Here is a 72,089-nt window from a genome sequence, read left to right on the forward strand (position 1 = left end):
TCCCAAAAGTTTTGTGATTGAACAACTGAAACATAATATGGAGGTAATTCTTTGACCACATCGCATTTGAGGTGTGAAACACAATCCATCCTGAATGTTTCCCAGTAGAACCACCCCTCCCCTGTCAATAAACCACTACACTAAAACTAAACTTTGCCGGTTATGTGCGGCTTTAAAAGGAAATAACCGTCTAATCGGAATATTTGAAAAAGCAAATACATACACAAGCATGAAAACTTCACAGATCTTCTTTAGTGTGTCTAATATCAACATGCAGAAACACTGATGACAAGCACACACATCTGAAGCTCAGGTTAATACTTAAATAACTGAGAATTCTTCTTGAAATGTTGTGTTTGTGCTTAAATCAAATTTCAGCTGCACCTTGGAGGTTTTTTTTTTTTTTTTTTTTTGCAGTTTATCTTTTATGACTTTTTTGCAGTTTATTATCATATAGTAACACACTGACATAGTGACTGATGTATGTTGTCATGAAATTAGACACCCTCCCCTTGAAATCTGAACACAAGTTGTTACAGGAGATGCATTTGAGAGGCATGGTAATACCTGGTAAAAACAGGAATGCGTCTCAGCTGACCACATGTGATCAGATCACTGGAAAGGCATCTTAATACCAGGTGGAAACAGGGCCTTTCATAGCCTACTTGTAAAGAAAAGTGAACCCATATTTGTATATTAACCTCCTGAGAACTGAGCGTGACTGCTTGTGTGCATTTTCCATTCCATTTTTATTTGCAGCCCCTAAGAAACATGAATATATATATATACGGTATTATATTGTATATATACAGTATATATATATATATATATATATATATATATATATATATATATATATATATATATATATATATATACATACCAAGAAATTGGTACTTTTATTCACCAAAGTGGCATTCAGCTGATCACAATGTATAGTCAGGACATTAATAACATGAAAAATTACTATTGCAATTTGAAAAAAAAATTTCAGAACTTCTTAAACTACTTCAAAGTCAAAAAATCCTCCATGTGCAGCAATGACAGCTTTGCAGATCCTTGGCATTCTAGCAGTCAGTTTGTCCAGATACTCAGGTGACATTTCACCCCATGCTTCCTGTAGCACTTGCCATAGATGTGGCTGTCTTGTCAGGCACTTCTCACACACCTTACAGTCTAGCTGATCCCACAAAAGCTCAATGGGGTTAAGATCCATAACACTCTTTTCCAATTATCTGTTGTCCAATGTCTCTGTTTCTTTACCTTTTTTTTTTATTTTTTATTCTTCTGTTTCAGACGTGGCTTTTTCTTTGCAATTCTTCCCATAAGGCCTGCACCCCTGAGTCTTCTCTTTACTGTTGTACATGAAACTGGTGTTGAGCAGGTAGAATTCAATGAAGCTGTCAGCTGAGGACATGTGAGGCGTCTATTTCTCAAACTAGAGACCCAGATGTACATATTAGATGTATGAATCTTCAGTTTTTATTTGGCAATTTCAAGCACTGAATAGCATTCATTCCTCAAAACAATGATTGATTGACGAGTTTCTAAAGAAAGCTGTATCTTTTTGCCATTTTTGACCTAATATTGATCTTAAAGGTGTCATGAATTGGATTTTTATTTTATTTTATAATGTTCCTTGAGGTCCACTTATAATGTTAGTGTGATTTTTCATTAAAAGTAGTCAAAATTTAGGAATAATTGGTTGTGTGTTCTTGAAGACTTCACTGTAAATGCCCACTGCTGTGATTGGGTAATATCGTTTCATGTGGATAAGTGTAAATGCCCTCACCATTACGCACATGTGGGGTTGTTTGAAAACTTCGGATGGTTAAAAAATGACAACCGGAGGAATTCATCCATACATGTTTGAGCCAGAGTCTGATCCCAAATTAACCCCCTCCACAAACACCACAGATACTGCAGTCTGTGACAGTGTGGTAAGTAATCATTGTAATTTACTTGTCTATTTGTGTAATGGGTATTAGTTTTATTGTTGTTTAAACCAAGATGCGACACAACAGTGTGTATCTTGTTACATATTTGGGGTAAACATGTAAACGTATACAGGATACATTCACCGGTGTTTGTCACACCGTCGTTCATCATGTAATCATCTTTCATCATATACTCAGTGTAGTGACAAACACATACGTTGTTCATTACAATGAGTCATGTTTTCATTAAAAAGGAAAGAGATTGTCTAAATATATTTATATCAATACTCTTTAGGTGCATCTGTTGCAACTGTGCCATCATGCCAACAGAACAAGAAAATATATGCTGCTTACAGATCCCTGTGCATTAAAACTAATACACGAGCATCTAAAATCACTAGGATCAAATCAAATACTCAGTACACATCTTAACAGTCTGTAACATACAAAGCAAAACAGTTAACATGGATATTCACACTTGTTTGTTGCAACATCACTGTTGGGTCCTGCATCAACTTTTAATTTAAGTCTTGTTTGTGAAAGAATCATTTACATTTATGCATTTGGCAGATGCTTTTATCCAAAGTGACTTACAGTGTACTTATTACAGGGACAATCCCCCTGGAGCAACCTGGAGTTAAGTGCCTTGCTTAAGGACACAATGGTGGTGGCTGTGGGGATTGAACTGGCAGCCTTCTGATTACCAGTTATGTGCTTTAGTCCACTATGCCACCACCACTCCTGGTGGATCCGGGACTTCATTAAAAATAAACGTCAGCCACTCTTTCTTAATGTTGGGATCCTTGCGAAGCAAATGCAAGAAATCTAGTTTCCCACAACCTGGCACTGCACAATGTCTTGACATCTTCGTGGCCATCGTGACTCCAAAAATAATCTCACTGCTCTACTCTAACCGCAAGACCAGTGGGCGGGCCTAAGCAGCCCATCTGGCACCAACAATCATGCCATGGTCCAAATCACTGAGATCACATTTTTCCCCATTCTGATGGTTGATGTGAACATTAACTGAAGCTCCTGACCCGTATCTGCATGATTTTATGCACTGCACTTCTGCCAAACAATTGGCTGATTAGATAATTACATGGATGATTGTTGGTGTCAGATGGGCTGGTTTGAGTATTTCTGTAACTGCTGATCTCTTGGGATTTTCACACACAACGGTCTCTAGAATTTACACCGAATGGTGCCAAAAACAAAAAACATCCAGTGAGTGGCAGTTCTGTGGACGGAAACGTCTTGTTGATGAGAGAGGTCAATGGAGAATGGCCAGACTGGTTCAAATTGACAAAGTCTGCGGTAACTCAGATAACCGCTCTGTACAATTGTGGTGAGAAGATTATCATCTCAGAATGCTATTTTATATATATATCAAAATCAATGCCATAATTTCACAATTTCTTCTAGGGTATGCAAACTTTTGAGCACAACTGTATATACAGTTGTGCTCAAAAGTTTGCATACCCTAGAAGAAATTGTGAAATTTTGGCATTGATTTTGAAAATATGACTGATCATGCAAAAAATCTTTTATTTAAGGATAGTGATCATATGAAGTCATTTATCATCACAAAGTTGTTTGGCTCCTTTTTAAATCATAATGATAACAGAAATCACCCAAATGGCCCTGATCAAAAGTTTATATACCCTTAAATGGCCTTGTTACAGACACACAAGGTGACACACACAGGTTTAAATGGCAATTAAAGGTTAATTTCCCACACCTGTGGCTTTTTAAATTGCAATTAGTGCCTGTGTATAAATAGTCAATGAGTTTGTTAGCGCTCACATTGATGCATTGAGCAGGCTAGATACTGAGCCATGGGGAGCAGAAAAGAACTATCAAAAGACCTGCATATCAAGGTAATGGAACTTTATAAAGATGGAAAATGATATAAAAAGATATCCAAAGCCTTGAAAATGCCAGTCAGTACTGTTCAATCACTTATTAAGAAGTGGAAAATTCATGGATCTCTTGATACCAAGCAAAGACTTCAGCCACAACTGCCAGAAGAATTGTTTGGGATACAAAGTAAAACTCATAGGTAACCTCAGGAGAAATACAGGCTGCTCTGGAAAAAAGACGGTGTGGTTGTTTCAAGGAGCACAATACGACGATACTTGAACAAAAATGAGCTGCATGGTCGAGTTGCCAGAAAGAAGCCTTTACTGCGCCAATGCCACAAAAAAGCCCGGTTACAATATGCCCGACAACACCTTGACACACCTCACAGCTTCTGGCACACTGTAATTTGGAGTGACAAGACCAAAATAGAGCTTTATGGTCACAACCATAAGTGCTATGTTTGGAGAGGTGTCAACAAAACCTATAGTGAAAAGAATACCATCCCCACTGTGAAGCATGGTGGTGGCTCACTGATGTTTTGGGGGTGTGTGGGCTCTAAAGGCATGGGGAATCTTGTGAAAATTGATGGCAAGATGAATGCAGCATGTTATCAGAAAATACTGGCAGATCATTTGCATTCTTCTGCATGAAAGCTGCACATGGGATGCTCTTGGACTTTCCAGCACGACAATGACCCTAAGCACAAGGTCAAGTTGACTTTCCAGTTGTTACAGCAGAAAAATTTGAAGGTTCTGGAGTGGCCATCACAGTCTCCTGACCTTAATATCATCGAGCCACTCTGGGGAGATCTCAAACGTGCGGTTCATGCAAGACGACCAAAGACTTTGCATGACCTGGAGGCATTTTGCCAAGACGAATGGGCAGCTATACCACCTGCAAGAATTTGGGGCCTCATAGACAACTATTACAAAAGACTGCACGCTGTCATTGATGCTAAAGGGGGCAATACACAGTATTAAGAAATAAGGGTATGCAGACTTTTGAACAGGGGTCATTTCATTTTTTCTCATTGTTGCCATGTTTTGTTTTATGATTGTGCTATTCTGTTATAACTTACAGTTGAATATGAATCCCATAAGAAATAAAAGAAATGTGTTTTGCCTGCTCACTCATGTTTTCTTTAAAAATTGTACATATATTACCAGTTCTCCAAGGGTATGCAAACTTTTGAGCACAACTGTATATATATATATATATATATATATATATATATATATATATATATATATATATATATATATATATATAGTTACAGTCTGTCTCCCTCATTTTCTTCAAGGACTCTTATTTTGAAGTTTCCCCCGGACTTCATTTCCCATAGTGCACTGCCCATATCACTTCCATCTGTTTCTTATTATTCTCACCTGTATTCCATTCCCTCATTAGTTCCTTTTGTATAACTATCCTCTAGTTTTTCCCATTCCTTTGTCAGTCCTTGAAGTGTTACATTGTGTTAAGTTTTGATGTTTAGATTTATAGTTAGTTCCATTCCAGCGATTACTACTGTTGAGATTTTTGTTTGTTCCACTCCAGTGTTTGTTCTACTCCTACGGTTATAATTAAATATTGAAAGAATCTACTCCTGGATCTCTTCTCTTCCTCTTCCACTCCTGACACCAATGTTACAGAAGGACTGACCAACAAAGAATACGGATATACTTACCTGCTCTTCCCAATGTCATCCTCTACTCCAGCGATCCCTCTAATCCTCCTCTTCCACTTGTCCAGACCCACATGAGCATGGAGCCAACAAGGTTATTCATGGAGCATTTCAGGCAGGATCTTCCCCTCCTGGAATATTCTACAAAATTCTACCAACTCGCTGCTACAACCTCCATATCGGATTTATACCTCAAGTCAATTTACGGAATGGGTTTAAATTTTCACAGACCCACAGCACTTCTGGAGGAGGAGAATCTTTCCCTAGCAGATTATATCATAGCTACACTGAACATCCATTATCCCTCGCTATATTCCATTACCACGGTTACTCCTCTCCCAGCTTGCACTATGCCTTCCACAACTCCTTCCAAGCCTTCCACGACTCCTCCCTCCACGCCTTCCACGGGCCCTGTCTCCGCGCCTTCCATGCCCCCTATCTCCAAGGTAACTCCTCTCCATTCTATTCCCCTAAATCATTTTTTGGAGGGGGGCTCATCCTTTCTAGGTTCCGGTTGTCGATTCCCTGCCGCAGTCAGCGGTAGCAACCATGGTTAATGAGCCAGTGCCCATGCCTGCCACGGTTAATGAGCCAGTGCCCATGCCTGCCACGGTTAATGAGCCAGTGCCCATGCCTGCCACGGTTAATGAGCCAGTGCCCATGCCTGCCACAGTTAATGAGCCAGTGCCCTTGCCTGTCATGGTGAACAAGCCAGAGCCAGTGCCTGTAGCCTCAACCGTCCCCATAACTACGCTCCCTGCTGGCCAGAAGAGGAGGAAAAGGAAAAGGACTCCTCCCCAGTCTCTGCCCATGCTCACGACCACGGAGGTCGTTCCCCAGTCTCTGCTCTTGCTCACGACCACGGAGGTCGTTCCCCAGTCTCAGCCTGTACTCCTTTCCACTGCTCTCAGCCCCGAGCCTTCCACGGCTCTCAGCCCCAAGCCTTCCACAGCTCTGCCTTCCATGTCTCTGACCCTCGATCCTCCCATGGCTCCACCTTCCCTGGGTCCATCTCCCATGGCTCTGCCTTCCATGGCTCTGTCCCTCAAGCCTCCCATGGCTCCACCTTCCATGGTTCCATCTCCCATGACTCTGCCTTCCATGGCTCTGCCCCTCGAGCCTCTCACAGCTCCACCTTCCACAGCTTCACCTCTCGAGCCTCCCATGGCTTCCATGTCTCCGACCTTCAAGCCTTTCCTGGCCCTGCCTTCCACAGCTCCTCCACCTTCCACGGCTCTGCCCCAGAGTCTTCCACGTTTCTGCCTTCCACGGCTCTGCCCCCAGAGTCTTCCACAGCTCCTTCCTCAGCTCCGCCTCTCTTGGCTCCACCCTCAGAGTCTTCTGCATCTCCGCCCGCTTCCCCAGAGTTTCCTCTGCCAGTGGTTCTGCCTCCTGACCCATTCCTAGTCCTGTGGCCACCTTCCAGGCCACCTGACCCAGTCCTAGCCCTGTGGCTGCCTCCCAGGCCTCCAGATTCATTCCCAGCCCTGAAGCCGCCCCCTAGGTCTCCTGATCATCTCTTGGATCCTTCATCTTCTGCGTCATCATACCCTCCTCATCCATCATTGGACGCCAGGAATTGCCATTTAAAAAGGGGGGGGGGAATGTCACAGTCTGTCTCCCTCATTTTCTTCAAGGACTCTTATTTTTAAGTTTTCTCCCGGACTTCATTTCCCATAGTGCACTGCCCTCATCACTTCCATCTGTTTCTTATCCTCACCTGTATTCCATTCCCTCATTAGCTCCTTTTGTATAAATATCCTCTAGTTTCGCCCACTCCTTTGTCAGTCCTTGAAGTGTTACGTTGTGAAGTGTTACATTGTGTTAAGTTTTGATGTTTAGATTTAAAGTTTATTCCACTCCAACGATCACTACTGTTGAGATTTTTGTTTGTTCCACTCCAGCGTTTGTTCTATGATTATAATTAAATATTGAAAGAATCTACACCGGCGTCTCTCTTTCTCTTCCACTCCTGACACCAACGTTACATTTATATATAAACTCAGCAAAAAAAGAAACGTCCCTTTTTCAGCACACTGTATTTTAAAGAATTTTGTAAAAATCCAAATAACTTTACAGATCTTTATTGTAAAGGCATTAAACAATGTTTTCTATGCTTGTTCGATGAACCATAAACGAATAATGAACATGCACCTGTGGAACGGTCATTAAGACACTAACAGCTTACAGACGGTAGGCAATTAAGGTCACAGTTATAAAAACTTAGGACACTAAAGAGACCTTTCTACTGACTATGAAAAACACCAAAAGAAAGATACCCAGGGTCCCTGCTCATCTGCGTGAATGTGCCTTAGGCATGTGGCATGGAGGCATGAGGACTGCAGATGTGACCAGGGCAATAAATTGCAATGTCCGTACTGTGAGACACCTAAGACAGCACTACAGGGAGACAGGAAGGACAGCTGATCGTCCTCGCAGTGGCAGACCACGTATAACAAAACCTGCACAGGATCAGTACATCCGAATATCAGACATGCGGGACAGGTACAGGATGGCAACCACAACTGCCTGAGTTATACCAGGGATGCACAATCCCTCCATCAGTGCTCAGACTGTCTGCAATAGGCTGAGAGAGGCTGGACTGAGGGCTTGTATGCCTGTTGTAAAGCAGGTCCTTACCAGACATCACTGGCAACAACGTCGCCTATGGGCACAAGCCCACCTTTGCTGAACCAGACAGGACTGGCAAAAAGTGCTCTTCACTGACGAGTCATGGTTTTGTCTCACCAGGGGTTATGGTCGGACTAACGTTTATTGAAGGAATGAGTGTTACACCGAGGCCTGTACTCTGGAGCGGGATCGATTTGGAGGTGAAGGGTCCGTCATGGTCTGGGGCGGTGTGTCACAGCATCATCGGACTGAGCTTGTTGTCACTGCAGGCAATCTCAATGCTGTGCGTTACAGGGAAGACATCCTTCTCCCTCATGTGGTACCCTTCCTACAGGATCATCCTGACATGACCCCCCAGCATGACATTGTCACCAGCCATACTGCTCGTTCTGTGCACGATTTCCTGCTTTTGATTTTGACCCCCCACCCCCCCCCCACCCCACCCCTTTGTTCAGGGACACATTATTCCATTTCTTTAAGTCAGATGTCTGTGAAACTTGTTCAGTTTATGTCTTAGTTATAAATATTTACACGTTCAATTTGCTGAAAATAAAATCAGTTGAAAGTGAAAGGACGTTTCTTTTTTTGCTGAGTTTATATAAATATATATATATATATATATATATATATATATATATATATATATATATATACTCTTGTTCCAGTGTCGATTCTTGTTTGTATGTAGTACTTTGTTATGTTTGTGTTAGCTTCATAAGATTCCTTTATAGTTGTATTTTCTTCTGTTTATAAAAAAAAAGTTCTGTGTTTGGATCCTCACTCTCTCTCCTCTTCCCTACACATCCCTGAAAATAGGATACGGAACATACACAATGATTTAAAAATTTCATCAATTTAAAAATGTTGTTCTTAAAACCGTTTCGTCAATCCAGCCCCTTGTCTAGTGCACTCCTAAAAGTAAAAAAAAATAAATAAAATAAAACTCACTTTAAGCAGATATACACATTAAACAGAGATAAATTAAGAAGTTCATAAGAAATTATTTGAGAACTTTTTTTCAAGAATTGCACTTAGGATCATTCTTACGAACTTCTTATAATTTATCCTTTGTTGAATCTGGCCCAAGGTCTTTATTCAGAAAGTATAGCCTATGTAACCATTCCTTTATTACATACAGTATAACCCATGAGTTGTCCTTTCCCCATATGTATCATCTGGGGTAACAAACACAAGGTAAATGTTGTCAAAAGACTTCTGAGTGTAGTTGTGTGCTGACGTTGAGGCTGAATTATGGATGAGTTCGTTCAGAAGATGAGCGCTGTATGGAACTGTGGAGTTGCTGACAGTTCTAATGCACCTTGATCCAGTGGAAAAGTGAGAGAGAGAGAGAGAGAGACAGAGAGAGCATTCGGACAGAGAAGTACTGTAAATCCTCTCACCTTTATCATACAATAGTCACTGTGATGGTGTGGTTCAACCAATCATTTTATCCCCTGTGGTACATATGTTGTTTGGTGGATAAAATAATCCAGTAGTGCAGTGGAATAAATAGCATGCAGTCTAATGTTATCTCCTCCTACAACATAGCCTCTGGGATCCTAGAATTCCTCTATATTCATCTTTCTACACCCCTCAAGTTCATACTTTCGCTTCTGGATTCTAGTAATTCTTACCGATTCTTAAGTATGGGCACAAAATATGCTATGGAACTGGAAAAAAAGTTTGTGTATCAAGGAATTATTTGGGGTTAATTTGTTAAACATGTTTTTATGTTAAATATTTAAAGGAAAAGTTGGAATACATGATAGTTTCAAACTGATTTACAGCTCCATCTATTGAATTGTCACCAGAATCAGACAGAATGATCATGTAATGTCATAATTCAGATTTTTTGTTTTTTGTTTTTTTAAAGAGTAAATAAAAATACATTTTGCATTTGTATTAAGAACACTCCAGGTATCATCTCTGATTCTCAGAATGGAAATATTTTCAAAATTATCGGCAGGTGAAATTTCAGGACATATTTTGGTTTTGTTCTATGTTCCAAGAATCAGTGTGATAAAAATACAGACAAAAACAAAAATATCTAAGCAACAAGAAGTCTGAACATTCTAAGGGGGAATAATGGAAACAGACTGACTGGTATGAGGTCAAAATGAATCGTCTCATTGCGTGCTGTAAGTTCACAGGCATATGATGCTGCAGCATAGCTATTTTTTTAAACAAAGTTCACTGTATAATGGTCAAAATTGGGCCTGTGCATATGAGTGAGTGCTTAGCTGTGCCATTTAACAAATGTACATTAGTGCTTTTAAATTACTGACAGACAGTGAGCACTTACTAACTGGCCATCTGCACTTTTGTGCAGATTATGGTTTGTAAGGTTGTAAAGTTGAAGGTAATCATCTTTTCATGAAAGGAAAAATCTGTTGAATTTTATGGAATGCATTTTTTTTAGAGAAAATAAAGTGTGGGAGGAGTGAATAAACTGAGGGTGCCAGGTGTACCATAAAACATTGACAGAACAGATGCTAAATTTGCATAGTTGTGTACGTACGAGCAAACTCACACATGTGCACATACACACGCACACTCATACACCTACACACCCCTCTACCGCTCAGTCAAGTTTTCATGTTGCATTTCTTCCATTCCTACACTCAGATTCACTCCTTTTTTAGCACTAAAACAGCATGCTCTTCTCCTATGGCCCTGGGCCCACTAGAGACTATAAAAAGATACAGCCTCATGAAATATAGAATGTTCAGGATTCAATTTTGTGGTGCCTATCACTGCAAATTGTAATATGGCTAATTACACCTCGCCGTGTAGAATTGCTTCAGCAATTGTCTCATGGCCCCATCAGAAGAAATTTCAACCAAATGGCACCTGAGGGGTGTCAATTGAGCATTTCATTATTTTAATTATGTAGACTCGTGATTTACCTTCACAGGAGGAGAGAACAAGGCAATTTGTGAGTCTTCTGTTAGGCTTTGCTTTTCTCATGGGTACCGAATCTATTTTGTACAGCTTTCCAGATGTAGTACCGATTTGTTTTGAAAAGGGGAATAGCTAGATAGATAACAGATTATTTTTTTTGAAGCCAATGTTATTATACCGATAATAACATTAGGCTTTGGCCGTTCATATATTACACAAATATTTATTTGTACCATACTTGTACAGCCTATTGCCTGAACACACAATCATAGTTAGCTTGGAGAGTCATTTATCTTACATTTTACTGTGGACATTGAAAACCTGTTAGATCTGGGAGTGAGATGAATGTGGATGCTCTTTAGGGCTGGTATAAGGTAGGAGTCAGAACAGATTGCATTTATTTAGTTTGAGTGTTTCAGTTTATGCTTCGACACTTATTTTGATAAAACACATGGAGGTCTTGTCTTTACCTAACATAATTTAGGATCTCTCTTGCTATGTACAGGGTTCCAGTAGCTCAACTGGTGGAGAATGGTGCTAGCAACACCAAAGTCATGAGTTTGATTCTCTGGAAACACATAAACATGTTAAATGTATACTTTGAATGTAGTGTAAATTGCTTTTATGTATTTAGGTATACATTTAACAGGTTTGTGTATTCCCAGGGAACCATACCCCTTGATTTAATGTAATTTTTTATTTTTTCGGTACACCGAGTAACTTTTGTTTGAGTCATCATGGATTTACACTGACACCTAGGGGCGTGGATACAGCATAATTCAAAGGCAATAGTTTTCAGTTACTGATGTCATTGTAGAAATCCACTATTCACAGTCAGCCATGATTAATTGGTGTGTAAAAGTGTCCAATAACAGGGTAGTTACTAAGATTATGCAAGTAGTATTTGGCTGGTTATGTGACCCTAATACAGCAGCCCTCATGTGCAAACCCTCTCCGTGTTAGCTTGGAAAAAACAGCTTTTTAAGGTCCTAGATATGACTGTAGACTTCATCTCTTGTGAGTGGTCATGATATACAAGTTTCAAAATTACTAAAACTCAAGCACACCTTTAAACTTGGATAAGATAAAGTTTTAGCTTTGCAGTAATTAAAAAAAAAAAAAAAAAAAAAATTCTAAATTGAAGAATAAATATTTAAGATTCTGCACTATTTCTAGGTCAAATGTAAGCAAATTTATAACACTGACCATGTTAACTTGGTACCAAAGTTCAGGTTTTTTTTCTCTATTGAACTAGAGGTCAACCAATTGGGGTTTTTTCAAAGGCAGATGCCAATTACAAAATCTAGAGAGCAGGATGGCCGACACAGAGAGAGAGAGAGAGAGAGAGACACACACACACACTGTTGACTTGGAATGACTAGATCGAAGTAACAACGCTGGTAGGATATAACAGACACTTGTAGTAGGTAGGTTTCAAGGTAAATAGTCTTGTAGCATCAGATGAGGCCAAACAATGCCTGAGGGTGTGTGTGCTCTACTTATAGTGCTGGTGATGAGGGCTGATGAGTATCAGGTGTGCATGATTAGTACTCTGGTGAGTGTGAAGATTTGAGAGAACTGAAGCATTCAGTTTATCTGTTCAGAAAGAGCATCATTTTAGATCTTGTTAAATGACATGCTCTAAGTACACAATGCAAAATAGGCTAATCTTACAGTGGTCTCAGTTATTTAAAATGCAATCTGAATTAGCAAGTACATTATAGTAGCTAGACATAGTAGCTTACATTTTTATGTAGTGGTGACCATAGACCAGGTATCAGCCTGTATAATGTAAACAATATTGTTTACTCTCTAATATTTGCTGCATCCAAATATAACGTATTGTTTTCTCGTGGCCATGATTTCAGCTGTGATGTCAATATGTTGTCCTCTCCCATCTGACCTTTACATGATTAAAGGTTTCTAAGAAATACGGGGTCAGTTGTGGAGAACCAGTTGTCTTTTTTTCCACTTTCGCTCCTCTCTTGGCAACAAAATATATGGTAGATGCTTGACCGTTGGCCACTTCCCTCCATCTCTTCATGCTAATACATTACTCATATGAACAAAACCACACTGTACACCCACACACCACCCACGACACATACACACACATTGTTATAAATTGTGCTGGATTTGCTCTGAACATCGGTTACTGCCATCCTCTGAGGTCTAAATTTGTTGGCAGGGTTAAGAGGGACAGAGGGGGCTGATATTGGCTGTGAAGAGATGGGCGATTAGCTGTGCAGCTGACTCAGGCTGCCGGTGTCTTTGTATGTCAGGACACGATGGAAAAGCCAATGAAACAGTTCTCAGAGGGTGTCATAAACTATGCTTTATTGCTGGTTTGTGTTGCCTTTGCAGATTAAGTTCAAAGAGAGATGGCTTCTCTTCTCGCTCCATCTTAAATCCAGTTTCTATTGAGTTTATTCTATGGATATATTCTCAGGGCCTCTGAGAAATAACCCTGTAGTCAGCAGCAGCAGGGCAGAGAGTGATTGTAAATGAGGGAGGATTACTCCCTCAGGGCTGTTTTAACTCTTCATATTCTGGGTAGAAATGTGTCTTGGCATAGTACCTTACATTTAGTTTGGCTTTCTTTAGAAGTCAGTGACTCATCTTTCTTTGTATCTGTAGTAAGTTTTTTTTTTTGCAGCCATTTATTAAGATGTCTCTCCAGTTCATGAGTCAATTAAATTTTTTCTTGATCCAAAGACATAACTGTCAGATTGGGTCACCTGAATTAACAATATATTTTGTATTAACTTTTATTGTTTGCTAAATAATATTATACTGTAATGAAACAAAAAATCTGATATTTAATTCAAGGCATTTTTTTTTTTTTTAAATGTCTCAATTTTCTCAATTGGCTTTACATTAGAGAACAACTACTCCATTCTGGGGGGCAATAAGCATCTTCCTCCACTGATGGTTATTCAAAGGTAGCCATAAATAGTCAAACTATTTTTGAAAACAACATAGAAATTATTCAAATAATTAAATAATTCTTTATATGTTGATGTTTAGCCAGGGCTTTTGGAGAGCTCTTAATGTTCCGGGTTCAACACAAGTTAAGCTCAATCTACAGCATTTGTGGCATAATATTGATTACCACAAAGATTAATTTTGACTTGTCCATACTTTTTTTTTTTTTTCCTAATTTGGAATGCCCAATTCCCAATGTGCTTTTTAAGTCCTCGTGGTCGCGTAGTGATTCGCCTCAGTCTGGGTGGCAGAGGAGACAGTCAACCCGTGCATCTTATCACGTGACTTGTTGAGCGCGTTGCCACGGAGACATAGCGCGTGTGGAGGCTTCACGCCATCCACCGCGGCATCCACGCTCAACTCACCACGCGCCCCACCGAGAACGAACGACATTATAGCGACCACGAGGAGGTTACCCCATGCGACTCTACCCTCCCTAGCAACCGGGCCAATTTGGCTGCATAGGAAGCCTGGCTGGAGTCACTCAGCATGCCCTGGGATTTGAACTAGCGAACTCCAGGGGTGGTAGCCAGGGTATTTTACCACTGAGCTACCCATGCCCCTGTCCGTCCTTTTCTTTAAAAAAAAAAGCAAAAATCTGGGTTCCAGTGATGCACTTACAATGGAAGTGAATGATACCAATCCGTAAACATTAAAATACTTACTATTACAAAAGTATGGCCACAAGATATAAACAATATGCGTGTTAACATGATTTTAGTGTGATAAAATCGCTTACTAACCTTTTCTATGTTTTTCTGAGTTTTTATTAAAAACTGCAATTGGATCTTGCCTTCTCCAGTCTGCCTTCATTACAGAAGAACTGACCAAAGAAATGGATCCAGCAGTGGAACTGGTATTTCTGAAGCAGGAGGGTGACACAATTGAAGAGTTCACTCAGCTTTTTTGTGCCCTAGCAGATTGTGTAAACTGGGGAGAGCTCGTGTTAAAGGGCCTATTTCGATTTGGGCTCAACAAGCCCATCAAGTCATGGATGCCAGGAGGCAGCTTTAACTCTACTTTGGAACAGTACATAAAATATGCCCAACTGTAAGTTCCTCCCCCACACAGTGGGGTACTGCTCCAGTCCCCATGCTTCCTCCTCAAAGAGTCTTATAATGGAGGTCACAGTGGTCTCCAACTCTGTAGTCCAGCTGCCCACGCCTGCCACGGTCAGCGAGCCAGCACCTGAAGCCTCGTCCACCCCAGAGTCAGCACCCAAAGCCTCGTCCGCCATTCCCACAGCAGTGCTCCCAGCCATCTGGAAGAGGAGGAAAAGGGCTCCTGCTTCCCAGTTGCTGCCAGTGCTCTTGGCCACGGAGGGCATTCCCCTGCCGCCGCTCCCAGCCATGGAGGCCATCGACAAACCTGTCCTATTCCCTGTAGTCATCGAGTCTGTTCAGTTTCCTGAGGCTGTCGACGATCCTGTACAGTCCCTAGCAGCCATCGACCAGTCTGTTGCTCAGTCCAGTGGCCAGCATCTGTCACACACAAGCTACCTGTCCCAGCAGCTGCCTATTTCCAGTATGAGACCTGTCCAGCGGTGGCCACCTAGTCTGCTGACCCCTGCCTAGCAGCTCCACCCTCTGAGTCTTCTATGGCCCTGCCCCTCGAGTCTTCTATGGCTCTGCCCTTGAATTCCCTAGTGCCTTGCTGAGTCCCCAGCCGCTCTGAACTCTGAACCCTTTGAGTCCCATGTTGACTTGACCTCTGAATCCCCAGATGCCATTACCTCTGAGAACTTGCCTCATGTAGCTCCATCTCCTGTGGCTCCGTCCCCTGAGCCCCCTCATCCCGCAGCTCCTCCTGGGCCTCCACCTCCTGCGGCTCTGCCCCCTGAGCCACTGCCTCCTGATACTCCCTGGAACTATTTGGTTTATGCACTAAGGAGCTTCAGGAGCCGCTCCTTAGTTCGGGGGGCTCTGTAAGGATTATCCTGGTGACCACCAGGGGTCGCATCTTTGTTTATTGTTCACTTTGTCTTGATTATGGGTTTTATAGTTATGTTTATTAGTCCCAGGTGTTCCTTGTTTGCTCATTAGTCTCTGTGTATTTAATCCCTGTGTTTTCCTCTGTTCATTGATGGTTCTTGTTCTATCAATTCATGGCTGTAATGGTTTGTTCTGTTCTAATGTTTTTGGTTTCTTGTGTTTAGTTTTAATTAAAAGCCTGCACTTAGATCCAGTCCCTTTCATCTCTCTTTTTTTTTTTTTTTTTTTTTTTTTGCAAACCTTACAACAGCTCAAATAATACATGAGTTTTAACAGAATTATTGGAAGTGCTTTTATAAAATAAGCATCACATTTCTGCCTTTAACCCTTAAATGCATGAAGTTTCACCAAACACTTACATATTCAGGTCTTTAGAGACCTGGCACATATATAAAAAATCTAAACTAGCTGCAAATTGGCCTCTTTCACATGCAAATGAGCTTTTGATTCACTGCAAATGTTTGCCAGAAGTTTGCAGCTCTTCACCAGTAGTGGTGAACCTTTGGCAACAATGGACAGTTTACTGCAAAGCTCATTTGCATGTGAAAATTATGAGTGGTGAATTTGCGGCAAACTTGCCAACTTGCCTCCAACTTCGTAAGGGAGGACAAATTGATCTACAAAATGCACGGTTACATTTTCAAAATATTTTCAAGAAAATTAGAAAATATATGTATTGATATTAATTATTTTTCATATATCGGATATAATGCAACAAATCAGGAAAAATTTAAAATAGGATTACTAAAGTTTGAGTCACAACTGCCTGTCAAACACATGTTGAGCTATACACAACACATGCTACACATGTATTTTCTCAGGCACTTATTGAGTCTAAATAGACGCACAACTTCATTTCAGTAGTACACCCAAATGACAATGGTCATATCATACTGCTCATGTGTTGTACTTTCTATAGTTCCATGTTGTTTCTTCTTCAAAGAGCAATGTCAAATGTAAATCATCAATCACTGAAACATCAGCTCCACCTTGAATAAGGGTGTGTTCACACTTGGCAGGTTTGGTTAGATTAAAACGAACTCTGGTGCGATGCTCTGTTAGTGCGGTTCATTTGAACAAGTGTGAACGCTGCCATCCGAACCTTGGTGCGCACCAAACAAGCGGACCGAGACCCCCTGAATAGTGGGTCTCGGTCCACTTCCAAACGAACTCTGGTGCGGTTCGACTGATTAATGAACGCAGCATGGACCAAAGATGTCTAAACAGACCAATAACAGGAAGTGATTTGCCTTTAATACTGACCTCAAGCATACCTGGTTCTTCTCATCATAGGAGTTATGTTGCCCATTACAGTTCAGTACAGGCGTCAGAACCACCATCAGCCATCCTTGCAGCATATGTGTGAACACCCTAAGAAATTGCATGTATAATATGTATGTGTTGTAAGAAAAATAAAACATACACAGGACCAGGAACAGGTGTTGATTTTGTGATGATGTTGAAGTCTGTATTGCTGTGTAGTAGAGACAAAGTAGCCTACATGAAGCACCTTGGATTCAGGGGAGTCAGACTGAACCACTAGCATTTTTAAACCCAACCTTTTAACTAGTTTGTAAAATAACATGCCGCCCACCATGTTAATGAGGCTGTGCTTTTCATGTAATTAAAGAATAACAATCTCACGGTCTGGTTGCCCGATGTTGTTCCAGGTGTGAGCACCCAAATGGTGTGGTGATACCAATTGTTTAGACAAATACCTGACCGAATGATAACTAAGGTCACGTATACCTTTATCTGAGATAGTTCTCGGTGTCCCGCTGTTGTTCCCATTCTATATTCATTTAAAGTCACTCAGGGTGTTATCACCCAGATGTCACTGTGACAAGGTTGAATCTGTTACTATGATAATTAAGTCCTTTTGGGCGAATGCGGTTTCTCAAACAAAATCAGGTCAAGTGGTACATTTTAGGGCAGAATACAGAAATTTCTTACAGTGTACACGTGGGATACTGATAATTCACCATTGTTGCACAGAAAATGATATAGTATTTATTTATATGAATATAGTACTCATTTCTCTTGTAATAAAGAAATAAATAGATATCCTGTGGTATTAAACTTATATAGATTAAATAATCATAAAAACATAATTTATGGAAATGCAGAGAAATAAGACCAAAAAAAAAAACCAAAAAAAAGGAAAGAAAAAAAGACACTATTACAGGGTCTCTAATGACCCTATATGCTTTCGGTACTTAAGCCATTATAAATATATATAAACTCAGCAAAAAAAGAAACGTCCTCTCACTTTCAACTGCTTTTATTTTCAGAAAACTTAACATGTGTTAATATTTGTATGAACATAAAAAGATTCAACAACTAAGACATAAACTGAACAAGTTTCACACACGTGACTAACAGAAATGGAATAATGCGTCAAAATCAAAAGTAGCTGTCAGTATCTGGTGTGGCCACCAGCTGCATTAAGTACTGCAGTGCATCTCCTACTCATGGACTGCACCAGATTTGCCAGTTCTTGCTGTGAGATGTTACCCCACTCTTCCACCAAAGCACTTGCAAGTTCCTGGACATTTCTGGGGGGAATGGCCCTAGCCCTCACTGTCCGATCCAACAGGTCCCAAATGTGCTCAAAGGGATTGAGATCCGGGCTCTTCGCTGGCCATGGCAGAACACTGTCATTCCTGTCTTGCAGGAAATCACACACAGAACGAGCAGTATGGCTGGTGGCATTGTCATGCTGGAGGGTCATGTCAGGATGAGCCTGCAGGAAGGGTACCACATGAGGGAGGAGGATGTCTTCCCTGTAACGCACAGCAATGAGATTGCCTGCAATGACAACAACTCAGTCCGATGATGCTGTGACACACCGCCCCAGACCATGACGGACCCTCCACCTCCAAATTGATCCCGCTCCAGAGTACAGGCCTCGGTGAAAGGCTCATTCCTTCGATGATAAACACGAGTCCGACCATCAACCCTGGTGAGACAAAACGGTGACTCGTCAGTGAAGAGCACTTTTTGCCAGTCCTATCTGGTCCAGCGAAGGTGGGTTTGTGCCCATAGGTGACGTTGTTGCCGGTGATGTCTGGTAAGGACCTGCCTTACAACAGGCCTACAAGCCCTCAGTCCAGCCTCTCTCATCCTATTGCTGACAGTCTGAACACTGATGGAGGGATTGTGCGTTTCTGGTGTAACTTGGGCATTTGTTGCCATCCTGTACCTGTCCCGCATGTGTGATATTCGGATGTACCAATCCTGTGCAGGTGTTGTTACACGTGGTCTGCCACTGCGAGGACGATCAGCTGTCCTTCCTGTCTCCCTGTAGCGCTGTCTTAGGTGTCTCACATTACAGAAATTGCAGTTTATCACCCTGGCCACATCTGCAGTCCTCATGCCTCCATGCCGCATGCCTAAGGCATGTTCACGCAGATGAGCAGGGACCCTGGGCATCTTTCTTTTGGTGTTTTTCAGAGGCAGTAGAAATGTCTCTTTAGTGTCCTAAGTTTTTATAATTGTGACCTTAATTGCCTACCGTCTGTAAGCTGTTAGTGTCTTAATGACCGTTCCACAGGTGCATGTTCATTAATTGTTTATGGATTTTTACAAAATTATCTTTAAAATACAGTGTCCTGAAAAAGAGTTTATATATATATATATATATATATATATATATATATATATATATATATATATATATATATATATATTGAAATTTTGGCATTTTTTGTTTTGTTACACTATTAATGAGAGAAAGATTGAGGAATACTAAAGAGTTGTAGGCACAACTCCAAACAGTGTATGAGGTACAGGGGGTGGAATGAGGTCCCATGTCACTATAAACCTGAGGTATGTGTTTTAGGGTTAAACACTCCAAAAATTGTCCCCATTTACTTCCATTGTAAGTTCCGCACTGTAACCTTGATTTTTGCTTTTTTTTTTTTTTTTAAAGAAAAGGAGGGATGACACAAAAAATTTTTTAGTGGTAATCAACATTATGCCACAAATGCTGTTGATTGAGCTTAACTTGTATTGAACCCGGAATATGCCTTTAAAAGCATGAAGTAACACTTTGATTTCACAGTTCAGAACAGTTGCTTATCAGTGCCTTGGGACTGTGTGCATTCTGGTGATACCCCAGTCGAGCAACAGCCATTGAGATGAATGGGAATGCTATTGAATTTCTTCAGGTATTATAGAGCATCATAACCAAAACAGCTTACCTGTGCTAGTACTACAAAAAGTAGAACTGAAAGTAAACATCATAGAAACCTTTCAATGATTTTGCGTACATATGCGGTACGACAGTTTGTGATTGTGGAAATAGCAAGTATTCTGTATTCATCCATTCATGGGAAGGAAAGTCCACTGCTTATCATCCACTTCTTATGGTAATGGCATGCTGCCTTGCTCATCTTGCCATTGAAAACAATAGGAGTCATCATGGCCACTACCCCTTGGCAATCTCTTTTTTGATTCTCAATCTGAAACTGGACTTCATCTGTGTTGATGTTGAAAAAGATCATCAGCACTTCATTAAATGTTCCATACAGCACTGCAGCAAATCCCACCTACATTAAAACCAAAGTGTTCGATTCATTTCATAGACATTTTTCCACCATTCCTGCTTAATTATTAATTATAAGGCAGGTCAAAGTGTTTACATTAGAAACAAACATAAAAAGCTTACAAACTGACAAATAATCACCTAAGAATAGTAACTGCTACTGCTACAATTCAATAAGTGCACAATGTCCCACATAATTATGTTGCTTTTTTTTTTTTTCACTTCTATAAGAACCAACAAAAAATAAAGATTAGAATAATTTATTTTGTCATAGCTTTCCTCTATTCTCTGGATATTTATTAAATGGCAGTGTGGATGAAGGTTGCATTTAATCATCATATACCTGAGATGAGGAACAGTTGTTTATACAGCATATTTCCAGTTTATATGCAAAAGTGTTAGAGTTTCATGGTATGAATTTCTTAACAGAACAGACAGGAAGACATGAGCAACAACAACAACTGCAACAAAAATTGTTACGAAAAAAAAAAACTTACAAAGAGATCCTGAAATCCAAGGCTAGACAAGACTGATAGAACCTTTTCAACCTCATAATCTGTATTTCCATTATCTAAACAATACATGTAATGCTAATACATTTTCATCACATATTGTAAGATATTTGAACCCCTCACTTCCAAAATGTTATGTGTTTATGGATTTAGTAATTCAGCCCATGCTATGAACCAAAACTGCAATTGGCAGGGCCATGTTAACCCAAAGGGCCACATAGGCTGCAGCCTTGAGCCTGACCTCTAGGGGGCTTGGGGAACAGGAGATAGCATATTAATTAAAGGAGGATTTTGATTTGCATTTAAAAAAAGTGCATTTGGATAGTTGCATATCCACAAGCCGCATGTTGCAAAGTGGCGCAGCAGGAGATGGCATATAGAAATAAGTTCACCCTCACTGCCTCAAATGCCACTGGAGAGAGATTTTAAAGTTGACGCTTGTAAAAAAAAAATAATAAAAAAAATAAGATGAGGAACCATTTTAAACTAAACATGACCTTCTTTGCCAGTTTGATTTCAAAGATTTAATTAGAGACTTTGCTTTTAAGATCAGTAAGAAAGCTTTTGATAGTGGTGATTGACATTAAATTCACTTTAGATCTCTTTTTGATAGTTTATGTGGTTGTAATGTGATTGCACACTAAGTTTATTTCAAATTTTTGAGTGCATGTTGTCCCAAGTACATGCACAGTTTGCATTTCTATCTGATCAACATTCATACTTTTTATGAATTGGGTAGAGTAGCCAAAAACTGTACTCAAGTAAAAGTACAATTACTTTAAAAAAAAATAATTACTCAAGTAGAAAAGTACTAACATAAATAATTACTTGAGTAAGAGTAAGAAAGTATCCAATTAAAAGAGTCCTCAAGTAGTGAGTAACTCGTTACTTTCACAAATGACATAGTAGACATTAACTCCCCTATATTCCATTACATAATACACATTTAACATGTATTACAGAATTAGTATTATTAATGTAAATTCTGTCATCATTCACCATCATGTTGTTCCAAACCCGTATGACTTACTTTCTTCCATGCAACACAATAAGGAGATTTTAGACAGAATGTTTGCCTGAGTCACTATTTACTTCCAGTGAATGTGTTCTTTTTTTATATATATATTTTGAAAGTGAACTGTCAGTCTCTAACATTTTGTTTAACATATTTTGTGTTCCACAGAATACAGAAGGTCACACAGGTTTGGAACAACATGAGGGTAGGGAAATGATGACAGAATATTCAATTATGGCTGAGCTATCACTTTAAAGGGATAGTTTACCCAACAATTAAAATTCTCTCATCATTTACTCATCCTCATGCCATCCCAGATGTGTATGACTTCCTTTCTTCTGCAGAATACAAAAATTCTGAAAGAATAATTCAGCTCTGTAGGTCAGTACAATGCAAGTGAATGGGTGCCAAAATTTTGATGCTCCAAAAAGCATATAAAGGCAGCATAAAAGTAATCCATATGACTCCAGTATTTGAATCCATATCTTCAGAAGTGATATGATAGGTGTGGGTGAGAAACAGATCAATATTTGTCATTGTTTGCTAGACATTCTTCTCCCTGCCCAGCAGGGGGCGATATGCAGAGAAGAATGTGAATCACCAAAAACACAAGAAGAAGAATGTGAAACTGATCTGTTTCTCTGTTTCTCATCCACACATTCTCATATCACATCACTTCTGAAGATATTGATTTAACCACTGGAGTTTTATGGATTACTTTTATGCTGACTTATTTGATTTTTTCTTAGCTTTAAAATGTTGGCACCCATTCACTTGCATTTTATGGACCAAAAGAGCTGTCAAATTCTTCTAAAAATCTTCATCTGTGTTCAGCAGAAGAGAGAAAGTCATACACATCTGGGATGGTATGAGGAAGAGTAAACGATGAGAGAATTTTCATTTTTGGGTGAACTATTCCTTTAAGGGCTCTTGTCAGATCTGGATGGATTTGTCATTAAGAAGAGAGGTTTGGAAACCTTTCTAGTAATTATTACGGTGAAAACGTAAAAATGCCCTACAGGGACATTATATATAATGCTGAAATATAAACCAAAGCAAAACCATGCTTTATTAATGCCTACTTTTCACTATTTCATAGCCTTTAAAGTCCTGCATGGATTCTTATTTCAGTGTAGTTACAGTTTTCAGTGTTGAAAGAATTTAGATCATTAGTTCTTTACAGCAGTATAGATGTAGAGTACGCAGCCTGCGTAGGGCACCAACCCTGGTTGCAAAACTCTCACTGTGTCTGAAACCGCCCCCTATCCACTATATAGTGCACTATTTCGGGTGTCCGCCATTTTGTAGGATTGTCTTAATTCTGAGTGAGCCACTCGTTCCCTACTTTTGTTCACTCATTCTTACCCACAATGTACAATGTACATGTACACTCGACGATGGCTAATTGCCCATAATCCAATGCAGGGAAGACGTATGAGCTGGGAGTTTATTGCTTCCTTCACTCCTGCAATATTTTATTTCATGCAAAAAGTAATTTAATACATTCAGTATTAAATTACTTTTTGACAAATCATTACTTGATTAAAATAACATAATAACATATAGAGAGGCAAAACATAAAAATACATTTTTAAAATGTACTCTTTATTTATATTTATACAGAATTTTGCCATTAAGATGAAGAATTCTTTATTTACTAAATAATTCACTGAGGTGATATTATTTTTAACTCAGGAGACTGCACACGGTGGAAATGATTCTGTAGATGATTTAAATATTCAGTTAAAACATGTAGGTTATGATAATTTGGTCGGATGAGGGCACTATGTGCCCAGAAACGCTACCAAGCTTATATTGGTGTTTAAAGATACTAAAGTATAAAAAATAAATACAATAATGTAGCCTACATTTTATAAAATGTGTTTACTCTTTATATAATCATATATATTAAAAATGACAAAAAGAATGAAGATTTATCGTATTAATATATTATATAATAAAAATAACAAGTAAGGCCCAAGTATTTTAAAAGTTCACGTGACGTTGTTTCTGTGACAGCCCCAGAGCCCGACGCACAGTGTATACGTCAGCGTCCAAATTCACTCACTAATTTGGTTCACTTACTGCTGAGATATAGTGCACTCACTGCCACTCACTATATAGGAAATAGTGAATAAGTGAACGATTTCGGACACAGCCACTCTCTTCGCCATTCGATCGCCTCGCGCCCGCACATCTCTCAGGTGCACGCCTCGCGTCCCTTCGCTTTGCACGCGCACAAATGCTGTCTGTTCATGCTCCAGTTGTCAATCACGTGAACGGCAGAGCAAAAGGCATTTACACTTAACTTGGAGGTTTACATGGATTTATACAGTTAATCAGCCTGATGTAGTTGCGATAGTTACCAGGGTAGCTGTGAGGGCGTGGGGTAAATGCGTAAATACTGCTCATGACATGCGTGACGCGGGACAAAGCACACTGATATATTGCTGCACTGATTTAAAAATGTACACTTAAAATTGATGTCATAAGAGCCCAGTTACAGTATCACCCTGAAAATGATCATCACATTACACAGAAAAGCCTGCGTTAGCATTAGAGCCACAACTTGCCTCGATGTGCTGCCTTAAGTTGAAGCTGAGATTTAATCTTGAAATATCAGCTTGTCTTGGTGTTAAATGAAAGCACTGCATGACGAAACTATTCTTTTTTCACTGTGCTGAGCAAAAAAGTGTTTCACTTTGAAGAGCTTGATGCTGCAGCAATGATAGACTCAGCTTGAGTGACAGTCTGTGACAGTGGGCACAGCTGAACCTCCGCTAAATGAAGTCCCATTCAATAATCTCTCAATAAATTACATATTCATTAAAATTAAATCCAGTAATGTAACAAGGGAACACTACTGTTCCCACTGTAATGAAGTAAAAGTACATTTTTTCATTAGAAATTTACTTGTGATCTAAAAGTAATTTTTTCCCCATAAAAGTTCCTCAAGTAAATGTAACGGAGTAAATGTAGCACGTTACTACCCACCTCTGCATACAAGGGCTCATGTAGACTACCTGCTCTTCATTTCACCAGCTTTGTCATGTTTTTCACTTGCGAGTCTGCTGTGCTATTGTTGGTAGTTGTTTTTGGTCACGTCAATGTACATCTGGTTTACTTAAAATGATGGGTATAGGGTTCCGGGTGAGAATGAAAGAATCCTGCTATGCTAATAGCTTGGCTCATTACTATTAATTACTTTATGTGAGTTGATGCTCAAGGAAAGTTACCAAGCAATGTAATCATGACTTCATTACCAGCCGTAACTCTACATTAGGGGCAAGTTGGGCTAAGCCCCAAGAGTTGTGCAAATTGCATGGTATCATCATAAATATATTTTAAGAAATAATATATTTTCCGCAAATCACAAGTGTTTTATGTCCATTATAAAAGAAAAAAGTATATGTTCTTTTGAGAAATTCTATTATTATTAAGGTATGTTGCGTAAAAGCCATTTAATCATTCTCATTTGCTATGCGTGGGGCTAGTCCTTCATCCTCAATGTTATTCAACGCGAACTGGAGAACATCATGCGCATGTGCAATGAGTGTTCAATGATGGCCTGAGGGGCTAGTTTGCCTTTGCCCCTGAGCCAATCAAAAGCTTTGATCATATTTATGTCAGCTGTTGACATGAGCTTACCACTCTTGACTGCAGACCTGCGTAGTGCAATTAACTGTTAAGTATTAAAAGCTATTTTTTTCTAATGTACTGTTGTTTGGATTAGTTAAGCACTGTTCATCATTTAATTGAATTGTATGCCATTACGTTGAGGTGTTGTGTTGTTGATGCTTTGGTTTGTATTAGATATCAGTGACTGCTACATATTGGGAGTCTGTCATTTTGATTAGTTTTGTTATGCTGTTCATTCAAGTTAGTGAGATAATATGCACACCCTTTGACAATTTGCCTATTTGTGGCTTACTTTCATGGTCACTTGAGCTTTTTGATGTGAATGTGCACGTCTTAGTGGTGTTTTGTGCTGAGATTAAATTATTAGGGATGTGTGTGTGGCACCATGTCCAGAGGTTGCCCAAAAAATGTCTTTATTCATCACTCTCTGTCAAATTTCTGCCATGGTCTATTTTTATCAGTCATACTTGTTTTCATTTTATAAGTACTAGGGCATTGAGGGGTGTAGCATCTATTATAATGGCACATACATGACAGTAGACAGGCTTTTATGATAGATTTTTTGACTTCCCTTGTTTGAGTCCGGTGAAACCAATAAGTTCTAGTGTAAAACTTCCACCTGTCAATCAAGGTTTTTAAACTTTGCCAGTTAAAGCACATACACACATGCACAAGTTCACAGAACTTCATTGTCCCTGATGTGAACATAAAGTGTAACATGAGAAGCACATCTGTGAAGCTCAGTTAACACAGTTACTCCACTAAAATAACAGACAATCCTGCTCTAAACGTAATGTTTGCGCTTATATTAAATGCATGCATAATTGGCTGAAATGATGCGCTGCTTTTTTGTGTTTTCTTTTTGTTATAATGCAGTTTACGCTTTATTATCATACATAAACACACTGAAGTAATGATTGATGTAGGCAGACATGAAATCTGATACCCTTCTACTCAAAATCTAAACACAAAAGAGACGCACAATACCAGGTGTAAATGATGATAGCGCCAGTTATTACGCATCTAATACGCATATTAATACCAGGGAATAAACTGGGCACATGCACAGCGGGAATGTGAGGGACAAAGAGTGAAGTCAAAACTAATGCACTAGGATAAAATGTTTTTCTTGTTTCTTTTTTATCAGACAGAATTTGGAATTATTCGACAATGTTTCAAAGAGCAGGTAAAATAATTGATTGTTAAGTGATTGTTTGTGCCCCACACTAAATAATGACCCTGAGACGCCACTGATAATCACTATTCACAAGTAAGCCTTTGCCATAGTAGGATTCATAAAGGAGTCACACATGGTAGGGGTGCGTTAGCCCCAGGCCCCATGAAGGCGAAACGCGGCCCTGACAACTAGTATTCATGTTATGAGAACAAGCTAAGAAATCCATCTGTCCATCTTCTATAGCCACTTGCCCTATGTAGGTTTGCAGGGAAACACCATGAACAGGTGGTCAGTCCATCACAGAGCTAACACACACAGATATACACATTCACACTCTCACCTACGGGCAATTTAGAGTTCCCAGTTCACATAACCTGCATGTTTTTGCACCGTGGGGGAAACCGAAGCACCCGGAAGAAGACTCACGTGAACACAGGGAGAACATTCAAACTCCAAACAGAAAGCCCCAGGGTGAGCCGGGACTCAAACTGGGGACCTTTTTACTGTGAGGTGACAGTGCTACCCACTGAGCCACCATGCCAACACTATGATGAGAAATATGAAATGCAATTAAACACAATATTATATGTAGCCAAAAATAATTTGTTGTGAAATCTAAGTAGTTCACTTAAAGGTTCATTCACTATGTCCTAGGCTCCATTAAACTCTTTGTTACATTCCTTAGTTCATCAATGGAATGGAATAACTTATAGCCTAGCAAGGCAAGAGTTCTGTTACATAGAGATTGAACTGTTTTAACAATATCAAAGTTTAGATGCACCCTCCAGCTTTGAGCTGTGGCTTTAGAGTCTCTTTTGGTAGAGTATTTGTAGTTCCAATCTGAAGAAGATGGGGCAGCGCCATTGGTGTTATTTGCAATCCATGTGAGCACTCTTTGATGCAAGTCCATCCCCAGGAATCTGTAGATCTCCTTGGCTTTTTCCTCCGGATTCACGGCCAAGTCTTCATAGCGCACCAAAAGATACCTCCCCCTCAGCCACATTGGGTTCTGCAGGCCAGTCTCCACTGAATACTCTATATCTCTGCATGTTCTCGTTATTGGTGTCAGGTCCACGTACCGTGGTTGGCGGCCAGTGGCATTCCAGATCTTCCAGGCCCTGAATTTACCCGCAAAAGCAGTCATGCGTGAGGCAAGAATGGCTCGGGGGTCCCTCACCAAGTGTACAATTCTCAAATCTAAACGGGGGTCTTCTGACAGCGTACGTAGATCTCCTACCTCGGGGATACGAACTGTCTTGATGGCCACGTGGTTCTGTGCTTGGCAAGCCTGAGAGGCCAGAGTGAGGTTCAAGGCTTGGCACTTTTTAGGACACCAGGCTTCATCCGGTTGGCCTCCTAGGATCTCATCACTTCCTTCCAAGCAGACAGGGGGTGTGCAGAGGGCGTGGCTTGAGCTGCGTCGGAAAAAGGCTCCAGTCATGTGATCCTGTGGTTCAGGGCGAATGTAACTCTCCAGGAAGTTGAAGTCACAGTTGTAGAGATTGAGAAGGAGATCTCTGTAGGCCCCCAAAAGAGCTCTACCATCCAAAGTCCTTTGCAGGCGACTACTAGAATTGGTGAAGGCCTGCTGGACATGGTAGAGTGGCTCGAAAACATAAAAGATGGCTGGGTGCTGATTGAAAAGCTGTCCAGTAAAGGATGAGCCACTACGAGTTTGCGCAAATAGAAGGATGTGTTTCCGAGCAGCATTAGTTTCAGCAGGGACACGAATGTCATCGCACAGATTTTTCAATCTCTGCTCTGGGGAAGAGAAGAAGAGAGAGTGAGATAAAACTGCTCTCAAAACCACAGAGGACATTACAGAGCCACAAAAGACCCAATTAGTTCAGCTTCTCCTTCTTTAATCAATCAGTTATTTGGCTAAGATATGAAACCTGGGGCTTTGGTTTAGAAATAAAAGAAGACATGCATAATCTTTACAGAACTTTAATAAAGTCCAGTGCAATTGAGAAACCTATTCTCCCCCTCTGAGAGGTAATGCACAGCAATAATCATGTTGTTTTGAAGACCTGAATTGCCTCATTCAGCGGCAGTAATCATTTCATCATTTTGAAGCAATATGTGGAAAAAACGAGCAAAATTGAAATATGAACAATCACTGCCTTTCTCCACATAAGAAAAAAGATTATGTGACTTTTGCTCAACATGAACAATTAGTATATATAGCGGAATGGTGGGATAACGTTTGTAATTACAGTTGATGAGAGACTGATTGTGCATGCCACATTAGGTTGTGTGAGTAGACGCTTGCTGCAAGTGCAAACAGCTGGTTCGCAAGGACATATTACTGCAGATTAATGATGAGATAATTGTAGAATTAATTATTGATATTCCATCTCTTGCTCTCTTTCAACGTGGAGGAGGGAATTTCCAGGCTGCATCTCTAACAGTTTTCTCCTAGATGATGGTGGCTAATTTCTTTCCTTACAAAAATACTAAGTACACAAGTGATGCCTTGAGAGAGATACATCTATACAAAGAGAATTCATCTTTGGTATGATCTTAACCAAACATTAATTTATTTTGATAGTTTAAGGGATAGTTCACCCACAAATTATAAATTATAAGTTAAATAAATCATTTACTCACTCTTTAGTAGTTAGTAAGAAAGACAATCTTATCAGCATTCATCAGCATTTATTGGATGGAAAAATGGTGACTGAGTCTAACATTCTTCTGAAAATCTCCTTTTCTGTTCCACTGACAAATTAATTCATAACAGTTTGGAACAACATAAGGGTGAGTAAATGATGACAGAATTTTTACTTTTGGATGAATTATCTCTTTAAAATGTGTCCAACAATGTATCCTGCCACTTTCTACTTGAAATGTAGATGTAACAGGCATGTTAATTACAAATCATCAATTATATGCCAATAACTGAAAATGTTGAGACTGATCATTTAGTCAAAATGTAAATATAATTCGAAGTTACCTTATGTATACCCTATACATTGTGAATGAAACAATACACCATTTCATGTACACATTGCATTTTCCTTTCTTCCTGTTACAGCACTGCAAAATCAAGACTGCTTGTATTACAGTACGGTGACTCACCTTTACCCTGGTGTCCTTGGCAGTGGGCGGAGTCTTGGCATGGGCCACCGAAGGAGTCACGGAGGGAGCGGATGGCAGTGTACTGCACCCCTAAGGATGTGCACACCAGCAGCAATAGAGTCTTCCAAGAGCACTCCATACTGCTCCTGCACAATCTCATTCTTCCCTCTATGAGAAAGGCATATAGGAACACTCAAATTTACTTTTATTCTTGTATGGCCATGGTGGCTATTATAAAGAAACTTCTGTAGTGTAGGGGAGCATAAAAACTTTCTTTGTTGTTCAGGGTTGATTTTTTTATTTTCCGCTGGCAGGTCCACAAGGGGATGCTACATTGTGAAACAAGTTTATGCTTAAAATGTTAAAGTCCCTGGATACATAAAGCAGGCATTTGGGGTATCATTTGAAAGCTTAGAATCTGAACTTTACCTTGAATACCTTCAATTTTGTATTTATGTTATATAAAATAAAAAATGAGGGCTGAAAACATCAGCGTTGAAAAAAGCATCACCTAACGATGTTGGCAACAGGCAGATAAAGAGACGATGGTGTGAAGATGAACCCAAGTGCAGTTTATTTTACAAACGTGTAATTCAAAATCTCTAACTAAAAACATGAACATAAACATGAACTAGACTTGACAAAAACTAGACTTGACGTGACATGACTTGACTATAGACTTAATTTAAACATAACATGACTTGACTATGGCTTGACTAGAACAAAACAACAAAGTTACATACACAATACCTCACACCAGACAATGGCAAACATGAGGGCTTAAACACAAGGACATGGGTAACAAGTAAACAAAACAACCAAATCACAAGGCTAAACTAATAAACAAGATAACAAGACTAAATGAACTTAAACAAATGAAAAGACAAGACTAATAAAAAAGTAATCAAACAAAGAACCAATGAAAACAAGACACATGAACAGGGGAAACACATGACAAGATCACATGAGGGAACAGGAAATCACATGACATGAACAGGAACTAAACTTGAAAATAAAAGACATGAAAAACATGAACCAAAACATATAAACGTGACATATCCCCTCCACTAGGGGCGGCTCCCGATGCCCCAAAACATAATAGCAAAGTTAATAGGGAGCTGGGGGGGGAGGGGGGTCCTTGAAATGTGGCCTGGCAAGACATGGTGTGGGGCATGGCCTGGCGAGACAGGGCGTGGGGCGTGACGAGACAGGGTGTGGGGCGTGGCCTGGTGAGACAGGGCATGAAGCATGGGAACAGGGCAAAGTCAATGGAAAGTTGGGGCCCTGAGAGGCTTGAGAGGCGGAGCCGATGGGGATGAGGATCAAGGCGCAGCCGCAGGGATGGAGGTCCCCAGTGGAGCAGAGGCGGGCCTGGACCGTGGAGCAGAGGCGGGCCTGGATCGTGGAGCAGAGGCGGGCCTGGACCGTGGAGCAGAGGCTTGCTTGTGACATGGCATGGAGCAGTCTGGGGCTTGGCTGAGACATGGCATGGAGCAGACTGAGGCTTGGCTGTGACATGGCATGGAGCAGACTGAAGCTTGGCTGTGAAATGTCATGGAGCAGGCTGAGGTTCGGCTGTGACATGGCATGGAGCAGGCTGAGGCATGGCTGTGACATGGCATGGAGCAGGCTGAGGCATGACATGGCATGGAGCAGGCTGAGGTTCGGCTGTGACATGGCATGGAGCAGGCTGAGGTTCGGCTGTGACATGGCATGGAGCAGGCTGAGGCATGACATGGCATGGAGCAGGCTGAGGCGTGGCTGTGACATAGCATGGAGCAGGCCGAGGCGTGACATGGCATGGGGCAGACTCAGGCGTGGCGGTGACATGGCATGGAGCAGACTCTGGCGTGGCTGTGACATGGCCTGGAGCTGACTCTGGCGTGGCTGTGACATGGCCTGGAGCTGATTCTGGTGTGGCTATGACATGGCCTGGAGCTGACTCTGGCGTGGCTGTGACATGGCCTGGAGCTGACTCTGGCGTGGCTGTGACATGGTGTGGAACTCTGGCTTGGCGGCTATGACATGGAACTCTGGCTTGGCGGCCATGACGTGGAACTCTGGCTTGGCGGCCATGATGTGGGGCAAAGTCATGGAAGGCGGAGCTGTGGTAGGCTCGAGGAGCAAAGCCGTTGAAGGCAGAGCCATTGTAGGCTCGAGATATAGAGTCCTGAATGATTGGGAAAAGACCTCATCGGTCGTGAACATGAGCAGAGTCTTGGGAGCGACCTCTGTGGTCGTGGGCATGGACTGAGTCTTGGAAACGACCTCTGTGGTCGTGGAAGTAGACAGAGACTCGGGTACGACCTCCGTGGTCGTGAACATGGGCAGACTCGGAAACGACCTCCATGGTCGTGTACATGGGCAGAGATTCGGAGACGACCTCTGTGTCCTGAACATGGGTAGCGACTCGGAGACGACCTCTGTGGTCGTGAACATGGGCAGAGACTTGGAAATGACCTCCATGGTCATGTACATGGGCAGAGACTAGGAAACGACCTCTGTGGTCGTGTACATGGGCAGAGACTCGGAGACGACATCTGTGGTCATGTACATGGGAAACGAAAGACTTTCTGCTCCTCCTCCTCCAGGAGGCCGAAGTTGGCAACGCAGGCTCTGGGAAGAGCGAGGCTGGCAACACAGGCTCTGGAATGGATGAGGCTGGCAACGCTGGCTCTGGGATGGACGAGGCTTCCAGCTCGTTGGCCATGGCAGGCGTGGGCATTGACTCGTTGGCCGTGGCAGGTGTGGGAGTTGGCTCGTTGGCCGTGGCAGGCGTGGGTGTTGGCTCGTTGGCTGTGGCAGGCCTGGGCGTTGGCTCATTGGCCGTGGCAGGCATGGGCTTTGGCTCGTTGGCCTTGGCAGGCGTGGGCAGTGGCTCGTTGACCATGACGTGGGACACACGCTCAGCAGCCATGACGTGGGACTCCCGCTTGGCAGCCGCCTACCCCACAGTGAACGTAGAACCAGTGATCTGCAGGACAAGGTCGATATACTGAGCGAGGCTTAGGGAACTGTGACCACCAGGCATCAGGGAGGAAATTGGATCAGTTAATCCTAAACGGAAACAGTCTTTGAGGGCGACCTCATTAAAGTCCACCTCGCTGGCCAGAGAGCAGAAGTCCCCCTCATATTCCTCCAGGGATCGATTCCCTTGACGTAGGTGCAGTAGTTGGACCGCTGGGCTCATGGTTGGCGGTGAGGTATTCTGTAACGATTTTGGCAACAGGCAGACGAAGAGACAATGGTGTGAAGATGAACCCAAGTGCAGTTTATTTTACAAACGTGTAATTCAAAAACCCTAACTAAAAACGTGAACATAAACATGAACTAGACTTGACAAAAACTAGACTTGACTATAGACTTAACTTAAACATGACATGACATGACATGACATGACATGACATGACATGACATGACATGACATGACATGACATGACATGACATGACATGACTATGGCTTGACTAGAAAAAAAACAACAAAATTACATACACAATACCTCACACCAGACAATGGCAAACATGAGGGCTTAAATACAAGGACATGGGTAACAAGTAAACAAGACAACCAATCACAAGACTAAACTAATAAACAAGATAACAAGACTAAATGAACTTAAACCAATGAAAAGACAAGACTAATAACAAAGTAATCAAACAAAGAACCAATGAAAACAAGACACATGAACAGGGGAAACACATGACAAGATCACATGAGGGAACAGGAAATCACATGACATGAACATAAACTAAACTTGAAAATAAAAAAACATGAAAAACATGAACCAAAACACATAAATGTGACAGTTATGTGGAAGAAATATTAATGTGAATGTAAACGTCTTTCACATAGCACTTAAATGGACAAGTCATTTATCAGATGAAAGTTCATTCTAAGGAATGTGACTATACAGTTTATTACATCGCCCTAACACCACAGTTAGAAAGATTTTCATGTGAATCACAAAGAATATGATTTCTGTAAGACATCAAATACAAATACAAATTTTATGCACCTATCGATGCAGCTGTAAGCCCCAAGTAGCCAAAAATGTTATATCTTGTTTGAGCTTAGCCAGTTCTCTACAAAATTAGCCATTTCTGACATGTCAGTGAGCTTGCTTGGGTGAATAATCCAATGTTATATCTAAAATGTGTGGAACAAAATATGCAGTCCAGCAGGAAAAGCATGCTAAACAAATCATCTGAAAAATATGTTATCAAATATTGGTGATAAAATGTTTTATATCATCGCAAAGGGAAGCCTCTCAGATTTCTAATGACACCTAGTTTGAGCTACTGGTCCACTCAGAGGCCGAGATATTCGATGAAACAATGGGGGTGGTGCAGGAACTGAAAATTAGACGGAATGTCTATGGACGAGCATATCTGTGAGAGCTAAAATGAGTTAGAGCACCACCTACATTTCAGATCTGCATTTTGTGATGGAAAGTGATAGAGAAAACATAATTTTTTCTTAATATCTGTTCTTCATAAGATTGTAAACATATACAATATTTATAATGAATAATTGGAGCCTTTTTTAAGTTGGGGGGTTTTCTGAAAAAAATACACCCATTTTTTTGCAGTTCGTCTACAGTATGTGTGAATGGTGAGCTTTTAAATTTGAGTTGAAAAATTGCACACAGCAGTTAAAAAATGCACCAGAGTTTAAGGTGTTATTGTAGTTTGAGAGGGTTTGTTTCAAGTTCATTGCTTTGACTGCAGTTGAAAGATTATTACACTGAAGTACTTGTGGGGTTTTATGACAAAAAAATGCAAGCTTTTTTGGAGTGAGACATTGTGTTTCATTGTGTTAGCTAAAGCCTAAACAAGGAGAAGTGGGGTGATAATTTTCTCCCAGGGATTGTATTAGATATAATCTGATTCAGAGGGCCACAACATAATGTGTTTCATTCTTTCAATAATATAATAGGATACTTGTCCTTATTAGCACACTATTTCAATATTGAAATGACAGCAAATTCGTGACCTTAACACTATCACCTGGACTAGTGTGAGATAAACTTCAAAATAAGCCTCAAAATAAGCTTTTAGAGATTCAAAAGTGGTGGTAACTATCATAAAGGGACAGACAGAATTTCACCCGGTTTCAGGATGGCTTAATCCATGAAACCCCCTGTTTGCATATGCTTCAAAACAGACAGGTGAATTCCAATAGCTCTCTACAAATGCCTGAAATTCAATTCAAAACTTCAAGTGTGGCCTTTCTCAGTGTTTTGCAAGTGACCATGTCTAGATGTTGAATACTAGATGTTGAATATCTGTTAGCAAAGCTGGAGCAGCCCATTGAGTGCACACAGATGACAACCCAAACCAGCTGTTGGTCTTTTGCCCTTTTTCAAATGCCCACATTGTATCAAACATGCTACAAATCATTTATTGGCAGCAGTTTTCAGTTAAGGCCTGCTCAGGTGTGAGAAATGCAGGATCTGCAACATATACCCTGCCTCTCATCACAGTCTCATCGCTTTTCAAATTATGACAAATTGCGTCCTAAATGATGCAGTGACTGTTTTAGCTGTGCTATATTAATTTTCTTTTAAGCCACGCTTTAAAACCATTTTGTCAAAAACAGGGGGCACAAAAAATACACAGGTGGCCTGCAAATACATTTTCCTTTGTGATTCCATGAAAGAATATCACAAGGTGTTCAGCATCCAGAGACAGGTGTGATTTTGCAGGATCACTAAAATAGGTGTCCTGCAAAATCGCACCTCTTTCTGTGACAACATGCTCTGTAAACAGCACGAAAGAATCAGAAAACTCACTTTGGAGGGCGGGTTTTGGAGAGAGGGCGTGTGGTTGAAAGGATGGGACTGTCTTATTTATTAATTCAAGCCTGGCGCAAGTTGGCAAAATGTCTGAAGTCACAGCACCTTTAATAGTAGGATATGTCATATTACACATTCTCTTCATGCATCGAATTTAAATCAACAACCATGTCAGAGAAATGTAGCATGTCAATTTTCAATGTACTCAGAATTTCAAACACATAGCATGTTGTTTGGGCATTAATGTACAGCTGGCGAGCACTCCTTATCAGTGAACAACCATGTTGGCTTGCCTGAGGTTCCTTGAATTTTGCTTGAAAAAGCGCTTGCTGGCCTTCTAATTGAGCTTTCCCTGTGCCTTTCATTTGTACCTGAGAGGTGGCTAGCCTGCAACTTAAATGGTAGATTGTGGCTCGTAGATTGTGTAGCACAGTGACCACTGTTATATACAGAACAGTTATTGGCACAAGAGAGCAATGTTGTACTAAAACAGCCAAGCACCATCAGTATATTGACCCAGTTGTTTTATTTCTGTAACAATCAATATATTGAGATCATTTGAGGGCTACAGAAAGCTATCTTAGGGCTGCATGTGACATTTTGTGAACCTCTGGTTAGGGCAACTCAAGCTCACATGTTTTTCTGATGAACAGCATCTACTCATGTATTCACAGGAAATTGGCCAAAATTAAATCATGATGGTTCTATAAGTCTGACCTATATGTTAGTGTCTAGACTCTTGTGAAGAGATTAGTGTCTTCCCATAGAAAAGAAAAATCAAAAATGAGATCTCAAAATGTCTCAGTTGTTTCTTTCAATTCTCAACTGTTAAAAGTCTGCCATGAAAAGTAAGAGATTTCAATATGAACTCAAACTTTTCTCATCAAATTCTTCTAAAGCCAAATTATCTGAGCTATGCCATCCACATTAACACAGTTTGTGTTTATTTTTATTCTCCTAAGGTATTTTAGGAGAAATATTTAAGACATGGTTTATACAGTACATAAATGAAATATACAGTAACTACTTAAGTCTCCTGAAATATGAAAGAGAAACCTATGAGCAATACAATTTTCCTCTGGGTTTCTCTCTTCAGTCACTCCAGTCCTGAAAACCCTGTTGGCTGTTGCTCATTTCATACCATTTACAGGATTTTCAGGGTTGTCTCTTACAATAAACTCTCCTATCATTCTGCTGTTTCAGTCAACAAACTGATTACCATATTGGGAATTACACAATGTTAGTGAAAAAATGCTCTTTATCTCTCTCTTTAACAATATGTGCACTGGAAGCTACTATTAGCTTTCTCTGCTATTTGACAAAATCACTTCAGCCACATTGACCAAAACAATAAAACACCAGCACTATCAACCATGAGCTACAGGTTGAAAATTAATAGCTATTTCTCTTGGTCTCAATTCTCCTCCATAAATGTCTTTGGATCTCTTGACCTTACTGTGAAAATACTATATAACCTAGCCATACTAATCTGTTTTTAAAATGCCATCCCAGATGTGTATGACCTTCTTTCTTCTGCTGAACACAAACAAAGATTTTTAGAAGAATATCTCAGCTCTATAGGTCCTTTCAATGCAAGTGAATGGTGACCAGAACTGAAAAAGCTCCAAAAAGCAGATAAAGTCAGCATAAGCATAATTCATCATCAGTCTCCAGTGGTTTAATCAATGTCTTCTGAAGCAATCCAGTTGGTTTTGGTTGAGATTAGACCAAATGTAATTCATTTTTCACTATAAATCTTGACATCAGTAGTCTCCTTGGCAATTATGATTACAAGCTTGATTATACTTCTTATAGCGCCATCTATAGATAATCGAGCTTGAAATCATGATCGTGCCTAGAGACTGCAATGACAAGATTTACAGTGAAAAAGGAGTTACATTTTAGTCTGTTCTCACCCAAAACCAACTGGATCACTTCAGAAGACATTGATTAAACCACTGGAGTTGTATGGATTACTTTTATGCTGACTTAATTTCCTTTTTGGACCTTCAAAGTTCTGGCCACCCTACACTTATATTGTATGGACCTAAAGAGCTGAGATATTCTTCAAAAAGTCTTCATTTGTGTTTAGCAGAAGAAAGAAAGTCATACACATCTTAGCTGGCATGAACTGCATGATAATTTTCATTTTTGAGGGTGAACTATCCCTTTAATGTCTCTAGAGCTAGGGTTCAAATAGTTACTTTCATCTCACTTAATAAATGTCTGAACATAATTTACTAAATCTCTACTCAAGAGTGTGTAATGAACTGAAAAAAATAAATAAATAAATACAGGTAAAGAATGAAATGAGAACAAAACAGTTTACAAAGGACATCCACAAACATCGTCTATCATGCACTGTTTGCATTTGCAGTCAGATTTCTTAAGTCTTCATTTTTAAAACCAAGCATGATACCAGATATCCATTTTCAAATGAAAAAGTTGTTTTTGGAGTTATCTCCAAATATCTACAGTTGGCCTACTGTATATATTTTGTTATTCTCTTAGAGAATAATTTCAGTCCAGGCATCGCTTATATTTCTATATCAATTCTTTTATATATTTTCATAAAACAAAAACACTTCAAAATTATGTATTACTAGATGAATAAATAAAAAAAATGTTACTTTTTGTATTTTGAAGTGTAAACAAATGCATTCCTTTGCAAATGTGCAGTTAAGATGGTAATACAATACTAGAGATACACAATAAATTAGCTAAATATACTACTGTAAGGTTCATAAAAGTGCATAACACTTTATTTATGTATCTAATCTCTCCCCATATGTCTCCCCTATGCCTAAGGCTCAATACTACTATCTGAGGTTAATGTGTGTATGCCCAATATAGCTATGGGCGAGACACTAATGTAATGACCAATCCATAATATCCAAAAAAGCATAAAGAAACACTATAGCTCAATATAAACCGTCAAAATGTCTGTTGTGCATCATTCCATAGCTTGCTTGCAGAATTTGCGTAAAATAGATTTATAGCGCATGGCTGAAGGAAGAATGAATATAATGTTTTACACATTTTCCCTTTAATGAATTAAATGTTGCCATGACAGAGAAAACGAATAATGCCTCACTTTCAAGAAGACAGCCGTTTGATTACCTATAGGGTATAACTAATATCTCACACATTCCATATACTATAGATTAGACTACTTATAATTGATCCGTAAGGAGTTAGGGGTTGTTCACACCGAACACGTTTTTGCTGCGCTGTTTTTCAATTGTTTTTCTACGGTATGTAGACATGCTCTAAACAGACGTCTTTGACCGTTGCGCCGCGTATCACAGAATTTTTATTTCGCCAAAAAAAAAAAAAAAAAAAAAAAAAAAATATATATATATATATATATATATATATATATATATATATAATGTCAGTCTTGCGTGTCTTGACAATTGCGTTCGAGACTGAAAACTGTTTGTTTAAACCACTGAATCCAGCCACCTTTCTCAAGATCATCCTTCACAGCCTCCGCTGACACATTTAAGTTGCTCAAGCTCCAACAACGGCTGCATCAAATGCACTCGGAACACACTTGAAGCCAAGAAGTTATTATGATCACGTTCAGTTTTAACTAAAGTAAAATCAAAAGCCCAAAACACGATTTTGATGAAAGCTTACGAAAGGAGTTGGATGAGAATGGACGCTGACAAGAGGACGTTACACGCGCGTCCCTTACCATTCACGATCTGCTGAAATACATATAAATATTCCCCAGGAAAACACACATGACATCAATCCAGTAAAGTTGTTAATCGCGTAGTCCTGCGGTCCTCGTGTCAGCCCACCTATTACAGACAAAAGATACTGCGTGTGCTGAGCGGTCTGTATGAAATGACAAATGGATAATGTTGCGTTTCTGTAAAAGCAGGGGGGTGGATAACCAGTGGGATATTCTCTGCCTCTGTCATTGGTCTGCCTGAGTTCTACCTTTACTCAAGTCAAACGATGTTACAGAAAATGGACATGAAATAAGGGATCAATTGCCTAGAGTAAAAACAAGTTGCTTCTTTTCTTTCCTTGAACCATATAAAAAGACTGATTTAAAAATAGTTTTTGAAAAATAAATGGCTTGTGTATGACCTGTACTGGATATGCAGATTTAAATATGAGTTTATTTTGGATAAGAGTGCTTACTGACAGCTAACTTTCCCCCCATTTCCTGTTTTAAAATGTTTCCTAGGTTTTTTTTTTTTTTTTTTTTTTTTTTTTTTAAGTAAACCCACACCAAATTGTTTTCAATGTAAATTCCTTTGCCATATGTGCTCTCTTTTTAAATCTGATTTGTAATACAAAATGAAACCAAGCAAACGTAAAATTATCAAACTATCTAATGCAAGGAATATTGACCTCTAATATATTGCAAAATAATTTAGACAGACTCATGGGAAGTATAAGAAATGACAAACAGAGGCTTTTTATTAAATGCACAGATAGATTAAAACAAATACAGCCAGAAGCATAACAACTATAATAATATACAGACTTTGTTGGCAAATCCAGGACACTATAATAACCATTAAAACACCACCACCAAGGGGAGGCCCATACACCCAGGATGCCAGGCTCCAAATAACCTCAAGGGAGTTTAGCACCGCTGCAGTGCCTGTGAAAAGACAACCGCACACAAGCAAACACACACAAATTCCATGCAATGTGAAGGGGGAAATACCTTGTAGGGAGAAAGAAATGAAGTCTACACTTCAAAAAAAAAAAAAAAAAAAAAAAAAAAAGAAAGAAAATTCACTATTGTCTGTTTCTCAATCCTCCCATGTTCATGTTACTCAAAAATGTATGAAACCAAGGGAACTTAAATTAACTGAATTGATTAAAAAGTTACTTTTCAGCTTTACTTAATCCATTTGAGTTGGGACAACATGAATATTTTATGTTTGGTTTACTGAAAGTGGGCAGATGATTTCTAGTTCCCAGCATGATTTGCATAGGACTCAACAGGGAGAGTAAAAATTCAGTGTTTAAAATTAAGTATTATTTTATGTGTCTCTGTGCAAGATGAATATAAAGGGGGAGACTTGTTAGTGTTTGATGTTTTTTATGGGGAGATTTAGAATTTCAGTCATGTTGTAGTTTTGGGGGTTACCATCATGATGAAGAGTGATGTTTGAACCTAGGTTGAGGACCAATACATTTTTAGTGTTCTACATATTAATTTATCTTTTAAAAATCTGCTGTGCTAACCATGGCATAGTGACCAAGTTGCACAGTAGTGCTTCCCACCAGCCTGTATTAAGCATGTTAACATTTATTGTCACTTGCTTGGGTTTACTTGATTCAGTTATAATCTCTCTACTTGAAGTATTAAAATTACATGGTAATTTTAATTTAAAACTAATCTCAAAATTGTGGAACCACTGTTCATGATTGAATCAAGTTCAGCCAAAGAGTTTTTGTTTTTTTTTTAAACCTGAGCCTGTAGGTCCCCCGACACCCTGAGGAGGCATGGCACACAGTGACTAAAGGACAAAAAGATTGCACAAGGCAGTTGGTCCCCAAGAGAAAATGGATAAGTAAAGCGAAACAATACACCCAGAGAAGAATAGTAAACAAAATGAAATCAACAAGACGAACATAAATATTTAGTTGCCACCATCGATTGTACTAAATCAAATAACCAAACCCTATACGAAACCTTTTGACTTACCAGCATTTTCAACCTTAATCATCATTTGAGTTGTCGCGACAGCTTTTACCTCAACTAGACTCATGTTCTTGTGCTTAAAGTGGTGGAAAGTCCTAGTGCTCTATCCTTATTTGAGTCCCAACAGAAAGCAAGAGGACATGCTGCTGATGGCTTCTTTTTTCGTATTAGAAGGCACTAAGGGCACTAGAATTTGAGTGTGTGCTTAGTACGCTTATGTTGTTCCAGGGCTATTTCAGGGGCCATGTCCTGTCTGCGCAGAAACTCTTGGTTGGTTGAGTTCATTAATGTGATTTTTTTATATTTACTGTTGCTGTACGGCAAAGTCACATTGCATCGTGACACATATTTGAGTTATGATCATAGCTCCTCTCTAGGAACTGATATTTTTGGAAACAGGCATATTATGTGTCATGTTCAACATCATGTAACACGTTCAGAAAAGAAAGTGGATGCTGAGGTTGCATATAGTTTTGTGAATATTCAGAATAGATTGTGTTCACCTTTTTAAGACAAAAATCAGGAAACAGCATTGATATTCATGATGCATTCATTGATGCATATTTTTTTTATTTAAATCAGCTAAACCTCTATAAGGTTTTGTGAACAGTCAGGTCACCACAAACTCAATGTGTAATTTACTGCTTGAATGTCTTTGCAAAAAGGACACCCCCAGTGGGTATGCGCTTCATTACAGGTTGATAAAATCTTGCAGTGGAAAATTTGGCAGCATAGTTATCAGCAGGGGCACAGCCACCATTATAACTAGGGCTTAATGTAACATGTCTTTCATGTTTTTCATATAATTTAATGTCTTTTCACTAAATATTACAAGGCCATATGATCACTGCTGATTTACAACAGGTCCCAAACAGTTTTAATATAAAAGACAAACCCTTTACATTTTTAAGGAAACTTTTTAATAAAACAAGTATTAATGACATCAAGATTTACAGATTTTTGACAAGTCCAGAAATAAAGCACAGAAATGTCAAAGTTTTAAGATGATTGTATACATTTGGAACACAAATGTCACCCATGAAATTTGACTTTTGCCTCTTGGCATGATGCAAAAGGACGGTTAGGGAGGTTGACAGCTTATTTTGACAAGTGAAAACAGACTGTGGCCCATTCGAAAACCTGCCTGTCTAACAGGTCTACATTGCTGCTTGACTCATGATTAGGGACTTCGTTATGAATCATTGACATACATCAAAAGAAAAGAAAACAGTTGGTTGTTGGGGAAGAAATTAGAGGTGCCACAATGGCTTTAATCACGCACGTTGAGCCTGCTTGTAAATCTTTATAATCTACGTTATTTTGAAACATAAACAACGTTGTTGTTTAGTGGTAACCATCAACACCTCTTAAAAGTTTCTTTGCATCTCACTCAGCACGTTGTGTTATTATGGTTCTGTTGCTATGACATTTTCAGTTAATTATCAAGATTGTTAAATGTTTCACACTTTAAACAATCTGTTTTTTAAATATTTGGCTGCATTTTTTTTTTAAAGCAATCAAGGAGTTATTATAAAAATCATAATCCATTAACAAAGGACTGGATTATTTCATGCAGTGGATGCACTGAGAAAACAAGTATGCTGTATAATAAACCAGAAATATGGATTAAAGTTTTCAAAGAAATCCGACCATCCCATTGTAACTCAAATGCTTTTAAAACCTGGTTAAAGGAATATTCCAGTTTCAAGTTAAGCTCAATCAACAGCATTCATTGCATAATATTGTTTACTACAAATCAACAATGAAAGTGAATGGGGCCAATCTGTAAACATTCAAATACTCACTATTACAAAATTATTGCCACAAGACATAAACAATATGTGTGTTAACATGGTTTTAGTGTGATAAAATCGCTAACTAACCTTTTCTGAAGTTATATTAAATTTTACAACATGCCATGAAGATGTAATGCCAACAAACCCTAAAACGACTGTAAAAAATGACGATTTAAACAGCTCAAATAATACACAAGTTTTTACAGAAGAATTAATGTAAGTGCTTTTATAAAATCTCATATATATATCTCTAAATATAAATATAATTTATATAAATATCAACATTGAGCTTAACTTTATTTGAACCCGGAATATTCCTTTAACAAAGACTGTGCCTTGGCCATCAGCCAAGTGGTCATATTTGGTATGCAAAGAGCTGTTTCCCTAATCAGAGTTCCCTGATGCATCTCTCACACAAGACCACCGATGATTTGTCACAACTGTGTCCATCAAAACTGTACTGTACTGTCTAGCCTTCCTCTGCTCTGCCAGTGCTTACCAAGCCAGCTTTTAGACTAGGTCGTTAGAATCAGTAATAGACTCAAACTCTGCCATTGACACATTTACGAAAATTATGGAAATTACAACAGGAAATGTACTACTTGTCCCCAGTCAGGAGAAGAATGAAAATGTTTGTAAATGTGACTGCACATCTGTTGTTTATCATTACCCAGATCAAAGTCATGGGAGAGATAATGTTGTAATGGTAGCAGTTCAGATGTGCTAAATTCTTCCATACGTAGTAAATAACAGTTTTTAAGACAATAAATGCACTTTCCAAAAGAGCTAAATATGTTAATTGGGGTCCAAACGTCTTAGACCACATAGAAAGATTCTAAATCTAATTTATACCTGAAAATAAGTAAAGTTTTAGGATTATGAAAAATGTAAAAAAAACTACATTATTTACATTCTGATGTAAAATGAATAAGAAATATTACAGATTCTGCACTATTTCTAGTTCATTAATCAAAATCAAAAAGCTCCTTTGTGACACTGACCATGTCAACTTATGATAGAAAATGTCAGACTATCTTGCTTTCATTATTAAAGCAAACTGTTATACTGGTAACAACGGTTTGTATTAAAAAAAAATAAAAAATTAAAAAACTGTACAAAATAGGACCCCACTATATGTATAATAATGATATTTATACCATATTCTATCAAGCATGCAACACAGTAGTAGTTAAGACCCATATAATTTTTTTATATGAGATCCACCTTGATACAGGCTTTCTGATCCGTATATTTTTAAGCACCATTTGCTTCGTGTGTGTACTTAAGATTTGACAGGGAAGCAAACCAGCTCGTCTTGTCTTCATTTTTATAAGGAAGTGTCACTCTGTGCCAGAAGCTGTTTAACATTATCATCTTTCCTAAGTCTAGCTTTATATTTCTTCAGAATTCACTTTTTTTTTCTGTTTCAGCATTTACAAGGGAAAACATATGTCAAATGTGTGGCTGTGATATGAAACACCCTTTTGCAGTTCTGAAACTATAAGCAAGTGTAATTTATCAACTTAAAAGTCCAGAAGTCTGATAGTGGTGACTGATAGTGAAGATGAAATTGGACTTATGGTTAAATATTTTCCACTTATTTTACCCTATGAGACTTCTCCTGCACATAATGTACAAAATCATTGTATTCATAAGGCAGTGTGAGAAAAAGCAGTGGAATGACCAATTCCAGTTCAATAGAATGACTCAGGAATACTAAGGTCAATTAGGTCTTAGTGGCATTGGATCTAAGTGGCCATCCCTCCTCTTCAGATGGTTCAACACCTCCTCTTTGACTAGATGCAGCTCTTTTCTTAGCTTTCATTTTTATACCCACCACAACACCAATCAAAGACAATACAAATAGGAGTATAAGCACTCCACACACAGCATACATTGTCAGGTTAGTGTTTGGTTCAGATTTAGGCTTTGGCTCAGACTTAGTTGTATGATCTGTAGGACTTATGGGTAAAATCTTCCCTTTTGGTGTTAACTGAAACTTTAGATTGGTAACCTGCCTATAGAGACACTTGTCGATGTATTCTTCATCCGTGAGCCATTGATAAGGTTCCTCCTCCACTTCTTTCTTCACATTATCACCACTAGAAGGTGCATTATTAGGATCAGCATCATCAACCTCTTCCAGTAGAACCACACACCAGTATGTCCCATTGTCCTCCTCCTTGGGATCAGTAATGACAAGAGAGGAATCGACCTCTGTAAAGTTTGCACGGTCCTTAAGATCATCAGGCATTAATAAAGAAGGGTCCCCTGAGTCCACTATTAGGTTGTCCCCTTCACCAAGATTTCGATACCACAGAATGCTGGCAAAGTCCATTTTACCACTAAAAGCTGGTGAATTCATAAAGCTACATTCGAGGACTACCTTCTCATCTTTTGTAGAAAATGGAACATTAGCTGATTCAAATAAAGGGCAAACATTCACAAAATACTCTTCAACAAGGAATGTGGAAAAACACTTATAAGTCCCAGAGTGATCTGAAGTGAGAGAGTCAATGACCAGGGAATAGTCTCCTGTGGTCATGGTTTTTGACACAAACTGATTCCCAGTTGTACCTTTGAAATTGGCTGGTGCTGATGAGTTCACTTGTCCGAAGGGTGTTTCCCAGTAGTTTTGTCTGAGGTGGTCTACTGAACATGAAAGGGCTATGTTCTCTCCAACAGAACGGTAAATATATTTCATTTCAGGTTCGTCTGGTAACATTATAGATTGGAAGCTCCTACATTGCTCTCCCTCTACAACAAGACATACGAAACTAGGTCTGTCTCTAATAAAGTCATCCAAAACATGTAATGAGCCTTTGTCGCGCACCTGAACGAGTCCTTTAAACTCCTTTTGCAATGGCTCCAGTGAAGTCTTACTATCCAAAAACAGAGATGTATTGCGTATTTCTCTAAACCATTTTACTGTAGTTGTAACTTGTTCACTTAAACTGATATTACATACCAGGTCTGCACCTGTGCCTGGAGTCAACGAAATTTCCTGTGAGCTGATCTCCTCACCGCACACGTAGAGATAGCGTTTATGATAAATTTCCATAGTGTTATCACTCTTGCACTCACTGATGTAGAAGCCAGAATCATTGAAGCGAAGATTTAAGATCTTTAGACTAAGCAGCCCTTCACTAGGGTTGGTGATATTGATCCGACCCTTAAAGTCATCAGGCGGTGAAACAGAGCTTGAGGACTGACCCAATAGTTGCCTACCTTTAGCTGTTATTCTGTACACAGCAATGTAGTCCCCGAAGCAATAATCCATCTCCAGTACCTCACCTAGTGCTTTGAAAATAGGCTCTGGATCGTCCTCAGCAAGAGTTCTCGCCAGCAGCAGAGCAAAGAGTAATACAAATTCGCAGGTTTTCTTCATCCTGTTCCACTCTATCCATCCGTGAGACTGCTTTCTGGTGTTGCTTTCTGCACTCAGAAATTTGAGTAACCTGTTTCTGAAGTTTGGCATTAAGATCCACCCACTTTGGGATGTTGTCCTTCTTAGGTGCAAGTTTTTCCCCCTGGTTTCTCAGGTGCAGTTTTTTTTCTTTGCTTTCCTCATGCCATTTGTCTAACTTTTAACCCAGACCACATGATTATTATTTATCTTTCCATTTAAGGTTCTTATATTAAACTTGAGCGCTGTTGTTTTAAAATGTATCTCGTGAATCAAAAAGAGACAAACTTCTGAAGTATTTTGTAGTCAAACTGGTTTATTTTCTCTCTCTCACGCTCTCCTCATTCTCATGTGTGAACGAATACTTATTTGCGAGAGATGCTACATAACACTTTCAATTACAGTATTATTAAAGCATACCAGAGGTGATGCTTTGTGTTGCAAATAAATAATTGTTTATTTTTGATGTACTAATCCTAAAAGCAATTCAATGTATGTTTATTAACTAAGTTCAATCAAATAAGGAAACACATGTCCTATTTTTCAGAGAGGCACAGCTTCAATCAACCTGTTCTGTAAGCAGGGTTGGGAGGGTTACTTTTGAATGTATTCCACTTCAGATTACAGAATGCATGCTGTAAAATGTAATTTGTAATGTATTCTGTTAGATTACTCAAGGTCAGTAACGTATTCTAAATACTTTGGATTATTTCTTCAGCACTGGTAGATTTTTTCACTTGTTTTGACTATAAAAACTCTGGCAGTACAGTAAGACAAAATACACATGTTAAAAATACATTCTCTGAAAAACCTAAATATCTTATGCAGTGTTGTTTCTAAAACAAGAGAAATCAAATTGATTTGGATTTTTTTATATTTTTACAGGAAAACAATACAAAAAGATTTTTGCCCTAACATCAAAGGTCTTACTAGAAAAAAAAAGAAATTATGATCCAACGTGAATTTTCTTGATAAACAAATATGATCGTCCCTGGTAACGTACATGTAAAATGGCTGGAAATAGCATTTTAGTTTAGCGTAAAGCTGACAATTTACACAAGGTTTATTTCTATTTCTTCTGCTCCAAACTTACTTCAAACTTGCTGTCTGCTCGTATCAATGTAACACATCATAAGAAAGTGTTTCAGCGTGTTCAAATGCACTTTGGATCACATCATTTATATGTATAAATGTTTTCCATCTGAAAGGACTAAATATTAAATGAAACAAATGAAAATAAAATGCAAAGTAATCTCTTCAGTAATCAAAATACTTTTTGAATGTAACTGTATTCTAATTACCAATGATTTAAATTGTAACTGTAGTGGAATACAGTTACTTATATTTTGTATTTTAAATACGTAATCACGTTACATGTATTCCGTTACTCCCCAACCCTGTCTGTAACCCTTGAGATATCTGCAGACAGAGCAAAGGTACACAAGAAATTCACTCTACTATTCTAGCAATTTCTGTGTTCTATGAACAGGGTTACATTGTGAATAATTTCAAAATCATTTTGTCTAAATATTTACAAGTTAGATGAGTTAGACCCTTTGAAAGACTAAATGATTTATTTTTATTTTTTTTATTTGAACGAGCTTTACCAGCAATAGTAGATTTCTATCTTATTTTCTGATATACTGTATGATATACAGTATATTCAGTTCTGGATAGATTACTTCAGAATTGCAATCCAATACTGAATACAAATTACATGACTAAAATTGCAATCAGTAATGTAATCTATTGGATTACTTTTTTAGGTAATGTAATCTGATCATTATTGGATTACTTTTGGATTACCTCTGACTCTTGTTTATTTGATGTCACATGCATTTAAGTAGGATAATCTATACTATTTTGATATAATACTACTTAAATGTATTTAAGAAAACTTACTTAATAAATCAAAATATGAGAATTGATATGATTTTTTTGTTGTTGTGTGTTTTATGTGCTATTTTTGGCCAAGATGGCAGGAAAAGAATGTGTAAATTATTCTTATTTTAGAAGAGGACTTCCTTTATTGCTTTTTTTAACCTATTGTCTTCCCAGTTTAAATTTGACTTCCAGAATCAATAATCAGTGAAGGCAATGGATATGATGTAGACTGTAGCCCTATTTTAAGAGCGCTAGTGCTCAGCACAGTGCTATGCCATAAGTCATACACGCAAAGTCAATGTTCATGGCCAGGAAGTTTTGGTATTTTCATACAAGTATGTGCTAAGTCTAGGCGCAAGTGGGTTTGGCGAAATTGCGTGCAAAGCGCTAATGGGCTGGGTCAAGTGCAATTTGATTCAGAGGTTCTTCTCCGGCACTGTCTGCATCCTATTATACGTCCATTCCCTGTCCAGCACCAGCAATATAAACAAAGACAGCACATTCATAAGAAGTTAATGGTGTAAATGGACCATTTACACCATTGATTAATAATCAACAGATATATGCCTGTTGAATGTCAGACATATTTCTGTGACAGTGACACAATCCTTTTATACACGTGGAAAATGTGGTTCTCATCAGGATTTGGATTTATGCTCTGTTAAATTATAGAGAATGTAGTATTATTGAATTAAAGTATTATTAATAATTATCATCTACTGACACACAAATCATTGCTAGTTTTAACAGTGATTGTATCAGAACGCACTTCACTTCTACCAGTCGATTTCGATTTGTAAAAAATTATGTTAATTTATTGAAACAAAAAAATTTAACCACAAATATTTCTAAATTCAAATCGCTACAAAATACCCACAAGTGTAAAGTTCATATAGGCCTTATAATCAGTCAACCTGAGAGACCAGGCTGTCCCATATGTATCAAGAGTTTTTGAGAGATACCACTTTATGTATGGTTTCTCAGAAACAGATTTTCGAGAATTCATTGTCTAACTGTGCCTTGTGTCTTAGGTACCTTGTAGCTTTGTTAGAGGGTGAGGTGAGACAAAGGACCAAAAAGCAGAGATGACAGTTCAATAGGATTTATTAATACAAGTTCTCAATGTCAAGGTAAGGCGGCAGAAGGCAGAGATCCAATGAGCCGCTATGGGCTAGTGAAGAGTGTGTTCGTATGATGAGTGTGTGCGTTATGGAAGTCAGGAGCAATCTGAAGTGAGTCCGTTAAAGCTGGTGTGGTGCGAAGCAAAGCACAGATGATATACTCCCGAGATGCGGGTAGAGACCGAGTAATCCTCCTCCACATGAACTGGGCACCGAACTGGCAAGGGATACGGTCAATGGGAAGATAACCGCACCTCTAAAACAGGCAACCAACAGACATACGAGCAAGCTCCATCTACACAAGAGAGCACAGTTAACATTGACAGTGAACAATAAAAGGGCAAAGAAAGAGGGGAAACACAAGGAATAAGTAGGGAGTGCAATCAGAGTGAAGCAGGTGGAACAGTTGAGTAAATCATTGCCATGATCAGCGTCTCCCCGAGAATGATCAGCGTTCCCATGGAAATGCTGATCATGCGTGCCGGATCCACCTGTGAGACACGTGGGTGAGAGAAAAACAAAAAACAGTATGAGCCGGCACAAATGCCAGAACCATGACAGAAATAAATTTTCGCTCCAAGAAGATGGGTTGCGGGAGGCCATACATCTTTTCCAGTTCTTGGTTAGCTCGCTCTGCCTGCCCATTTGTCTGCGGGTGAAACCCAGAGGACAAACTCACTGTAGCCCCCAGCTGTTGACAGAACTCTTCCCAAAAACATGACACAAACTGGGGGCCTCTGTCTGAAACCACATCAACCGGGAGGACATGAATACGGATGACATGATTAATGACCACTACCGCTGTCTCCCTCGCTGAGGGGAATTTGGGGAGGGGAATAAAATGAGCCGCCTTCGAGAACCGGTCCACTTCAGTCAAAATGACTGTGTTGCCATGGGAGAGACCAGTAACAAAATCCATGGCTATGTGCGGCCAGGGTCTCGAAGGCATTGACAGTGTTTGGAGGAGCCCGGCTGGGGGGTTACAGGAAGTCTTATTAGTCGCGCAAATTGGGCATGCGGCAGCGAACTGCTGAACGTCCCACATAAGCGATGGCCACCATAAATGCTGTCTAATGAGCATTGGGGTACGAGCAGCGCCCGGGTGGCAGGCGACGTTAGACAAGTAACCCCACTGAAGGACGTGCGTTTGAACTTATTGCAGAACAAACAATTTTCCCGCTGGGCAGGGGGACGCGTGTTTCGTAGCGCAGTGCGGACTTTAGCCTCCACCTCCCAGGATACCATGCCCACCACTCGAGGAGCAGGGAGGATGGTATCCGCTGGGGCGGCGGAGTTATTGATTTTGAAACATCAAGATAAGGAATCAGGCTTGACATTCTTGGAGCCCAGATTATACGAGAGGGTGAAATCAAAACGATTGAAAAATAACACCCAGCGAGCCTGCCTAGAGTTAAGATGTTTGGCGCTACGGATGTACTCTAGGTTCTTGTGATCAGTCCAAACCACGAAAGGTATCCCCGAACCATCTAACCAATAACGGCACTCGCCGAAGGCCAACTGACACTGTAATTCTCTTCAGCTGGAGTCAGTCGGTGCAAAAAGAACACATACGGATGCATCTTTCCATCCAAGGGGGAGCGTTGTGAGAGGACCCCTCCAACACCGACCTCTGACGCATCCTTGTCCACCACAAACTGACTAGCAGGGTCAGGGGTAATTAAAAATGGTGCAATGGAAAACCACTCTTTAAGTTTAGCGAATGCGGCTTCAGCCCGCAGAGATCAACAAAAGTCAGTGTGCGTGGAAGTGAGATCCATCAGAGGCACAGCGAGTTGGCTATAATTACGAATAAATCTCTGGTAAAAGTTGGCAAACCCCAGAAACCTCTGCAATGCCTTGCAAGAATCTGGGGTTGACCACTCGCAGACGGCATTCACCTTGGCTGGGTCCATAAGTACTCCCTCAGATGAAACGATGAACCCCAATAACGGAATCGACTGTGCATGAAAAGCGCACTTCTCCGCCTTGACAAACAGACAATTCTCCAGCAGCCGCTGAAGCACCTGCCTGGCGGGCCGCACATGGTCCTGCATATTCTGGGAGAAGATCAGAATATCGTCAAGGTAAATAAGACAAAACGATTGACCATGTCTCTAAGCACATCATTCACGAGCCTCTTGAAGACAGCGGGGGCGTTGACCAATCCAAAAGGCATGACCTTTATAATATTCAAAGTGCCGCCTATGGGTGTTAAATGCCATCTTCCACTCATCCCCCTTCCTGATACGGACCAGGTGATAAGCGTTGCGAAGGTCCAACTTCGTAAAGATGGACGCCCCCTGCAAGAGTTCGAAGGCTGAGGACATCAATGGCAAAGGATAATGGTTCTTCAGTGTTGGTTGCCCAATCTATGCGTGGGTTGTGCGTTACCAACCAGGGATGTCCCAGCACAACTGAGGTCGACAGAGACAGGATGATATAGAGGGACAACTGTTCAGAGTGGTTACCAGAGACCAAGGTGACAGGCTTAGTGGAATGGGTGATGACTGACAGCGGTGTGCCACTAAGCGTGTTGACAGTGATGGGCTCATCCAATCGGATCCTGGGGAGCCGCCATTTGGAAGCCAATCTGTGTCAATGAAGTTCCCTTCAGCGGCGGAATCCACCAAGGCCAAAATAACATGACTGTCCGTTCTATTCAGCAGCCAGGCCAGGAGGAGTGCGATGTCCGGGGGCTTTGTCCAAGGGTGTCATGCTCGCCAGTAACCCCCTAACTACTCAAGAGCATTGTCTTTTAATGGGCAGAAGGTGATGAGGTGGCCCGAACGACCGCAGGTGAAGCACAAACCTCTTTGAAGCTGTCGCTGCCTTTCTCTGCGAGACACCAGAAGTCTACCCACCTGCATGGGTTCAAAGTCAGGGTGAGAGTCAGGCACTCTGGTAGGAAGCACGGATTGTGAGTGAAGATTAGCTGCCCGAGAGGGTGAAGAGCGGCGCCGAAGGAGAAGAACAGTGAACATCGTGAGAGGAAAGCTCTAACAGATCCCTCACCTGAGAATGGAGCTAGAGGAAGGATGCATGCCTCTGGTCGCCATGGGGCGTGAGAAGCTGCCGGGGGAGAGGAGGGTGGAGCTGCTGGACCATCGCAGTGAGTTCCGTTAGCTGCGAAGCCATCAATTCTCCTTGTTGGAAGAGGGCAGAGCAAAAAGTTGTCTCCTCTGCTGGGTCCATGGTGGCCAGTTTATTCTGTCAGAGGGTGAGGGGACCCAAAAGGACCCAAAAGCAGAGATGACAGTTCAATAGGATTTATTAACACAAGTTCTCAATGTCAAGGTTAGGTGCATCCGGTGCTGGCTGCAGAAGGCAGAGATCCAAAGAGCCACTTTGGACTAGTCAGAAGCAATCCGAAGAGAGTCTGTTGAAGCTGGTGTGGTGCGAAGCAAAGCCCAGATGATATACTCCACGAATGCAGAGACCGAGGAATCCCCCTCCACATGTACGGCAAATGGAAAGTTAACTGCACCTCTAAGACAGGCAAGTAACAGACACACGAGCACGCTCCAACTACACAGGAGAGCACAGTTAACATGTACTGCGAACAATAAACTGGCAAAGACAGAGGGGATACACAAGGAATAAGTAGGGAGTGCAATCAGAATGAAGCAGGTGGAACGGTTGAATAAATCATTGCTGTGATCAGCGTCTCCCCAATGGAAATGCTGATCATGCATGCCAGCTCCACCTGTGAGACACAAGGGAGAGAGAAAAACAAACATTAGTATGAGCCAGCACAAATGCCGGAACCGTGACAAGATTGTGGAGACTGTCTTGAGTATAAAGCAAATAGCTCTTTGTAAGTAGCCAGATTGTAGAGACTTCAAGGGTGAGCTGAATGAACAGCTTGAGTAGGCAGGCATGATCCAGCAATGTGATTAAGCTCCAACTGTGACTCACTCTCCTCTGCCATTCAAACTAATTGCTCTTGCTGCTGATTATAAAACTCACAGCTTCTGATGCCGTTTAGAGCAATTATTTGAGCAAGTTTTGAAAAGACGTGTTCCCAAATTTTGTTTTGTGCTACAATTAGCTAAATGAATCTATATGTAGCTAGAAATAGTTTTTGACTAATTAGTAGTTTGAGTCAGTTGTCATTCTACACTGCCTGGCCAAAAGTCACACACACTAATATTTTGTTGGACCGCCTATAGCTTTGATTACAGCACGCATTCGTCGTGGCATTGTTTTGATAACCTTATGCAACATCACAACATTTATTTATGTCCAGAGTTGCATTAAATTTTGGCTGAGTTCGGAGGTGGACTGGCCATCGGGAGAACAGGGACTTTTCCTAGTGGGCCGGCTGCGATATGACAAAGTGTGCCGCGATACGATGAAGGGGGCCACAAAACGGTGCTGCAATATGCCGAAGGGGGCCGCAATATGCAGAAGGGGACAGCGAAACACATTTTCATATAAAATTTTATACATTGGGTCAACCAGGTTAGGGGTAAATTCCTCCTGTTTAGTGGGTAAGATGAGCCATCTAGGGGTAAGTTGACCAATTAAAATTTTCCAGTGAAACACAATAATTTATATAATCTATAATTATAATATCCTACATTACTCTTGCTTCCTTTAACAGTGAGGATTTTTATTGCATGTAAATGATGGAATGATTTAGATCAACCACTTAGAATAGTCTACAGTAAATACCTTTTTTAAGTGTTTGCCAGAAAAAGGAAAAATAATTCAATCATTTTGGTCTCCTTTTAACTTCAAAAATTATAAACAGAACAGTTATTGGAGCAAATTTGGTTTGATACAAACTTATAGCTGTACTTAAATCTTTGGAGAATTTTTTATTAATTTTTTTAAATTCCTTTTTTTAAATTGTAAACATTATAAACCGAACAGTTAGTTATTAGAACCAATTTGTTAAAGTAAAAACCAGTGGCTCAACTTTCCACAGACTGTTCAGTTCATTTTGCCCTATAGTGACAATTTTGAGAAAAAAGCACCTAGCTTAGTACTTCAGGGCTAATACTGTGCTTATCAAATAATGGGTATTATACAACATTATGCATTATATGTCATTTTGTACCTGAATAATTTTGCTTCTCACTGGGCAGATTTCAGTTTTATTCCCTTGCTGACGGTGGTGCTGTGGTGCCCAGACTAGCAGTAAGTTACACAACCGAACAAGACGTGTAATATAAAGAATTCACATGTCCGGCTCTGAAGATCTTGACCACTGTCACTGCAGAGGCATTGCACATATTCATTTTCAGTCATGTTAGTATTGCTGATAGTGGTGCTCCGATCAGGAAATTTGAGGCCGATACGATCTCCGATTTTTTTAACACTAAAATTGGCCGATACCGATATTTTCATAAAAGGTGCAATATGTAACAATTTTCATGTAATATTTGCCTTTTTTTTGCCAATGTGTGAATGGCTTGTAACACAACTTAAAAAATTAGTCCTTCCCGGACTTCCTAGGTTGCCTATTAAAGCCTGTAGATTGATTTTCTGTAGACTGATTTTCATTTTCAGGGAGCGGGTCGCTTTTGCCGGGAAAATCCAAAGGATGTGACGTTTATGCGCACTCCCAAGAGCCTTGCTACAGTACTTCTCTTCCGCTATTCAACAGCAACAACTGTCTGCAACACTAGGTAACGTTATCTTAGAGATGGAATCCAGCAAACGTCCAGCTTCCAGCACAACACCGACTCCTACACAAACTCCGAATAAGCCAAAACATTTATATATATATATATATATATATATATATATATATATATATATATATATATATATATATATAAACATTTATCTATTGAATCCCATCTGGCTAAGCGGGAACGTGATCGTGGTTGATCAAAAACTAGAGTGAACATCAGCAGGGCATTTGATTCCTGGAGGGACCTTCATTCGGTTTTGTGGATCAAAACTGACCCTGAATTGGCATTCTTCTTATTGGACAGGTAAGCTTACATAACTGCAAAGCATGTGAAATATAGTGCCATAAGGATTGATCTGTGTAATTTTAGCTAACTTGATCTTGCCTGCACAGTAACTGTCATAAACAATGTTAATCTGTAATTATTCAGCAAGGTAAACTACAATAACAAATAAAATGAATGCTAGACAATGTTCAAGATAATGCAAAAGACCCAATCATTGGTGTAACGTAACTTGGTTATACAGAAAATATATACATTATATTGTTATAAAACAATAGCGCATCGATATATCAAAATGTCAGTTGTGATGGAATCACATCAATACTGAATAGTGTCAACATATTTATAATGTACAGTCTATTTTATAAACAACTACTGTCATCATCCACCAAATTTAGCTAACAGCTATTAATAAAGCTGGCTAGCTAGCTAACGCGACATAGACTATCGTATAAATGCAGTCAATGTATCATGCAAAGAAAAGTGATTACTTCAAACTACAGTCTCGCATAGTCAGACCTATATCCACACTTTGTTTTAGCCCTGTTCCAGCACTGGAGAGTCAAATATAATATACAGTCTCAAAGTTTGAAGTAAAACAATCATAACTGTGTAATTTTAATTATGCTACCTCATCTGTCAGCATGATGTCAGTGAATCACGTTCTGTCTCTTTATACGTTACGTCATTGTTTTGTTCGATGCTCGCGTCCCAATGGAGTGTGTGCAAGAGCACGAGAAACAGGTAGCTGGCTGCAGTTCACTTAACGGCCACAGGTGTCATTAATAACAAGGGTTCCTGAATCTTACCTCACCTTTACAGTGCCCTTTGCCACACTTTTGCAAGTTATATGCTGCAGTTACATGTTTATGCCCCACACAGTAAAATTACGGTAACACTATACAAAAAGGTTCCATTTGTTAACATTATTTAACAACATTATTGTAGTCAACATGAACTAATGAACTTAATGTTAGTTTCAGCATATACTAATACATTTTTTAAATCAAAAGTTGTATTAGTTAATGCGCTTTAATGCACTATTAACTAACATTAACTAACAATGAACAACTGTATTATGATTAATAAATGCTGTACAAATATATTGTTCATTGTTTGTTCATGATACCTAATGCATTAACTAATGTTAAAGAAATGAAATTTTTTTATTAAGTGTTACCAAAATTACATTAAAATTAAATTAATTGTGAATTGCTAACATTTATTTGTATTGAAAACAGTTATTAATAGTTCTGTTGCCAATATCAAAAGGTCATTGTGACATACTGGCAACCAAAAACCATGAGAGCATCATACTCAGCAGAGATACGTTCAAAAATAAATAAAATATATCTATTACAAGCTCTAAAACTGCTCCAGTGAGAAATCATTAATATCTATGATTTGTTTACTGTCTTTGGCATTGTGCTGTAACAAAAATCACTGATTATTAAGCAAATCCATAAAGACGCAGTGCCGTTATTGAAGGTTAAAGAGTTAAATCTGTTATCACTGGTATTTTGACCAATTAATCTGATTTAAATTGGGATCCTCAAAGAATAGCGCTGAGATGAGTGACTGATGAGATATTGAGAGCACCTGGAGAGCACGCATGTTTGACTGATTGACACAGAGAGTGCTCATGTTGTAGAGAGTAAAGCTAAAAGTGCTCATGATCGCTCAAACAGTCTCTATCGCTCCACACAACGTCTAACTGTCACGACTCATGTTACATCATGTGTACTCAGATTTGTATTCTCATGTTTATTTGTTGTTTCATTTGTTTTTATACCTGTTAGCAGCCTCTTTATCCTCTTCCTGCTCACAGTGCAGCGAGTCAGAATTACTACCATAATTACTCTAAAAAATGGGCAACTTAATATTCATACACGTGTAATTCTTACACATTTTTAAAAACAAAACGGCATATTCATGTGAATTACATCATGTCTGAAAGTCTAAATTCGTGAATGCTTAGAATTGCCAACAACTCGCCCTCCAAAGGTCATTCTGTCATGCTTCAAGGGCCGAGCAAGCTCTCATTCATTAGAGTAGCAGTGTATGTGTGATTCCCTGCATGCTGCAAAAAATCTGCCCTAAATCTAGGCACGATCGGCCGATCGGCGATCACGGATTTAAAGGCCCAGACACACCAAACCGACATCAAAGAATTAGCGGCGACAAAAGCCGACTGTGGTGTCACCTCGCTTTGCCTGCGTCTGGGCCAAAAAGTTGCTCTTGAACACACCGCAAAGACTACACTCAATGGCCAACTAACACGTACGTTCTGCGCCTGCGTGAGAGGAAATAACTCTCCATACCAGCAGGTGGCTGTAGTCTGTATTCGTCATTCAAAAAGGGAAAAGGGAAGAGCTAGGACTGGGGATAGACAAACCGTAAACAAAGCACTGCTTGCTTACCATTTTCACACCAATCTCGCTCACCACAGACGAATGCTCAGATGAGATGAAGATGAAAAATGAGAAGAACCTTCTGTGTGTGTGCCCTCTTGACTTCGTCATTTGCATGCTTTTATCACTTCCGTTTTTCTTCTCTTGCTCTGGTTCGCTAAGTTGAACAGCCAATCAGACTGATCTGTCTCACCAACAGACTCCACCGGCGATTCAACATGCTCAATCGGCCGAATAGCTGCCGACAGGGGTCCGCCTAGTGCCAACGGTGTGGAACACACTGCAAAAACTAGGCCGACAGACACTCAACGTTGGCCCGACATTGGCCAACGGCCGATCGATCGGTGCACCCCTAATTGCTGACTGTGTACCTAAGATTAGACAATGCTTCTTTGTTTCTGTATCACGAGATCACTGCTTATTATTCTTAACATTAAAAGCAAAATCTATTTGGCAAGATATCATACTTTAATATTGTCATCTCTCAAACATAATCCCATAAATATTACTATTAATATTTACTGTATGTAAAATACATAAAAAATATTTTTTTAATTCTCTCGAACAATGAATCATGATCTCCATAAAAAAAGCATAGTCATGCATATACACCGATCAATCACAACATTAAAACCACCTGTCTAATATTGTGTAGGTCCCCCTCGTGCCGCCAACAGCACCAACATGCATCTCAGAATAGCATTCTGAGATGCTATTCTTCTCGCCACAATTGTACAGAGTGGTTATCTGAGTTACCGTAGACTTTGCCAGTTCAAACCAGTCTGGCCATTCTCCGTTGACCTCTCTCATCAACAAGGTATTTCTGTCCACAGAACTGCCAGTCACTGGATGTTTTTTGTTTTTGGCACCATTATGGGTAAACTCTAGAGACAGTTGTGCATGAAAATCCCAGGAGATCAGCAGTTACAGAAATACTCGAACCAGCTTATCTGGCACCAACAATCATGCCACTGTCAAAATCACTGAGATCACATTTTTTCCCCATTCTGATGGTTGATGTGAACATTAACTGAAGCTCCTGACCCGTATCTGTATTATTTTATGCACTGCACTACTGCCAAACAATTGGCTGATTAGATAATTGCATGGATGACTGTTGGTTCCAGATGGGCTGGTTTGAGTATTTCTGTAACTGCTGATCTCCTGGGATTTTCACGCACAACAGTCTCTAGAATTTTCTCAGAATGGTGTCAAAAATAAAACAAAAAATCCAGTGAGCGGCAGTTCTGCGGATGGAAATGCCTTGTTGATGAGAGAGGTCAACAGAGAATGGCCAGACTGGATCGAACTGACAAAGTCTACGGATCTCAGATATCCACTCTGTACAATTGTGGTGAGAAGAATATCTCGGGTTGGCACTGTTTTGGCGGCACGAGGGGGACCTACACAATATTAGGCAGGTGGTTTTAATGCTGTGGCTGATCAGTGTATGTGCCTTGTATCTTACTGACATTGTGCCTTACAGTCATTGTGAGCATTTTCTGTGTGTGTACATCCCCAGTCTTCCCTTAGCTAATATATAGTTAATTGTCTCAAGGCTTTAATGTAGGATAACTTCTGTGACATTGGCATTTTTCAAGACTGAGTCTCAAGAAATTAGACTTCATTAGATTTCATTCAGCCACATTTGGTAACCTAGCCACCTATAGGCTTGGGTGCACATATTAAAGTCATCAATGTTAACACGGCAACTTTCATTCAAAAGAGCATCTTGTGGGCTGGTAGGTTATAGTCCCTATGTTCCAAACGGTATAAATCAGCCTCCGAAGGGCACTTCAAAGGGAGAAGAATAATGATAGCCATGCTGTAAGATCGCTTTAAACAGAATTTCCAATAAAAATGACTTAAAAGGTGAGTTCCGAATAGACGCATTTTGAGCTCCACACATTTAAGCCCTCCAAAGCTCTCACAGTGGATGGTAAAGTCTTCGAAGGGAACTGGGCATATGAATGATCTCTTCTGAATGGAATGCAACCAATGTCTTGAACACTTGAATACGCCTTTAATGATTATTCTGCTCATTAAACTAAATAGATTCTGCATATTATATAATCTTAGCATAAATTATGCATGAATAAATGTGAATGGTAAAGAAGAAAGTGTTTTATTAAAACTGTTTGTAACTTGAAGTGGATTTTCAAATAATTGTTCCATTTGTTTCAGATGTAAGGGGTTGGGCTGTTTAAATACTTACTCACAGTTACCCAACGGCCCCTCCCATAGATTGTGGATTGTGCAAACATGTTGCGATTAGTCACAACATCCCTGTGCCTCTACTGCCAGAAGGGTCAATTTATATTTCTCATGAGGCCCTGTTCCTCTTTCATTCAGGAAGAGAACACAGTTGCTGTGGACACCCTGTACGACCTGGGCTTCACCAGCAATGAGCTCTTGCAGCTGCTGTCCAAATTAAGGGGGTTTGTTACAGAACTCAACCCTGAAAGGACGAAGCTCACCCTCAGCTACTCACAGGAAACCCTGGGGTGCACAGAGGCAGAGCTCAGGCAGACTGTACTTCAGTGTCCGGTCTTGTTATAATATTCCGTGCCTATACTAGCTGATCGGTTCAAAGGCCTCCTCTGTGCTGGTGTAACTATGGAGCAGATCATGGATACGCCAACAGTGTTGGAACTGACAACCCAGATAGTTCAGTATCTCATTCAGAAACTGTGCTCTTATGGTTATGATATGATATGAGGACTGGCAGCCTGGAAGTCCTCAATGGCACCAAGAAGGACTTTGAGATGACCTATGAAAAACTGTGTCTTAGAAGAGAGAGGCCGCTTTTTAATCCAGTAGCACCACTTAGCACAGAGGATTAAGATCGCAGAGGTGCTACCCTTGCATTAAGGTGCAAGGATTGTATTGAAGTGCCAAGGTGCTATGCTCATAGAATATTAACAGTCATGTTCACCATGGGAAATTTTCTGTATAAATAAATTTATTTATCCATTATTATTTATTTTCATAATTCATATATAACTGTGTGTGTGTGTATATATATATATATATATATATATATATATATATATATATATATATACACTATATTGCCAAAAGTATTCGCTCATCTGCCTTTAGACGCATATGAACTTAAGTGACATCCCATTCTTAATCCATAGGGTTTAATATGACGTCGGCCCACCCTTTGCAGCTATAACAGCTTCAACTCTTCTGGGAAGGCTTTCCACAAGGTTTAGGAGTGTGTTTATGGGAATTTTTGACCATTCTTCCAGAAGCGCATCTGTGAGGTCAGACACTGATGTTGGACGAGAAGGCCTGGCTCGCAGTCTTCGCTCTAATTCATCCCAAAGGTGCTCTATCGGGTTGAGGTCAGGACTCTGTGCAGGCCAGTCAAGTTCTTCCACACCAAACTCTCTCATCCATGTCTTTATGGACCTTGCTTTGTGCACTGGTGCACAGTCATGTTGGAACAGGAAGGGGCCATCCCCAAACTGTTCCCACAAAGTTGGGAGCATGGAATTGTCCAAAATCTCTTGGTATGCTGAAACATTCAGAGTTCCTTTCACTGGAACTAAGGGGCCAAGCCCAGCTCCTGAAAAACAACCCCACACCATAATCCCCACTCCACCAAATTTCACAATTGGCACAATGCAGTCAGACAAGTACCGTTCTCCTGGCAACCGCCAAACCCAGACTCGTCCATCAGGTTGCCAGATGGAGAAGTGTGATTCGTCACTCCAGAGAACGCGTCTCCATTGCTCTAGAGTCCAGTGGCGGCGTGCTTTACACCACTGCATCCGATGCTTTGCATTGCACTTGGTGATGTATGGCTTGGATGCAGCTGCTCGGCCATGGAAACCCATTCCATGAAGCTCTCTACGCACTGTTCTTGAGCTAATCTTAAGGCCACATGAACTTTGGAGGTCTGTAGCGATTGACTCTGCAGAAAGTTGGCAACCTCTGCGCAATATGCGCCTCAGCATCCGCTGACCCCGCTCTGTCATTTTATGTGGCCTACCACTTCGTGGCTGAGTTGCTGTCATTCCCAATCACTTCCATTTTGTTATAATACCACTGACAGTTGACTGTGGAATATTTAGTAGCGAGGAAATTTCACGACTGGACTTGTTGCACAGGTGTTATCCTATCACAGTACCACGCTGGAATTCACTGAGCTCCTGAGAGCGGCCCATTCTTTCGCAAATGTTTGTAGAAGCAGTCTGCATGCCTAGGTGCTTCATTTTATACACCTGTGGCCATGGAAGTGATTGGAACACCTGAATTCAATTATTTGGATGGGTGAGCGAATACTTTTGGCAATATAGTGTATATATATTATACCAATTTGAACAAAAAACTATAGGCCGATAACGATACCGATATTTAGCCACTTACCTTATTTTATCATCAGATCACTGTTTTACCTAGGGATTATGATTTAAAAATGTCCAAAGAGGTATAAAAAAATTTCACTGTTCTAACAATGAATAATTTCCATTGAACATTGGATTTGCCAAAATTTTAAAGAGCCACACTGAAATATAGAATCAAGATAAAAAGATAAAAAAAACATGATGACTGATATGAAAATGGTTACTTTGTAATTCTAAAACATTTTTACACTTCTGTTTGTCTTTTAAGGTTTAGTAATTGCACAAGGCCATATTGCAATTTAAATTTTAAAGCTACACTATGTAAAAAAAAAAAAATTTGTTAGAAATTAACAAAATTTAATTAATGTGCAAGTACACCAACAATCCATCTTCCAAACCATGTTTTTGCTTACCCCGATTCACTATGGTAAGCCTATAATAATGATTTATATGTTAGAGCTATCGGGACGGGTTTGGCGGGAAATACTTCATACTTCCATCATTCAACTTCATACTGTAAATAAATGAAAAATAAGATCCAGCTATTACAGTGTGTGTATATGTGAGGTGGAAGGTGTGGTAGTAGATGGAAGCTGAAAGCTTGTAGCCAATATTGACCATGGATCATTCAAAAAGGGAACCCTCTGGGGAATCACCCATTTTCAAAAAAAAAAAAGTCTGCAATCAAAAAGGGAAAGTGACAGAGCCCGTAAAAGAAAACAAAAAAAAAAAACCATAGGATTGGCTTTTCAGAGGTGGCAACAACTCCGAGATCTTAAAGGATTCAAAAGCAGTTTTCTTGTTGGACAGGTAAGATATTTTATTGGACCGATGGTGAGCCAGGTAGCTCTCTTAGAGCGGTATTTCATTAGATAGCGTTAGCCACTCTAATGGGGGCATTTTATTATGGATTGTGATACTGAAGTGCTTTCAATTCCATTTTTGAGGAAGGAAGGACAATGGAATTTTTTTTACTTTTATTCTGGTAACAATGGCAATCTCTAAACCAGTTACTACCTTGGTCTGTTTGCCTGCTTGCAAAGTTATAATAGTTTCTACCATTTGATTTTATCTGATATGACTAGCAATCATTATATCTAATGTCATCATTGCTTAACTTTTTTAACGCTATTTATTTTAAAACATCCGTTTTCAATAAGTCAAAACAACAATGGAAGATATGCTATTTACCTGCTCATAAGACATATTTTCGGATATCTGTCTTTAAATTCCTTTCGTTATTTATTTATTTTTTGAGGGAAGGGGCGAGTTTTGTTGTCGCTAGTGACATTCGCTCTGATAAGATGATCACCTGTAACCATGGTTACTCCACAAACCATCAGATTCATCCGGGCAGAAGAGCAGAGTCGAAGCACAACTCACATAATTTCTAAAACAATGTTCCTCCTCAAGTAACCTGCAGTTTTATGCTTCAACCACTAGAGTGCCAAAGTTACATAGTGTAGCTTTAAATAAAAAATAATTAATCAATCATGCATAGTTAATGGCTATTTTACCGATATCTCAGAAGACAAATTCTGCTGGTTCAAAGTATTTTGGATGGTTTCCCTCAACAAGTAGCCTACAGGTAAGTGTTGCTTTCACAACTGTCAAGTCTGTTTATGGCATTTTTTTCCGAATTAACGTGAGAACGAGACAGATTAAAAATAAAATTGTACATGTTCTTAGGAGTGCCAACCCTTCTATGTATTGTGACTCTTATTATTTCTGGATTGCGCATTTTAATTCACAGAGTTTTTACAAAGTGTGTTACTAATTAGTTATAGGCTATATAAACCATTGTTTTTTCATATCTGCGTTTTCATGCTTATAACTGATATGCCGATGGTATAAATTTAGTCAATAATTGGCCGATAAATATCGGCCGCCAATACATCGACGCATCCCTAATATATATATATATATATATATATATATATATATATATATATATATAATATTAGTGTTGTGGCATGAGCCATTGATTGTATGGCCATGAAAACATGTCCAGGTCACATTAAAAAAGAAAATCAAATGAAAAATTGTTAGAAATCTGTATTATAATGAGATCAGTTTGAAGAAATAAACTATATTTTTTGGACCATTATGAATTTTTACATTATTTTCAAGACAATTAATATACAGGTATATAAAATACAGACAATTAAAATCCCACCAATTCTTAGTATAGTAATGCATCCGGAGGTTTTATTTTTGAGTTGTTTGGTAATTCCTATTATTCTGACGAGTTATTCTCTTTAGATTCTCATTATAATAAAATTCTCATTTTGCACAATTTACAGCAAAAATACTGTAATACAATTTATATTTTATTTAAATCAGCATAAAGTCAGCACAACAAAATAATACCATGATGAATAAATACTTCAAAATTCATATGTCTTTTTTTCCCTGCATTTCGCTTTTTTTTTTTTTTTTTTTTCTTGACAGGTAATTTATTTACCTAAAGTTATTTATGTATGTTTTAAATTCTGTTTGTATTCTCATCAAAGTCTCTAATAATGAACAATATAAAATACCTCTTTGAGGTTTGCATTATGTAGATAAATATTCAGATCAATTAATGTTTACCAGTATGCTGCTGAACTCATGCAGTCAGAATCTCATTTGCAAACATTTCTCAATATTTTGGCCTCTGGGCAGCATTTTGAGATAATTCTGTGCTTTTTAATGATTAGACTAAAGACTTTACTGGTATCTATAATGAAGTTACATTACATATTGCCTTGTGGCAACTGCTGTTTATGCATTGAACTTTATGATCTCTTTAATAGTGAAATATAATACATTTCTCACAGGCTTCCAGCATCATAAAATGCAATCAAAAAAGTGTATTTTTTCTTAGTTTCCAAAACTAATTTATTTGAGCTTGATTAGTGCTAATGATTAAAGTACTTTATACTGTGAATCAAAACAGTGAGTAAAAAGATGCATTACCTTTTTAGTACCCCAAAAGGAACACATTTCATTAATATTTATTACTGTGCTTATTTTTCTACCTCTTCAAATTTTTGCCTCTACCATTCTCTTTTGTTTGCAATTCTTTGTCTCCTTCCAGTGTACTGCAACAGCTGGATGACTGCTTTATCCTGCAGATGACACTATGAGTTATACCCAAATGTATGGAGGTTAATAAGAGGGGGTATAAATAGCTCTTTTTCATATGAAATGTGACAGTGGGTACTATTAGCAAATGTTAAATTGTGATTTTATGGATCATAACTCAGGGAAAATATGAAAATAGATGACATATGCAATTAAAACCTCTAATTTCCTGCTTTGGACTCTGCACAGTGGGATATTAAGATGGTAAAACATTCCATGTCTGAGGTCATGCAGATCAGGCCGCATTGATAACAGCTCTCAGAGGTCCTAATCATAGTGTTGTCCTTAAAAAACAGTGCTGCATGTCATCCTTAAGTGTTCCTTTTTATGTAATGTAACATTTTGGATTCAGATACAGAACTCAGCAAAATGAAAAATTTGACAAAATTCTCCAGTAAAAAGCTTAATTTGTTGTTATGTATCTGGCACACTTCTTGAACAATGAAGTTCCATGAGTTTTCCATAAAGTTTGTGATTACTGGATGAGGTTTTTTAAGAATAATTTAGATTCAGACCAGATCATCCACCAATAGCTGGTGTGTGGTGAGCGGACTGGCACACTATGGCTGCCGTCGCATCATCCAGGTGGATGCTGCACACTGGTGGCGGTTGAGGAGAGTCCACTCTTCACTGTGTAAAGCGCTTTGAGTGTAGTGTCAGAAAAGCGCTATATAAATGTAACGTTCGTTCATTCATTCATTTATCTGCTGATGAATCAGTCAACTGATGATTGTCAACTGGTTCGAATAATTCATTGAGGGGGAAAAGACAAAGGGATGGTTCATCCAAAAATGAAAATTCTCTCATCATTTACTCACCCTCATGTCATCCCAGATGTGCATGACTTTCTTTCTTCTGCTGAACACAAATAAAGATTTTTATAAGAATATTTCAGCTCTGTAGGTCCATAAAATGCAAGTGAATGGGTGCTTGAACTATCCCTTTAAAAGAACATTTTGCTCACAAATCAGACAAAACTGACAAGTTTTACTCTACACAAGAGCAATATTTAGCCAATGAAATATTTAAGAGCAATGCATAACTAGAAAAATGTATATGCACTTTAGAAATGACCATGATTTTTAAAGATTTGTACATGATTTGAATTTACTTAAATATAAAGTTTAAATGTAACCTCAAAATTGTAAAGGTAGCCTCATTTTTATTTATGATTTTAGATTTGGAAATCATGCTTGTAATCAAAATGTATGTTGTTTTTATGTTTGGGTTTGGTTGTGATCACACACAGTTATTTGCCCAAATAAACACCTCAAGACTGATTTTAGCACTTTAACAGGATCTCATCTTAACACCTGGCTCCATCTAGTGGAGAATACCATTCACCCTCCCACTGCCCTTGAAATGTACTAAATCAGTATCAATGTTTGATCTCCCATTATATATGGTCAAGAAGTGTATTGCACATGTTGAATTTTAAATTGTATTAGAAATGACCTTTAATATAGCACTTAAAAAAAAAACATAGTAGTGTATACTGTCTAGCTTGTACAGTGTTTGAATGACATCAGAAACCTAAACGAACAAGTACACTTCACTGAGAACTGCCTACATTGCACTTCAAGTGCATTTTACTGAGAACTGTACACACAAATTTGATTGCATTTCAGAAAGCTTGGTTTAAAAATAATACTAACTGCAGAAAAGCAGATGGTCGTATGGTTCATGTGCACATAGATGACTACTGTGACGACTACTACTGTGTCTCATCCCCCTGTTCAGCTTTGATTCACCACACTTGTGTCACCATGGTGACATGAGTAACAGTGAATCTGGTGAGTGGTCACAAACTGTTGCATGTGTAATTGTGAGGGAAGCAGTGTTCATCACTGGCTGCATAATCTGCTAGTCCATCTGCTGTTTCATATCATGTATGACGTGATTGCTTATGTAATAATTGAGGAAGATTATCACAGAAGGTAAAGTAATGGAGCTTATGAAAAAAAAAAAATCTGAAATATTTTGCATGGTGAAGTTCCACATGAATGAGATAATCAAAGAGCCCTTGAGCTGAGGTGTTGTCTGTATGATACTGTAAGGTTTGCATTAAAATCAATAAAAAACAATTTCAGAATATGTAAACATGAACTTGTACGTTATCAGTCATGTCTTGTGAACTGTGTCTCACTGCTTTAGTCCTGAGCCTCCTTCTTGAAGACTTTAATGCCATTTTCTTCATGAATTTCTTCTGGAACTCCAGGAAAGCTTATATAAAGAAAATCAACAAATAAGACAAAGAACAATGCAAATGTTGTAATATGGTGCATTATTTGAGATCAATTCTGTCTTCAGTGGATTTTACAGTGGATTGGAGTCTAAAAGTCTAAGGAGCTAAACATTTCTATTTCACAATCAAATGTAAGCAAATATGTGACACTATATTAATTGTATGATATTTATGATAGTATGACATTATATTTATAGTAATGATCATTCATAACTGCTTTTTACAAAAGGTCAGATTTCCTTCAATTGAAGCACAGAAGATGCATGATTGTTTTTCAATTCTTCTTTTCACTCAAACTGTTATGCTTATACTTTATGATGTAAATGTTTGTATTAAATTAGAAAAATGCAAAATAGAAGCATTTTTACAAGTGTTCTCAGACTATTGGACCCCACTGTATATCAAAGGAATACAGGATAATCCTACTCCTTTTGTTTTGCGAAAACATTGGGGTTGAACTTTGGGAAAAAGACATTGCAGTCAAACTCAGCCATGATGTCAGTGAGATAGATGAGATCAAACCACAGATGCTCAAGACCTTCCTGATAAACAGTTTTCCAGAGGAAAAAAATACCACACTTAAAGGAATATTACGGGTTCAATGCAAATTGAGCTCAATCAACAGCATTTGAGGCTGATTACCACAAAAAACTATTTTGACTTTCCCCACCTTTTGTTTAAAAAAAGCAAAAATCGAGGTTCCAGTGATGCACAAACAATGGAAGTGAATGGGGCCAATCCGTAAACATTAAAATACTCACTATTTCAAAATTATAGCCACAAAACGTAAATAATATGTGTGTTAACATGATTTTAGTGTGATTAAATGGCTAACTAACCTTTTCTGTGTAAAGTTATAGCCAATTTTACAACTTTGTTGTGGTGATGGTCAACAAACTCTAAAACGACTGTAAAAATGACGATTTAAACAACTTTATAGCTCAAATAATACATGAGTTTTAACAGAAGAATTAATGTAAATGCTTTTATAAAATTATAAGATTCACATTTCTGCCTTCAAAAGTTCCAAAAACTGGCCCCATTCACTTCCATTGTAAGTACCCTACCGTAACTTCGATTTTTGCTTTTTTTAAAGAAAAGGAGGGACGACTCAAAATAATTTTTTGTGGTAATAAACATTATGCCACAAATACTGTTGATTGAGCTTAACTTGTATTAAACCCGGAATCTTCCTTTAAGTCTTTTTTTTTTTTTTTATTATATATGAACAAATCTGTGTAGACTACACCTTTCAGTACAAACATAAATGTTGTATAAATCAAACTTCTCACCTTATATACCTGAGGGCCCATTAAATCCCAGATGGTCTCCAAAGTGACAGAGGAGGATCAGAGCCCAGGTGAATTACTGACCTGAAATCCTTACACAGATAGTGAGCATGTGTTGGCACTGACCTGAAATGATTCATATACAAAATAACCAAATAAACATAAGATATAAGACATACAACATAATATATATATATATATATATATATATATATATATATATATATATGTATATATATTATACTTTTTTTGTATTTTTTTTTTTTTTTTTAATGAATTTATTTCTTATGAAACACTTATCTTGAAGGGGCGGGACAGTGGAGGTTTTCTGTTCCAATCCAATTTGAAACCTGCTAGCATTCCATTTGAGTTCCAAAGTTCAATCGAATATTCAAACTAAACCGATATTGTCGATTATTGGTGCTTTGTGGGGTTTTTGTGGAATGCCACGTCACAATTTATTGTAGGAATTTTCAAAACAAAGTAATCTTATTATGGTGTCACCCAACCGGTGATGGAGACCAACATCACATACAATTTACTACAAAACTATGGTGAATGCATAAATTATTGTGTATTTCTTAAGGAAGATTCCAGGGAAGCTGTCCGTTCTTCCCAATGCCCAGATCTCTAAATACAGCTGCGATGAGCCGGATCGGTTCTCCTTCGAGATGTAAATAATTTACGACTTCACTAAGTAATCTTACGTGGCTTATCCTATAAAATATAGTTGTCCATTGGGCAATAGGCATTGGATGAGTTCCCGATTCTTCTCGACCTATATCATGGTCTTCTACATCTGGTTGGCCGACATCCAATGGTCGTGTCTGTCTATCACAATCCATAGTGTTTACAGGTCAGAGCCACACAGTTTATTTGTGTGCAATAGAGCCTTTAACATGTAAGAGGATAGCTTGAGATGTGTTGAAGAAGTGAAATAGAGCTTAAATTTACTGTTTTAAAAAGAAAATAAAGGATAACAGAATATCCAAGCTTATAGTTTGTTGGTATCTGAAGTTTTATAAATAGTGCATAACAAATGTTAAGAAAACCCACATATTTCAAGAAAAATCATCACAAATCTCCAAATGGAATTTGCCCAAATCCTAATGTAAACTCGTACAATCATGTAAAACATGAAAATATCAGGGAATTTTATGTGTGATTTCCAGGGCCAAAAAATAATAAAAATTAATAAATTCTTAAAATCATGGACGTTACAGTATGTCAATTCCCTTAATGAATATATTTTTGTCTTATATTGTATCATCCTTATATAATTAGTGATTTTTAAAAATCCTTATCCAGTAATTGCAAACAACTTGAAAAGTGATAGAAAATAATTGTTTAAAATGTCAGAACCCTGTCATGCTTTGCATCGCCAAATGTCTATCAGTGAAGAATCTGTGTGTGATGTTCCAGTTATGGCCATCTCAAAATAAAATTGCATTTCCAGTTCATCCGTGTATGGGCACATAATCTCAAAATCACAGCATGTTAGTAATAGGTCTTTCATTACAGTCTTTTAATGGTGATTTACAAAGAAGACCATACAATAAAAAATAAAGTTTTGTTTGTTATATAAAAAAACATAACAGCGAGTCTGTAAATAAGCAAGACAAAAGTTATGTACAATGGTTTGCAGAATGAATTACAGTATATGCTTATATACATAGTAGGCTTTACATTCTCATGTAATCATTGTTCAAACAAATCCACTTGTGCTTGAGTCACAGGCATCAATGATAGAATTAATAAAGGCAAAAATATGACTAAATATTCAGACCTTTGCGGTGGTCTTTATATACATTTTAATGTCTCTTTAGAAATTGGAATTAAATATTTAAATCGGTCAAATCCTTTGACTGTTTGATAATTCCCACTTTGTCATTTCAAAGAGCAACCAGACAATTTTAGGATGGTACACTCCTGGATATCTAAATTATACACACAATCCCTCTTAAAGTAATGTTCCAGGTTCAGTTTACTGCATTTGTTGCATATTTTGATTTCCACAGTTAGAGACGAAATTACATTTTAGTGGTTATCAACATTATGCCACAAATGCTGTTAATTGAGCTTCACTTGTATAGAAACCAAAACATTCTGTTAGGTTACATCGGACCCACTTTATATTAGGTGTCTTTAACTACTATCTACTTAAGCATTTGATACAATGTACTTATTATGTACATACGTGTTATGGCATTGTACTTACATTTAAAGTAGCTGCATTTAATAACATCTGTAGTTACACTGTTAACCTTACCCCTACCCCAACACTTACCCTAATCTAAAACCCTAACCCTACTCCTAAACCTACCCATATCTCAACCTCAGTAGCAGCAAAGGTGAATCTTGAGAGAATTTTGCAGAACAACATACAGTTACACAATAATTACATTGTATTGTATGTATTTTAATGTTACTGCATAGTAGTTAAATACATCCAATATAAAGTGGGACCGTTACATCAAATTGTGTTTAAATTTCAGCTATTGCCAAATTATCAGACAACACAAACATAATGGACACTCAATGGTATGCAAGATACAAACAAATGGAAGAGAAATCAATGCAAATCATTTGGATTGTGTGACTATGACAATGCATGGTCAAACACCATGTGAACACAAATATTTTCCTCCACAATTCATAAACATACAGTTGGCAAATTATGTAGACTTTTTAATTGCTGTAACAACATATGGTATGCCATGTGGCTTAGTTTACAGTTTCTAGGCCCACCACACTGGACCTTAATTGTAACTTAAGCTCTACAAGTGGAACGACACCATGGCGAATCACAAAGGAGCAAAGCTAATTATGGAGGAGTTAATGATGGGCATGTTGAGAAGCTGTTCTCTGTGCTACTGTTCAGAAAAGTAACTAGCCTGAGGAGAGGTGTGTGTGTGTATGGCTTGACGTCTGAGGTGGCTAATTATTGTCTTGCCTCAGAATCTTTGATGTGATGCCTGATGCTGGGTCTTCGCTATGTCGCTTCAAAATACTCGTCCCTCTGGCTAAAGACAAAGAGAAAAATGCTTTGTAGTTTAATGACTCTTACAGCACAGAGACTGTACATAAGAATATAT

At 39.0% G+C, this 72,089-nt stretch overlaps 2 protein-coding genes and 1 pseudogene across 2 annotated transcripts in view; all 3 read right to left on the minus strand.

The window, feature by feature from the left end:
- Positions 1-26,567: 26,567 nt before the first annotated feature.
- On the minus strand, positions 26,568-39,557 carry LOC127456096 (carbohydrate sulfotransferase 1-like). Its single transcript, XM_051724420.1, has 3 exons — positions 39,455-39,557; positions 29,960-30,127; positions 26,568-28,639 (listed from the first exon to the last, which is right to left on the minus strand). Exons 2-3 carry the CDS (start codon positions 30,117-30,119, stop codon positions 27,522-27,524), a joined length of 1,278 nt encoding a protein of 425 aa, XP_051580380.1. The 5' UTR covers positions 30,120-30,127; positions 39,455-39,557; the 3' UTR covers positions 26,568-27,521.
- A 28,053-nt stretch (positions 39,558-67,610) lies between these two features.
- On the minus strand, positions 67,611-69,808 carry LOC127456138 (dihydrofolate reductase-like; annotated as a pseudogene).
- Positions 69,809-71,525: 1,717 nt separating this feature from the next.
- The window catches only part of LOC127455904 (cryptochrome-1-like), a 21,886-nt gene continuing 21,322 nt past the window's right edge, over positions 71,526-72,089 (minus strand). The window contains exon 11 of the mRNA XM_051724081.1: positions 71,526-72,017. Within this exon, the coding sequence (XP_051580041.1) occupies positions 71,932-72,017 (86 nt within the window). The 3' untranslated portion in view covers positions 71,526-71,931. The remainder of the gene's footprint in view (positions 72,018-72,089) is intronic.

The sequence above is a fragment of the Myxocyprinus asiaticus genome, chromosome 18 (assembly GCF_019703515.2).
Source record: "Myxocyprinus asiaticus isolate MX2 ecotype Aquarium Trade chromosome 18, UBuf_Myxa_2, whole genome shotgun sequence".
NCBI classification, from domain to species: domain Eukaryota; kingdom Metazoa; phylum Chordata; class Actinopteri; order Cypriniformes; family Catostomidae; genus Myxocyprinus; species Myxocyprinus asiaticus.

Excerpts from the sequence above, each read along its gene's own strand:
- LOC127456096 (XM_051724420.1), bottom strand. The coding sequence starts at position 30,119 with ATGAGATTGTGCAGGAGCAGTATGGAGTGCTCTTGGAAGACTCTATTG. Across the intron at positions 28,640-29,959 it reads CCAAGGACACCAGGGTAAAG|AGCAGAGATTGAAAAATCTG; the intron begins GTGAGTCACCGT and ends TCTCTTCCCCAG.